This window comes from Paroedura picta, chromosome 8 (genome assembly GCF_049243985.1).
Source record: "Paroedura picta isolate Pp20150507F chromosome 8, Ppicta_v3.0, whole genome shotgun sequence".
Lineage (NCBI taxonomy): Eukaryota > Metazoa > Chordata > Lepidosauria > Squamata > Gekkonidae > Paroedura > Paroedura picta.
In genome coordinates this window covers 69,692,853-69,761,292 of record NC_135376.1, presented here as the reverse complement: position 1 = coordinate 69,761,292, position 68,440 = coordinate 69,692,853, and the positions used below count along the sequence as shown (strand labels likewise).

General features: G+C 48.7%; 2 protein-coding genes across 2 annotated transcripts; both read right to left on the bottom strand.

Annotated features, from left to right (window-relative positions):
• Positions 1 to 29,969: 29,969 nt before the first annotated feature.
• Positions 29,970 to 41,062, bottom strand: CYP26A1 (cytochrome P450 family 26 subfamily A member 1). Its single transcript, XM_077350273.1, has 7 exons — positions 39,808 to 41,062; positions 39,480 to 39,704; positions 38,012 to 38,311; positions 37,753 to 37,902; positions 34,388 to 34,522; positions 31,957 to 32,109; positions 29,970 to 30,378 (listed from the first exon to the last, which is right to left on the bottom strand). Exons 1-7 carry the CDS (start codon positions 39,997 to 39,999, stop codon positions 30,037 to 30,039), a joined length of 1,497 nt encoding a protein of 498 aa, XP_077206388.1. The 5' UTR covers positions 40,000 to 41,062; the 3' UTR covers positions 29,970 to 30,036.
• Positions 41,063 to 54,115: 13,053 nt separating this feature from the next.
• CYP26C1 (cytochrome P450 family 26 subfamily C member 1) lies at positions 54,116 to 66,763 on the bottom strand. Its single transcript, XM_077350272.1, has 7 exons — positions 66,446 to 66,763; positions 65,880 to 66,140; positions 65,238 to 65,462; positions 63,580 to 63,855; positions 62,086 to 62,241; positions 59,294 to 59,842; positions 54,116 to 57,471 (listed from the first exon to the last, which is right to left on the bottom strand). Exons 1-7 carry the CDS (start codon positions 66,650 to 66,652, stop codon positions 57,073 to 57,075), a joined length of 2,073 nt encoding a protein of 690 aa, XP_077206387.1. The 5' UTR covers positions 66,653 to 66,763; the 3' UTR covers positions 54,116 to 57,072.
• Between the last annotated feature and the right edge of the window lie 1,677 nt (positions 66,764 to 68,440).

Genomic DNA, 68,440 nt, shown 5'->3' with positions numbered 1-68,440 from the left:
AGTGCTCAGTCTTACAGGCCCTGTGGAACTGCATTAGCTCCAACAGGGCCTGAATCTCATATCATTGTTCAAAACACACTCTATCCTCCACCTGTATCCTAAATGCATTTATTTGGAAGCGAGGACAATTGATTTCAGTGGGGCTTATTTCAGAGTATCTGAGCCGAGGGTGTCAGCCATAGCGAAACAATAAACAAAACAATCTATCATGGGGGGGTTAGGTCCAGTGCCTCATTTATTCTTTTTTAAGCCTGCCTCTCCATCTATTATCTCCTTCAGTGTGAACACAAAAGTGGTGCCTGTGCAGCACCTCTTCCATTTATAGCTCCCCTTCCTTCCATCATGAACTCAGGGCAACAGGCAAAATGGTGACAGGTGGTCTCCTGTTCAAACAATGACAGGATCACTTACCTAAGGTTGCCGCATCTTATGTCTCCAAACAAGAATGAAACAAGAAAATGCATAATAGTTTACTTTGGGCTAGGGTGACTGTTTCTGAATCACTGTGCCAATACAACATCGCTAAATGTCATGTTATAAAAACATTACCTTGAAATGACCGTTCTGGTTGTCTGGATCCATGGCATGGGAACAGCAGAAGTTGTTAATGTACTCTATAAGGAAGAAGGCCTGTTTTTTTGTACCCCACTTGTTTACTACCTGAAGAAGTCTCCAAGGGACTTATAATCACATTCCCTTCCTCTTCCCACAAGAGACACCCTGTGAGGTAGGTGAGGCTGAGAGCTCTGAGAGAACTGTGAACGGCCCAAGGTCACTCAGATGGCTCCATGTGGAGGAGGAGTGGGGACTAAAACTTGGTTCTCCAGATTAGAGGCTGCCACTCTTAACCACTGTATCAAGCTGGCTCTCCCTTCAAAGTCAACTCGGAAACTCCGGTTGGTGTAGGATGCCACAGCTTGCTTTCTGTCAGGAGCTAGGCTGTAAGTATGTCTACTGCTTGTAAGTATGCTTCTATTATGTAGTTCTGCATCCTTTAACATGTCATGTTTAAATGCTTGTGCCTTGTTTCAGCTTTGCTTCTTCTCAGATTTCTGCTTGTTTTCAGATTTCTGCCATTCATGTCCTCTTGCACTGTTGATTGGATGTTCCATCCTTTTGGTCTTATTAGACTCATATACTGTAATATGTTGAGTCTTAGTGAGAAAGTTGGGCTGGAAACAGCATAAAGAAAGCAAGAAAACCAAATGTTGCCCTGTCATTGCAGAAAGATTTGTTCATAGCGTGTGAATGCTCATTAATTAAGCAATGCGTTTAGTTATCATTTATTCTATATCCTATGGGTAAAATTGAAAAGCTAGAATTTTTTTTTTCTGTTTGCCATTAAAAGCAAAATAAATGCTGAGAATGGGGAAGAAAAGGTAAGATATTTTTTCTTACCCTTGCTCAGAAACTCAGGTGGAAATATACTTTTTAGCCTTAAAGCTGCAAACTGAATGTTTTTGTGTGTGAACTTTTCTTCACTTGCTTTTTGCTAGGCAATTTAGATAGGTCATTCTGACACCCCCATGAAAGGTAGGAAAATCTAACGTCATGGAAATTGCCTATGATTAAGGGATAATGTGAAAAGGATGTTTAATCTCTTCCCTGGAGTACCCAACACATGCTAATTGCCATCAAAAAGATGCCAATGTTTGACTTCCTGTGTAGTAAATAAGATTTTCTGGTTCTCCTTTTTATAATATGCAGGTCTCTTTGAACACATACTACCAAACTGTAACAATAAGATTAAAAAGTTGTGACTGTGAATTTTACCAATTTTGCAATTTGGTTTCCTGATTCATTTGTAACAGACAGACAGACGATGGTATGCATGGTTATCTTTGTGTATATCGTACATATAACATTTAATGGTGTTTAGTGCTGAAACACCATTAAATGCTGTTTAATGCTAAAATGAACACAAAATTATCAAACTCTAGAGCAGGGGTAGTCAAACTGCTGGCATTTGCTGGCAGGGGCTTCTGGGAATTGTAGTCCATGGACATCTGGAGGGCCGCAGTTTGACTACCCCTGCTCTAGAGTAGCGGTCCCCAACCTTTCTCAGGTCAGGGACTGCCTCCGGAGTGAAGGAAGAGCCGACGGCCCGGGTGCTGCAAAAATGCGCACGCGCAATTGCCGCACGTGCGTGTTTTCGCCTGCCTCTTCCCTTCCTTCTCGCTGCCAGCGGGGGAAGGCAGGCGTGGCTGGTGGCGGCCCGGTACCATGGCCTTTGCGGCCCGCCACTGGGCCACGGACCGGGGGTTGAAGACCCCTGCTCTAGAGGGAATCAAAATTGATAACTGTGATTAATGCAATGCTGAATTTCCTATGAAGGTTGCATATTAATACTTAATCCAGATATGGTATCATGTTGCAGGAAACATGTCACTTTAGTGGTAATAATAAACTATAATTTGGAAAATATTAAGATCAGTGAAAGAAAACAAAAGCATCACATTCCTTCTATTGAGCCCCATTTTGCACAGAGCATTCTCTTCTCCAGGGCAATGATAACCGGACAGGCACTTCTTAAGTTTTCCATCTGTTGCAGGAGGCTGCACTGTACGGGTTTCTTCATTCTTGAGATGTAGCCCCCAATTATTTAATTACACTCAATTTGAAAAGATCATCATTATTTCCCGGTTTAGCAGGCAAGAGCTGCAAGAGATATACCTTCACTATCCTGTGATGGTTATCATATCAGTCTAGAATCCGGGGGGTTGAATCTCCACCCTGCCATAGAAACTCACTTTTCAGGCCAGCCACACCTCACAGGGTAAGGATAAAAGCAGGAAGGGGGACAGGGATGCTGTGAACAGCTTTGGATCTCCATTGGAGAGAAAATCAGGCAATAAATATATGAATCAATTAATGAATTAAATTCAGGAACAGGAAACCAGGAGACAGAAAGCCTAATCTAAACCACAGCTTCATTTGCAGATATATCGAAATAATACTGAAATTCTGGCCCAAAATATCAGTTAAATTATTACTGAACTCTGATCACCAAACTTATGTTTATATTAGCAAAGGAGCCCATTGTATATAGAAATACAATGGGCTCCATGGAGGAAGCATCTACAGGGCCTTCCTTTCCTACCCTCCCAACTCGGGCAGGTGCTGCCGCAGCCTGGCCAGACAGCAAGGCTGTTAGGGCTAGGAGGAGGTATTTGCAAGGCCTTCCTGCCCCCCCCCCACACCTAGGCAACTGCCTTCACAGAATCAGCCTCTCCGTCAGATGGCTATCTAGCCTCTGTTTAAACATTTCCAAAGATGGAGAACCCACCACCTCTCGAGAAAGCCTGTTCCACTGAGAAACCACTCTGTCAGGAACTTCTTCTGAATGTTTAGATGGAATTTCTTTTGAATTAATTTCATCCCATTCTTTCTCTCTCTGGGGCAAGAGAGAACAATTTTGCTCCATCCTCCATATGGGACCCTTTTAAATACTTGAAAATGGTTATCAGATCCCCTCTCAGTCGTCTCCTCTTCAGGCTAAATAGACCAAGCTCCCCCCACCTTTCTTCATATGTCTTGGCCTCCAAACCCGTCACAATCTTTGTTGCCCTCCTCTGGACACGTTCCAGTTTGTCAACATCCCTCTTCAACTGGGGTGACCAAAACTGAACACAGTACTCCAAGTGAGGCCGAACCAGAGCAGAGTACAGTGATACCATCATCTTCCATGATCTGGACATCATACTCGGTTTGATACAGGCCAAAATCCCATTTGCCTTTTTAGCCACTGAGTCACACTGCTGACTCATGTTCAATGTATGGTATACTAAGACTCCTAGATCTTTTTCGCACATACTACTGCCAAGACAAGTCTCCTCCATCTTATACGGGTGTATTTGGTTTTTCCTACCTAAATGCAGAACTTGACATTTGTCCCCATTGAACGTCATTTTATTCAGTTTAGCCCACTTCCCGAGCTTATCAAGATCATCCTGTATTCTGTTGTTGTCTTCAGTTGTGTTTGCTATTCCTCCCAGTTTAGTATCATCTGCAAATTTAATAAGTATCCCCTCTAATCCCTCATCCAAATCATTTATAAATATGTTGAACAACACAGGCCCCAGGACAGATCCTTGGGGTACTCCACTTGTCACTCTTTTCCAAGAAGATGCTGAACCATTAACAAGTACCCTCTGGGTACCATTTGTCAACCAGTTATTGATCCACCTGACAGAATTAGGATCCATACCGCATTTTACCAAGTTGTGAACAAGAATATCATGTGGAACCTTATCAAAAGCTTTACTGAAATCCAGATAAACTATGTCCACGGCATTCCCCTGATCCAGCAAGGTAGTCACTTTCTCGAAAAAAGAGATAAAGTTGGTCTGACATGATTTGTTCTTGCGAAACCCATGCTGAGTCTTAGAAATCACAGCTCTCAGTTCCAGCTGCTCAAGGACTGAGTGTTTGATTATTTGTTCCAATATTTTGCCAGCTACAGATGTCAAGCTGACAGATCGATAATTACCCGGATCCTCCTTTTCCCCTTTCTTGAAGATGGGGATAACTTTTTTGTTTGGGACCTGGATCCTGTGCACACTGACTCTGAGTCAAGTCTTGTTGCTCTGATGGGATATTGCCTCCTTGAATGTTTATTTTGGACTGATGCTGAGCTACCTGCTCCTGAATATTCTCGTTGAGAAATATGAGTCCCTAACTACTGTGCCAGTATGGGCAGGAAAGTAGCTCCTGCCATGGATTTAGAAATCATGACGTTCACATTTCAATAATTTACAGTACAATCCTAGGCAAAGTTACATTCTTCGAAATCCATTCTAAACCAATGAACATCTAACTGTGTATGTGTGTACGTTCTGGTTTCAGAATAGCTTTATCTGTGCCGTGGAGAGCCCAAGGTCACCCAGCTGGTTGCAAGTGTTGGAGAGGGAAATCAAACCCAGCTTGCCAGATTAGAAGTCCGCGCTCCTAACCATTATACCAAGCTAGCTCTCCTTCATGCTTTCACCTTCCACCTTCACACTTAAAGATCAATACGGCATAGGGGAGAGACAGGCCAACCAATAATGAAGCATTTTAAAATTAAATATTTTAAATTCTCCTTCCGTGTCAGTGAGGAAGATACATTTATGCTGAACTCTCACCCATTTAAATTTATGAGACTTAAACATGCTTAACCTTTGCCGGACTGAGCCTCCCCATTTCTAGTTAAAGTTAAATAGGCATAGATAGGAATTCACAGGTTATGTAGAATAGCCCCAGGTTCCACCTACTGCCCCAGGGAACAGCTTCCTTAGGATTGCTCAAACAGCCATTTATGCTCATGCATTTTCGGTTCGTTCATAAAATGTGCAGAAAGCCAGGGGTGCATTTGAAAGTGAACAGAGTGACACTGAGCTAGTTCAAACCAGACGTTGTGGTTTCTTTTGTCAAAAACATATGATAAAAGTATGCACGGTATCAACTTTATGGTGTCCTGATGCCTTTTAGGCAGACTTAGAGGCAGTTTAAAATCCGTCTCACCATGGGGTGGCTTCAGCCATGTGAAGAGCCAGTTGTCTGACTTTTGCAACGACCTTGCACTCAAGATGACCTTGTACAGATGTTGGGATAGAAGGGGGAAAGTTAGGCCCGAGAACAACTTCCCCATATGGAGGAGATCATAAAGGGACATGACATGGGGGTGTGGTATTTCTTCTCAGATGAAGAGGTGAATAGTTCTCAGGTGGCATGGAAGTCGGCTGCCTATATTGTTAAAAAGAGCAAAATTTAGCCCCACTCCTTAAAGAGTCTCCAGAAAAACACCAGTTTCTCGGATTGCAGAATGAGGGCATGTCACGTTCTGTAGTTATTTATTTATTTAGGAAATTTCTATGCTGCCTCTCCAGAGAACCTGTTCCAGATGGCTTACAAATAAAACACAATAAAAAGAGAAAATGCCATAAAAGTTGTTAACCATTAAAACCCCAGCCTTCAAAACACATAAAAACTGCTCAGATCATTGACGTTTTTAAAATGACTCTCCAAACAGCTCTCAGACTAGAAACAAGTATTAAAATGATGTTTTTTAATCAGCCCATTAGTTAAAAGGCTGAATAATAATATTAAAAAAAAAAAAACATTTTGACTTGGCACCTAAAAGAGTATAGTGATTCCACACACGCACACACATTTTTATTTACTAATGCTTAATTATTCATTTTTTGAAATAACATCTTCAAATAAACCTTCCCTATACAAATGCCATTACCCTGCAGGAGACTCAAATGCATATATTACAACCAAATGCATAGAATGCCAACAATTACGATGGAATGCTGACTCTCTGTATGGAAGTTTATGAATTGTTGACGTTCAATGATCTTTTGTCTGGCAACTCATTGTCAGTGTTTGCTAATGTATCCCCATCATACATAAGAAGAAATATTCTATGAGTACTTAGGACAGGTTGCCCCAAGACTCCTGTTTGTTTTCACTGCAATAAACTAACCCTTTGGAATCCATCCCTTTCTGGCTTTCACTAGGTAGATCTAGGACTGTCAACATTCCCTTATGATAATTAGCCGTCTCTGCATATCAAACAGTCTCCATCACGTATATGTAGCAATTTGCACTTAGATAGGGTATCTTCAGATGCGTTATACAGGTCTGATTCATATTATGGGAACAGCACAGTCGCCACTCCCTTTTGCTTTCCTCCCACAATACTTAACATTTTGTAGTGTGGAAGACAGAAAGGGGGAGTGACTCACAAGGGAAGAACTAGAAATCAGACCAGATCATTAGAAGCATGGGATGTACCTACCTCACAATTCTGAAAATTTAAGAATGAGACCTTTATTAGAAAGGTCTGGGTAATAATGCTTCGAATCTTAAGAATATCTGACACTTTGTGTGTGCACATGAAAAGCCAGGATAGACTGTGGCCGGTGGAGGAAATCTTTCCCCATTGGTACACAGGAAGCGGCAGGATATGCTACCAGAAACCAGCGGTAGGATGGCACAGCCGCCATCATGCATGTTCAGTCTAAATGGAGCACATCTTCAATGAGCTATGGCCACTCATAGGGAATGCTTGTCCATAGATGATTATCCCATAAACTCTGCCTAGGCACTGAGTCAAAGGCAGCTGTAAGAGCCATAAAGGTCCCAGCCGACAGGCTATCCTTTGACCTGGTACATTTATCTGTTACAAACGGAAGAGTATGGCAATGGTCAACAGCACTAGGGGATCTAATAACCATCTTCATGTATTAAAAAGGCTGCCATACAGAGGATGGAGCAGAGTTGTTCTTTCTTGCCCCAGAGGGACAGACCAGAAGCAATGGGATTAAATTAATGCAAAAGAAATTCGGGCTAAAATTAGGGAGAGAACGGCTCCTTGTGGCACCCCAGAGGGGAGTTTCCAGAAATGAGATTGGTTCTCTCCAGTTGCTACACACTGTCCACGAACTTGAAGAAAAGAGATCAGCCATTGAAGGGCTGTCCCTCATATCCTGGCATCAGCCAAGAGGGGAGCTAGTAGCTCATGATCTGTCAAATGCTGTTCAAAAATCGAGCAATATTGGCAGCATTGGTCCAGTTGGCAGCAGAAGACATCCATCAGGGTGACCAGTGCTGTCTCAATCCTTTGGCCAATTAGGCTGGGTCTAGGACCAAAGATGACTGGGGAAGGCATTGGTAAGGCCACCATGCATTGAGTCTGCCATGAAAACGCTAGAGGGCGTCACCCCAAGGGTCAGACATGACTCGGTGCTTGCACAGGGGATACCTTTACCTTTAGGACCAAAGCCTCTCCCAGAAATGCTGTCAGTTGGACCGTGACAGCTTTCTCCATCACCTTCCTTAGAAACAATAATTGCGAGACAGGGTGGTAGTTGGCAGGCTCCTCTGGATCCAGGGATGGCTTCTTCAGTAGCAGCTGTTCTACTGCTCCCCTCAGCCCCTCCATGAGTTCTTCAGTTGACAGGAGAGGTTGTTTATCTCCTGGAGGGAGGACCCTATCTTCTTGTCTGACCTTTTGTTCAGCCACAGGGGGCAGGGGTCTAAGGGGCATGTGGTTGGCTTTTTCAAAGTCAGTATCCTGTCCACTTTGGTCAGTGAAAGTCATCTGAAACCTTCTAGTGTTGCCTTCAAAAATGGTCGAGGGGCCTCTAGTTCCTTTTCTCTGTCTAAGGTTGGGAGAAAATGGTGGAGTCTTAAGAGTTTATCTGCAAAGTAGCTTGCAGATATCTCATAGCTGATATCCAATTCATCTCTGTTTTGGCACCCTTTTTCAAGGGTGATGAGTGACCAGACTACCCTAAATAATTGTGCTGGGCATGAGTTTGTGGATGTGAAGAAAGTCAAGTAGAAGTTGTGTTTTACTGACTTTACTGCCATCTCATAGGTTTTCATAAATGTCCTATAGAATGTTCTTTTTTGTCGCGAGTTTTCCTCCAAACTCTCTCTAGCCATACTGTTTCAACTCACGAAGCTCCTCTGTATACCAAGGAGCCACTTTTGGCAGGGGTGAAGAGGGCATTGGGGGGCAATCTCATCATGCCAGTCACTGACTAGCTCATTCAGAGACACACCGGGAGGCATTGGGCCCCGCAGAGTGTTCAGGAATCCGTCCAGCTCCATCAGTCTCTTTGGGCGAGCCAAAATTTGCTTGGCACCCAACTGAGGGGGGGGGGCAATCTTAGCTGGGTCTTCAGGGTGTTGAGGTCTGACCATGGAATGGGGTTAGCTATTATCAGCTCCACTCACTTCCAGTCCTGAGCTGAAATTTTCAGAAATTATGCTTCTTCATTCACTGGGTGCTTTTGTATGAAGTACTTTCATATTTAGCAATGTTATCAGCCATGTAATTATCAACATGGTAACCACTGCATGCTTTTTAGTGATTTTCAGGAACTCGAGGCTGTGGAAATCCAAAAGCTCTCTTTAATAGAGAAAGTACATGAGAAAAATTCAGAATGCTATTTTTTTGATAGTGTACTGCTAATTTCTTTAAAGTTACTCTGAAGAATAAGGCTAATATTTATTTTTGAACCCTCTAATTAAAAGGCCTGTTATCTTTGCTTGACCTTATTTCCTGCCATTGGAAAGAATTAAGATGCTTTCTATTCAGTCTAATAGCCATATAGTATAACCCTTGCTGTGAACAACTGCCTTTTAATGCATCCCTTTGTAGAATGCACTACTCTTGGGAATTCGGATGTCTGCCTCGGAAAAGGGTCATTTACAAATTTCCTCTTGTCTAACCTAAGGGATACATCACCCAGTGGTTCCCCTTTCCCTTTGTACTGTACTTCCGTCTTTGGTCCTGTTCAAGACAGCACAGGTGGTTTTACATTTGAAAACCAGGTGTCTAAAGGTTGATGCAACAGTTGATATATTTGCATTATTATTTTGGCTAGATTTCAAATTCAGAAAATGGTAGAAATGTGTCTAGAACAGTATGCTACAAATCCTATGAGATATTTATTCTTACTCATGGTACATGGAGGGTTTTACATTACACTGGACCAGATCCGCCACCAGGCCTGAATCAGTTATGCATTCAGCAATTGTGATCAAGGTGTAGCAACTAGTAAAGAGAAATATTTGCCCCTTGTTTCACTCAGAAGTAAAAGAAAAAAAAATATTTACACATGAAAAGAAAAAGGGTACCATTTAAGGTTATCTTGACAAATTATTCCTCAGACTTATGGTGTCCAGTGACAGAAATGTTGGCGCATCTGTGAAGAAGAATCAACAAAGCAAGAGTTCTTAATCTCCCCCATGGACATTGATCCTGCCTTGAAAATCCTGCCTAGCTTTTCCCCAAGATGGGTTTTCTTTCAGTGTCCAAGTTACAGCCGAGAAAAGATTAAAAATGGCAGAGGTAAACTGACAGGTAGGGGAAAGGTTAATCACCACCTTCCTCTTTCATTCGATTCTCTCCTGCGGGTTCCCCCCGGTGCTCCCACACTACTTTCATGAGAAAAGCATGGAAACAGAAGGGCCATGTTTCCCTTTCAGATGGCTAGTCGTGTTGGTCTGAGGCAGCAGAACAGAATTTGAGTCCCGTGGCAACTTCAAGACCAACAAAATGTTATTTGACGTGTGCACTTTCATGTGCCCAGCACACTTCTTCAGGCACAATGAAATGGGAAGGACTAGTCCACACATACAGCCGGAGGGTGGGCCGTGAATTTGTACACGGCATAATTAATATGTCCAACAGACTCGAGATTTCAACAGCAAGATAAGATTTAAAATCTAACTGTTGAAAGTGAATGTTAGATTTTAAATTTGGTTGATATTTATTATGGATGTTATATGACACTATGCACCACCCTGAGCCAGTTCACTAGGAGGGCGGTATAGAAAATAAATAAATAAATAAGCTTTCCTTGTTCTGATCACTTGGTTGCATTTTGGAACTCATATACAAAATGCAAATATTCATATCTTCACTTAATGTACTTTCTAATTTACTAACTTGCAGGGATGACTTTATTACAGTCTTGACAGTTTACAATAGTTCAGTTTGTTCAGAAAGATACACTCCTGGCCCTTAGGCCACAATCAGGAGTACAACAAGCTGGTTTGTCATGGCCTGCCTCTGTATGACCCCTAGCATTCCTTGAAAGAACTACCACCCAAATCCTTGGAGGTCCAGGCCAGGGCTATCCAGGCCAGGGCTAGATAGTGTGAGTGGCATAGTGGTTAAGAGCAGAGGTCTCTAATCTGGTGAACCGGGTTTGATCTCCCACTCTTCCACATGCAGCCAACTGGGGAACCTTGAGCTAGATATACTTTATCTCAGTGCTCTAGCAGCTCCATCTATCTCACAGGATGTCTGCTGTGTGGAGAGGAAGGGAAGGGAATTATTAGCCACTTTGAGACACTTGAGGTCTCAGAGATCTCTCAGCCTCACCTACCTCGCAGGGTGTCTGTTATAGGGAGAGGAAGGTAAGGGAATTGTTAGTCACTTTGAGATTCCCTTGAGCAGTAAAAAGTGGTGTACAAAAGGCCAGCTCTTCTTCTTCTTCTTCTTCTTCTTCTTCTTCTTCTTCTTCTTCTTCTTCTTCTTCTTCTTCTTCTTCTTCTTCTTCTTCTTCTTCTTCTTCATGTTTTTTTAACCCTGGGTACAAAGCTTTCCCATGACAAAACTGCCACAAAGGTGGTGGAAAACTTTACCAGGGTATCACAGGCAGTGGAAGTGACAACCCTTGGGAGAAGAGTTGATGCAGGAGCTGTGAGAAGGCTGTGAGACGACAGGCAAGCAGAGTGGAAAGCACACCATGGGCTAGAAAGGGGGAGGGAGGAGCCTTCACGATGGAAAGCAAACAATAAACTGAGCTGTGTTTTGAAAAGGAGAAAGAGTCAGTAGCCAGTTGGAAAGGCGAATGAAAACCTCTTAATTGTTTATTGCCCAATAAAGATGAAAGAAGAACAAGAGACTTCGGCAAACAAGCAAGCCACCACCACTTGGCTGGCGAATGTAAACAGAGAGTCGCACTCCCATTTAGAAGGTCTCCTCTGCGTGGCGATTGCCTGTGTCACTGGAGAGGAATCTAGCTTTGCCCTCGCTTCAAACAATTCAGCCAACCAGCCCTGTTGTGTTCCTGCGATTAAGCCAGGCTGCCTTGAGGATATCTTCTTTCTTTCGCAAGCTTAACAAATTCTGATGGGTTTCAAACCAAAGAGATCATGAAATCACAATGTATGTGAAATCTGCATTAAGTTTGGGATATTGATAGATTTGGGCACCAAAACAAGAGTGCAGCAGACTGCAAATAATGCCAGAAACACAACTGGGGATTCTCCTATGAGAACAGCTTCCCCTCACAAGGCACGGTGTATTTGTAAGAAGGCATCCAAATTAAACAGTCGTCTATCAGCAGTGCTGCTTCACAAAAGGGGAGACATAATTAGACCAATTCTGCACAGAGAGCTAAAATGCATGTGGCCTCCAGCTCACAAATGCAGGATTTGCAGTGGAGAGTTGGAGATCTGTAAAGTTCCCTTGAGCATCCCCCCAAAAAACAATTTTTAAAGGAAATTTATGCTTAGCAACAGGTTAACACCCAACATTGAAGTATTGCCTTGTTCTATGATAGGGGTTAACTTTCTTGTTTCATTTTGATGCTCACTGATCCATCAAGCACATATCCCCATCCAGAACACACACCCCTTGTTACCTGTATAAGTCTGCCAAGCAGCACACCTCCCCACCATTTTCCTTTGTTTCTTGAGAGTGGCCATTTTGGGAGTGCATTCACAATGGAGAATCTCTTGATGGCCATGCTGGCTCACTTGGCATTGATCATCCAACTAGTCTCTGCCACCATTGCTCGGACCAGGGAGGACACGGCTCTTTTCCATGAGAGGATGATCCTGCTAAGGCACAAGTGGACCCCATGCAGACCTCTCTCCAGGTGTGTCTGGCATGGCCAGTACATCAGAGTCTTCCTAAAGTCTAGGAGAGTCACAAGGCAAAGGTAGTTTGCTCTCACAGAGGTGAGCATCCCAAAACAGGTTTGGGTGAACAGGAGAACTACCAGCTGGTGGGAGAACTTTGTCTTGGCAACTTGGAGTAATGATGAATGGATCCTGAACTTCGGGATGACCAGAAGCACCTTCAGGGAGATTGTCTCCATGCTCAGAGGGAGGCTGCAGCACAAGGCAACCAACATGCGCATGCCCATCATGGTGGAGAAGAGAGTAGCCGTGACTCTATGGTACCTCGCGAACAGCATCCCATTCAGACTTGTCTCCCAGCAGTTTGGCCTGGGCATGTCTACTGTTGGGGAGATTGTGCTGGAGGTCTGCTTTGAAATGGAGGCCAAGCTTTACAGCAACGTGGTGTGCCTGGGAGAAGAAATTGGCCAGGTAGGTAGGCTGGGATCCTGCTGTGCTTGTTAATTCTCCTCTTTTCTTTTCTTTTTTGTTTTTGAGAAAAAGACACGCAGCTCTGCTATGTCCCCCTGGGTATCTGTAGGAAAGACCAGTGTGGTTTAGGGCATGAAGTTGCTTGTGTCTCAAGGGTTTTCTTTGTTTATGTCTCCTGCAGAACATGGACAGGTTTGGCTGGCTGGGATTCCCCCACTGCATTGGAACTGTGGATGGTCGCAATATCCCAATACGAGCCCCTAACAGGAGCATACGGGAGTATGGCAACAGAAAGAACTTTTGCTCTGTGCTCCTGCAAGGGACCCTGGACCACACTGAACTGTTCATAGATGCAGAGGTGGGCTGGAGTGGCAGGAGATATGAGGCCTTTGTCTTTCAGGAATCCCACCTGCACACTGCCATGGGCACTGGGATCTTTGTCCCTGGGAATCCTACAATCAAGACAGAGGGGGTTGAGGGGCTGATCCTGATATGAGCTGATGGGGCATACCCCCTTAGGGGCATGTGATGAAATTGGGGGGCATGTGATGAAAACAAGCGATCTGCTAAGTTTCTGCTTACTAGACTATTTTTTATTATTTATTTTAATATTTATACGCAGCTTTTCTCCCCAATGGAGACCCAAAGCAGTGACAACATTAATCTTCCTTTCTCCTTTTTATGATCCTGTCAGGTAGGTTAAGGACAGAGAGAGAGAGACAGAGAGAGACAGAGAAAGACAGAGAGACAGAGACAGACAGAGAGACAGAGACAGAGAGAGAGGACTCCAGGTCAACCAATGAACTTCAATGGCAGAGAGCAGATTTAATCCTCCATCTGCCAGACTAGTCCATCTGTCTAACTTCTGCACCACAAGGGGTCTTTTACCTCTTATAAAGGTAGAGCAACAGGACTAGTTTTTTTTAATGTATAGTTACAATTTCATTTCTATCACTGTTGCCTTTTTCTGCCTATTCCTCTCTAAATTTTGTTTCCTGTGTTGTTGTAACAGGGAAGCTGAATGCGGATAAGCAATGCCGCTAACACTGATATTTTGGATCCAAAAATAATATTTTCAGAAGTTGGGTTTGGCCATATTGCGCGTCTGTTTCTAGCTCAATAGTCAACAGACTTCATTAATGGCTGTTCGTTCACCAAGAAAAGACTATTTTAAAGGTTACAAAATTGGGATATTTCCCATCTGATTTATTTTGCCCTGTGGAACCAATTGTAGTCTTTGAGGTACTTTCATACAGTACACAGAAGCCAAACAAAGTTAACTAGCTCTGTTCTTTTTATGTTTTCAATTAAGTGTTCTAAATAACATGACAACGCTGCGTATAAAGAAGTCTCGTGACAATGTAAGGCGGCCGGCCGTTATGTTGATTTACTTTGGACCATTTTAAGTTCATGGAGTGGGAAAAAGAGACGAGGAGCTTAGAACTTCTTTCACACTGATGTAATAAATTCTGTGCATTGCTTTAAAGATAGGGCAAAATAGCTAGTAAGTGAAAGTCAAGGGTGGAAGCAAAAAACTTGTTTTGTATTCCACTGTGATGGAAAACAATAGATTATGGGAAAGTTCTCTAGAAGGTGATCAGAGGAAAAGTTCACCAGCATCTATCATGATCGGTGTCTGTGGGGCCTGCTGGGACAGGAGGGAGGGACATAAAGGTGTCAGCTGTGGGGTTGATACTGTAAATCACAACAAATGAACAAATCAGTGAAATGGCCAGCTAGCAGTGAAATGGCCAGCCTTCATAATTCCTCTTCTTGGCTGATGCTGGAGATGTATTCCCCCCCCCGCGCGCCCCCCGCCAGCCCTGTGTGACCCGGGGGTGCCTTGGGCAGTTTGCTGGTCTCCTCTTATTAGACTACCCATCAAGATCTATTCTCAAGTTCAGAAAAGAGGAATATTGCCACATTCCAAGGCTTCTGTAAGACTCGCCATTTACTCTTCAAGGCCTTTCCTCCTGTGAGGATGTAGAGTTTTCTGTTCCCACCCCCCCACCCCGCCTTAAGCCTCGAGGATACAAACCATTTTGAAAAGATCCCTGTGTAAAACACACACAAAGGACCATGACGATGACCTCAAATCAATCACAGACACCATCAACAGAGAGACCCTTCACTTGTTACATTTTCAGGTGTGTGTCTTAAACGTTGTGAGTCTGTGCCTGAAAATGTAATGCATTATTAGGTCAAACATGTAAACACTTGTGGATATTTTTATCACAATGATCGGTTGCTCCTTCAACTTAAGAGGAGAGTGGTGGAGCAACCCTTCGTCGCCTTTTCCCTGTGTATGTTTTATCAGAAAAAAAAGAAGAGTTGGCTCTTATATGCCACTTTTCTCTATCTGAAGCAGTCTCAAAGTGGCTTACAATCGCCTTCCCTTTCCTCTCCCACAATAGACACCCTATGAGGTAGGTGAGGCTGGGAGAGCCCTGATATTACTGAAGAAGAAGAAGAGTTGGTTCTTATATGCTGCTTTTCTCTACCCGAAGGAGGCTCAAAACAGCTTACAGTCACCTTCCCTTTCCCCTCCCCACAACAGACATCCTCTGAAGGAGGTGAGACTGAGAGAGCCCTGAGATTCCTGCTCGGTCAGAACAGCTTTATCAGTGCTGTGGCAAACCCAAGGTCACCCAGCTGGCTGCATGTGGGGGAGAACAGTATCGAACCCAGCTCGCCAGATTAGAAGCCCACACTCATAACCACTACACCAAACTAGCTCTCTATCAGATGTAGAGGATGTCATATGGCACTTAGGCAAACATGCCTTTGCCATGGGAAATTACCAAAACTGCAGGGCCCTCCTTAACAGCACTAATCTAAGACCATTGTTTTCAATTGCCTGTGAAAGGAGTAACTCAGTGTAAGGTTGTTGGGATATCTGTAGTGTGTGTGATGGAACTGAATATGAAGGAGGGGAATTGGGGAGCATTGGAGGAAATGTATATTTAGCCTAGTTAGATTTCGAAATTTTCAAATATTCTCCTCCAGTGTCCTGATCAATTGGAGCCTGCTGCTTTGAGCATACTCCCTCCCTGCTTGCATCCTAAAAAGCTACGATTTTCTATCTCCCTCTTTCCATTCATTGTTGTTTATCTTCTTAATAAAACTATTTTATTCTTTTAAGCTGCCTGGTGCTGTACTCCCCTTTGCATACCTAATTCTGCCAACAAAGGTGGCGCCGTAAAGAGGTGCCCTTGGTCTCCTATCATTTGCAATAATAAAGACCTGTTAGCATAGATCAGTGACAGTCTGCTAGCAACGAAGCATGGGAAGCAAAGATTTAAATATATACATTCAAGGTGGGAGGGCATTTCAAAGGTGAGGGGCAACCCCAGAAAATGCTCTAGTCACCACCTACCTCACCCCTGAAGAGAGCTCACAAAGGGAAGGGCTTGAGAGACAGATCTTAACTGGAGGGCTGAATAATAGGAGGAAAAAGTCCTTCAGGTGCCCTATCTCCTGGACATTTCAGACCTTAACAGTCACAGCACTTTGAATTGTGCCCAGGATTGTAAACCATGCAGGTCTTTTAGCACAGGGGCCATAACAATCCTGGACAGTCACCCGGTGACCAAGTTTTGGACCAAACTGTTTTTCGTAGAGGGCACTTCATTTAGATGTGATTAGAAAATTGACCAGATCATACTTTATAAGGAACAGACATAGTTGACGAATTAGCTGAATCTGACAAAAGCCACATGTGCCACTCAGGAGACCCAAACATCCAGTCACAGGCCAGGATCTGGTAGTAGTCCCAAGCTATGAACCTGCTTCTTCAGCGGGAGGGCAACCCACTTCAGGACAGGCTGGCTCTGGTCTGAGCTTCAGTTTATAGGCCCTCATTACCCTCTCCAGGTCCCTATTCAAGACTTCTACAGGCCCTCAACTTAGCTGCTAAAGAGAACCAGAGCTAGGTGTCTGCATATTGGTGACACCTTACTCCAAATCCCTGGATGATGTCTCCTGGTGGCTTCATGTAGATGTCAAATATGTGAGGGGCCAGATGGAGCTCTACTGGACCCTGTAACATAAATGACACAGAGCGGAGCAGCAGCCCCCCTGGCACTACCTTCTGGGACCTATTGGACAAGGAAGAGCAGAACTCGGCAAAGCATCATGCCTGCTATTTCCAGCTAGCCTGTCTAGAGGTTACCATGGCCAATGGAATCGAAAGAACTAAGTGCAAAATACAAAACTGCGTATGCAGTAGGCTGTACAATAAAGTATTCCAAAGCACTATCCCAAAATTTATTGTACTACATCTTCAAGCAATCTTCTCATTCACATCCAGTTTATAAACAGATAATTTAATTTATCAGTGTATAGTATTATAGTACGACAAGTACACTTGTTATGAATTTGTTGGATTCCACTTTTTGTGATACTGAAATATTAACAACATACTGAAATACTAGCAACACCCAAGTTGTCAAGAGTAGTGTTAAACATAGCAAATCCATATCACTCATCATGCATTTATTCCATATATGAGAGGTCCAAGAAAATCAATGGGAACACATTCTATATCTGTCTCCAAGAAAAGGTCATCATTCAGGGCAGTCAAGACCATTTCTGTCCCCAAATCAAGCCTGAATCCAGGTTGAAATGGATTTAGATAACCCATCTGCTCCAAGACTGCCTGAGGCTGTGTAGACAGACACCACCCACTCAAGCACCTTGTCTCAGAATGGAATGCTAGCTACCAGGCATTAGTTGTTCAGGTCATTTGGGTTTAGGGATGCCTTCTAGAAGATGTATTCATTGGAATGCAAGGTATATTAACTGGAATATAAGAATAATAATCTTTATACTTCAGAATACCCAAGAAGGAAACTTCATTAAGGTTCTGCAATGTATCTCACACACACAGCATTTTTCTTTAGGGGCGAACAAACATAGGAGAGTAAGTAGAGACACCTCCCTATTGAATTTAGTTAACTTCATTCTGAAAGCAGGGTTGGCCCTGGCTGCTAATTGGATGGGAAACCACCATGGAATACCAGGGTCATGATACAAAGGCAGGTAATGGCAAACTACTGCTGAATGTTTCTTGCCTTGAAAAACCTGTAGGGTAGCTGCAAAGTCAGTTGTGATTTGACATCAAAAAATAAAACATGCCTGGTACCTTTTGCTCTTGATATAAACTTTGGGATCTTCAGCATCTTTTAGAAGTTCCTAGGCCATGGTTTCTCAACCAGGGTTTCATGAGGTTTCTTGGTGGCCCTGGAAGGGTTTCCTGAATGGGTGGGAGTTAATTAATTTTTAATATATTTTTAAGATTTGTTAAAGATTTATCAGGCAATTTGACCATATAGGGTCATATCACCCCTCCCAAAATGGCCAATGGTAGGCCTGGAGGGGGTGGGAAGGGGAGAGTCCCCAGAGGGGCATGTACCCAGCTATACTTCCCAGCCATATTCTGCATGATCACGCCACTTCTGAGGTTTCTTGGAGCCTGAAGAACATTTCAGGGATTTCTCAATAGTAAAAGAGTTGAGAAAAGGTGTCCTAGGCCATTCAGACTGTTGGAAAACAGCTCTCTGTGCGATGTCTCCTGACTTGTGGGGGTGTAAACAGGAACTCTCTTACCACAGAGTTAGTGAGATAGACAGGGACACTGACCACTCTCACCTTTGATCTCACTGACCTGTCCCTAGAGGGTAATTTCCTGTTTCCCCAGTCCCCACTCTCTTTCTCTTCCATCTCTCCAGCAAGCAACATGACGGCAGGGAGATGCCTTAAGCATCTCTCTCCATCCAGCTGTTTAGAATAGAATAGGAACCTTACCTTTACCTCTAAGTAAGTAGTATTAAGTTCTTTATTAAATAGTTGTTATATTAGTTAAGTATCACGTTTGTGAACGTGTCTTTCTTTCTTTGTTGTTTTCACTCCACATGCACTCTGCCTCTGGCTGCGTTGCTTGCCTCACTAAGGCACTCTGCTAATTGTAACAATACTAAGACTTTACCAATCCTTAATATCCAATACAGACAACTGATATTCGTAATGACTGGCTATTAACCACTTCTCTAATTCATGTGGCAAACATCTGCTAATACACTGCTGTGCCTTGTCCCGCAGAGAGATCTGTATTCTGCTGTCAGCCACGTGTGACATATATTAATTGGGACATAATTAAACCCTGTTTGCAAAGTTCTCCTGCTTCGTATGCAAACAGGTTTGTTAAATATTTCATTGCCAACCCACCCATTGAAATTGCATTCATTTCCAGACCACAACGAAGGCTGCATAATTCATACCATCTCATCCGTTTCCTCGTGTCATTCTTGCAGACATTTGGGCCTCCTCCCTCGTTCAGTTATCAGCCACCTCTAAACATGCGGACTTCTACTTACCTCCCCTTTACTGCTAATCTATCACGTTAACGGTTTTCACCTCATAAACATCAAGAGCATTTTAAGAGTAACCAAGGCGTATCTCTTGTATGCCATTCAGAAGGGGTAAGAAGCATTTGAAAGTGGAACAGAGACCACCTGCCAGGAAAGCTCCAGCAGTCTCCGTGGATGTTTTCCCAACCTAGCCATCCTTTGGTGTCCCGTGGAAAATACAGCCTCTTCCCTTAATGCAGGGCCTTTGATCCCTAAGAGCTTTACAGCCAGGAATTACTGCAGTCATTGAAGTGTAGCCTTCTCTAGGTAGGGCGAGGGCAGTTGTTAAATGCACCCAGTACACAAATGTATTTGTGATTATCCTGAAATGCCCAAGCGTTTCTAGTTGGGATAGCTAGGTATTTTAAGATAGATTCGAGTGGGTAGCCGTGTTGGTCTGAAGCAGCACAACAAAACAGAATCAGAATCAGAATCCAGTGGCACCTTTAAGACCAACAAAGATTCAAGGCTAGATTCAAATGAGTAGCCGTGTTGGTCTGCACGCCTTGAATAAATCTTTGTTGGTCTTAAAAGGGCTACGGGACTCTGATTTTAAGATTCAAGGCGTGAGCATGATTTTGTTTTGTTGTTTAGGTGTTTTAACCGATTTATGCCATCTGTGACACCAATACGCAAATGTGCCAGGGATAACCTTTCGGTGCCCTAACCAAAAGGTCATCTTAGCACAAACAATGCCTGGGCGGATGTACTTAGCAGGATCGTTCTGAGTTCTAGCTGTATTTGGACGTAGGTGTAAAACTGGGAGAGAGTTCTAAAGCACCTTGAAAGTTAGCGCACTTATTGCAGCATAAGTTGTAGCTGGCTGGCACTAAAGCGACAAAACAGATTCATTGTCTAGCAGTGCCATCCTGACCAGAGTTATGCCCTTCGGAGGCCATTGACTCCAATTGATGTAGGAAGGTGTAGTTCTACTGAGGATTGCACTGTAAGATAGCAATACACAAGGATGTATTTTTATCAGAAAAAATAAAATAAAATCTCCCAACAATTTAACAAGGACTTGGGAATCTTCAGCCATTACAGGTGTTAACTAGCTTAGCAAAACTAGGGAAGTTGCATGATGGCTGTTGATGGTATTGTGAATGGTACTTTCATTATATTTGAATCTTACCTAACAGTCACCCCACCTAGTACTTCCTGCCATCCATATCCCCTTTGATCCTGCAGTTTACAACTTCTGTTCTTCACAGTCCACTGTGTGCACACCTAGTGAGGGCCAGGTATTTGCATCTGAGGAAGTCATCCGTAGTTCATGAAAGCTTGTGGTAGAATTTTAAAAGATGTTAGTCTTTCAGGGACTGGTTTATTTTTGCTGCGACAGATCAACACAGCTACTCCTTTGCAAGAAGCTACAAAAATGTTTGTGCTCAAACCCAAAGACCACAGTTGTTGCTAAATGGATGCCCTTGAAATCAACTTTGGGAAGATCATTCTTTCTGGTTCTACAAAATGCCAATATTGACAGATAATGCAGAATTTTGAGGAAGGGGGAAGGGGTGACTCTGGGTTTTAGATTTAGTGGCGAATTGGATCCATTTAGAAAGTAAAAGAAAGGTCAGGTCTGGGTTGGGAAATACCAGGAGACTTTGGGGATGGTGCTGGGAGTGGGTGGGGATGGGGTGGGGGAGACCTCAGTAGTAGAAGAAGAAGAGTTAGTTTTTAAAACCCACTTTTCACTTCCCAAAGGAATCTCAAAGCAGCTTACAATTACCTTCCCTCCCTCTCCCCACAACAGATGCCCTATGAGGTAGGTGGGGATCAGAGAGCTCTGACAGGACTTCTCTGCGAGAACAGAACTATCATGACTGTGATTAGTCCAAGGTCACCCAGATGGCTGCATGTGGAAGAGTGGGGAATCAAACCCAGCTCTCCAGATTAGAGGCCGCCACTCTTAACCACTACACCAAGCTGGTTCAAAGAGCATAATGGTATGGAGTCCACCCTCCAAAGCTGTCATATTCTCCAGGGGAACTGGTCTCTGTTGTCTGAAGATGAGCTATAATTCCAGAGGACCCCCAAGTACCACCCAGGGGCCAGCACCCCTAAGGCCCAAGCAGGGGTAGTAGCAATGGAAAGTGCGGTCAAATCACAGCCATTTTGTTGCAATCCTGCAGAGTTTTCAAAGAAAGAGACTTCAGGGTTGGTTTGCCATTGCCTGCCTCTGGGCAGAAACAACAGACAGCCTTCTAAACCCATTGAAGATGGACATAGAAGAATACAACTCTGTGATAAATATTACTAGAGCTGGTGATTTCCGTTTTCTCTCTAAGGGATAGGGATTTTCATCAGGGTTGGCAAATCAAAATAGAGAGTATCTTTCTGAGGCCCACAAGAGAATTGCATGAAGATGGTACCTTGTTGGGGTTGACTTTATTTGGGTCAGACCACTTGAGCTGTCCTGATAAATTAAATATGGGTAACTGTTGCCCAATGCAAAAAAAAAAGGGGGGGACATCAATAAATTAACTTTTTGTTCATTGAGTTCTGTTGCTGCTGAACCTCAGAGCTATCATATTTCACAGCTAAGTTCTAAAACCCAGGGTCTTGGAGTAGATATAGTCACTAAGAGCCAGCTTGGTGTGAGAACCAGCTTGGTGTACTAGTTACGAGTGGTAGCTTCTAATCTGGAAAGCTGGGTTTGATTCTCCTCTCCTCCACATGCAACCAGCTGGGTGACGTTGGGCTAGTCACAGTGCTGTTAGAGCTGTTCTCACAGAGCAGTCCTGTCAGAGCTCTCTCAGTCTCACCCACCTCATAGTGTATCTGTTGTAGGGATAGGAAGGAAAGGCAATTGTAAGCCACTTTGAGACTTCGTGTAGTGAAAAGTGGGGTATAAAAACCAGTTCTTCTTGTTTATATTTTGGTTCTGAAAGCCTAGACTAGCACAGTATGAGAGAGCAAAAAAATACTGGTTTATTATGTCTGCTATGGGTTTGTGGGCCACAATCCATTTGACTTGTCCCAATATTTCAAACATTTGCAAGTATAGTACAAGCCAGACCAAGCATCTAGGTATCCTAAGGCCAGCAGCATTTTTGTTAAATATGCCCTCACCTGGATAGCGCAGGCTAACCTGATCTCATGAAATCCTGGAAGCTAAACTGGATTAGCCTTGGTTAATATTTGGATGGGAAACCAACAAGAATCACTAAATAGAATGCCATGGCCAACCATCTCTGAATTTCTCTTGCCCTGAAAACCCTATGGGGTTGGCAAAAGTTGGCTGTGGGTTTGGGGCAGCCAAAAAAATAAATTATAGGGCAATGGACTGCCACCATTTTTCCCTAGAGAGATATCAATAGACATGTAGCAGTGTGATGCAGTTTCTTCTGGCCATGCCATACAATGACACATCTGTAGGTTTTCTAAAAAGACTGCTGACCAGTAAGAAATGTAGGAATAGTCTATAACCAGAAGCTGGCAAGAGCAGACTTATATTTCCCAACTTTTGATCTGACCTTTAGAAACAATTTGATCTGCTCTTGACAACATTTCGCTCCATACGATGGAAAGATTTATCTAATGATTCCTGCAGATCAAATCTCTGTTAAGTTCACAGAAAAAAGCTTTTCCAGCTAACTGGCCATCCTCTTTTGCAGGCAACCATCTAATTACATTCATTTTAAAATGTTCAGTAAGTTGGTCAAGCCAAGCAAAATGGTTTGAAAACAAAATGCATTTGGACTGTGCTTTAAAAAGAAAAATTCCTCGATTTTGCTTCCCAACCCCCTCCCCAGATATTTTCCCCAATAAAATAGAGCTAACCCAAAAAGTAAGATCGAATGGAATGCAGGTCTTGCTGGCACATTGAAGAAGCTGAACAGCATGAAAAGGAGCAAGAATAAAAACTGCATAAAAATAGAGGGTACAAAGAAAAGCTACAAGGGAAACTGAGGTTTGACATCCTTTTCTGATAGCGCCTCTGATTCTGGGGAGCCCTGCATCTAATTCTCCATTGGAGTGGGGAGGCCACGTTCAAAGCTTTCATGGAAGGGGGAGATCAAAAAGCAAAGCAAGTATCCTGACAGTAGAAGACCTGTGAAAAAGGCGTCAAGAGAGCTGCATGTAATGTGCACAAGAGGAGACTGAAAGGGAAGTAACACATCAGAGAGCCTTCTGCTGGGTCAGGGCTGCTTTAAAAATCAGCAGACAAGAACATAAATGGGTGACTGCTCAGATAACAAAACATCAAGCTCCTGTTTTCAGTGTTTCCCCCCTAATTCAGTGAAAGGTGTTTATTCTGTTGTTGTCTCCCTAGCTTCATTGTTGAAGTCAACACTACGTGCCTCTGAATTTGCCTTTCCATTTGAAAGCAATAGTATCATGTAATGTTGCATCGATTAAGAAAAGCCCACACAAAACCACCATCAGGTCAGTTGCCATTATTTCACAGGCACATTTTAAAAATGTTCCAGACATCTGGTATGAAAACATGAAGTCTTTGTAGGATGCGAAATCAAGGAAGAAGGACTGCAGACTGTTGCTTTTATGAAGGGAGGAAAAAGAGCCGGGTTTTTTTATACTCTGCTTTTCACTACCTGAAGGAGTCCCAAAGTGGTTTACAAATACATTTCCTCTTCCCACAGCAGACACCCTGTGAAGCAGGTGGGGCTGAGAGAGCTCTGGGAGACTGTGACTGGCCCAAGGTCACCCAGGTGGCTCCATGTGGAGGAGGAGTTGGGGAGTCAAACCCAGTTCTCCAGCTTAGAGGCCGTCGTTCTTAACCACAGCACCTAAAGACTCTCAGAAGAAAAATTGTGTTTTGTACCCCACTTTTTACAACCCAAAGGAGTCCCACAGTGACTTTCAAACACCTTTCCCTTCCTGTCCCCACAACGGACATCCTTTGAGGTAGAGAACTCTTAAGAGAACTGCTCTGTGAGAACAGCTCCAAGAGAACTGTGACTAGCCCAAGGTGGCTACATGTGGAGGCATGGGGAATCAAACCTGGTTCTCCGGATTAGAGGCCACCCCTCTTAACCACTACACCATGCTGGCTTTTATATTGACCTCTAGGAGTATTTTTCTATCCTGGGTATACTTTTATGTGTATATCCAGGAAGTCTGCTGCAATTGAGATTGTTGTAATAGGGCTGTGATCCAGAAAACTACACCAGTAGGCCTTTGTCCTTCTGTGTCTGAATGATCACCCTCTCCTTAAAGCTGCCAGGTTCCCTTCTTTTGATTGATGATGCAGGAAGTGCAAAACAATTTGTTATACAGCAGGTTGTGGGCTGCTGTTATGAAACATAAATGTCAAAGCTCTTTCTAGGAACCCATAAGCCCCTGGGCACACCTAATGGGCCTGGATTGCGTCTGCTGGAATACGCAAGATCTGCAGTGTGCTTGAATCAACAGTATAAGAAGAATACCCTACTGGGGGCATTGGAGGAGGGGTGTATTTAGCATAGTTAGCTTAGGAATTTGCTGATATTTTCAAAACAATCTACTCTTGTATGTCCTGACTGGCACAACTGGGAATTTCCTGCTCCTTTGAGCACATCCCCCCCCCGATTCCCCCCAAAACAGTTAGACAGTTAGGACTCCTCTCTTACTTGCAAAGTGGTTTCTTTTCATCATAAAACCATTTTACTCTTTTAAGCAGCTTGGTGCTTAGCTCTTTTCTTGCATATTTGAACGCAGCCGACAGTATCCTGCCCTATGAGTGAATGTGTTACCTTTCTCAGTGGGCATGCTAGGAAAGGGGGAGGCCGTGGCTCAGCAGAAGTGCATGTACTCTCAGGAGGTCCTGCGCTCAGTCCCTGGAGGTGCCACTTAAGAGATCATGGGTACCGGGAGCTAGGAAGACCTTTCTGTGCCTAAGATGCTAGAGTAGTGAATATGAAGCTAGATGGGACATATGTGTCCAACTTTGTGTGTTCCTACGTGTACCACTTGCACATGCTGAAAAGTAAAATCACAAGTTCTAGTTGCTCTGATCCTGAAAGCCAGAATAGTAACATACGAACAGGGGGCCTGCAAGGACTTGCTGGGGGCTTCTCATGTAACTCTCCTCCACTATTTCCTCTTCCCCTTCCCTGAAAGCCCCCACAGCCTGTCTCCTTTTCTGCTTCCTTCTCTTTTCCACCCACCAGCCAACCTAGCATTACCTGCCCTCCCCCCATCCTCAGTGGGGCCTCCTTCCCTCCCCCTTGCAGCCATCACCCAAGTAAACTGTGCAGTGGCACAAAACTTGCATGGACCTCACTTTCCCCTGTATCCCCCTCCCTTTGTTCCCTTCCTCCTTCCAACAATCCTTCTCTTCTTTTCCTGCTCCTTTCTTTCCTTCACAACCATTCATCAACTTACTCTTTATCTACCCCCATCTTGGTGATAATTGATATTTATTTACTTCATTGATAGCCCACCTTTCTCCCCAATGAGCCTCCAAAGCAGCTTCCAGTATTCTTCTCTTTCTCCATTTTACCCAACAATAACCTTGTGAGGTAGGTTAGGCAGACTGACCCAAGATCACCCACTGAGCGTCCATGGCAAAATGGAGATTTGAACCTGGGTCTCCCAGACACAAGTCTGAAACTCTAACCACTATACCACACTGCCAGGATGAGGCATGCAAGACAGGAAGAAGGAAGTCACCTGGTGATTGCTGTTGGGCCTGAGTGGGAATGAGTTCTCCCTCAAAGGTCAAAATAGCCTTTGACAAGGAGAAACCAAGGCCTGGCTACTGTTGTGGTTGTCTAGCAATGGATACTGAAGGCTTTTGTTTCTTCAAGTTGTAAGCACTGCTTCTATAATTTCGGTTTGACACACAAAAATGTGTCGAGATTTCAATTGTTTTCAGGTTTATATCAGGTTTATAGAAGACCTGTCTTGTGAGTGCATCGTTCCAGCCTCTGGATTTAAGTCCTCACAGATTTGGCCCTGTTGAGAATGAGATACAAGAAGCAACTGTATGCTTTTGTTGACTGCAGTTGGGAATTCAGCCCTGCCGTCCCAAAGAAGCAAGAAAGATCACAAAAGGTGCAAAGCACAGCTTCAATACTGTAAAAAAAAAAAAAAAAAAGGATAAACACTCCCTGAAGTCATAGTTCTAAATTCTGTTGCAAAATAAACTAGCCGTACTACAGTGGTGAGGACTGTCACTCGTGCTTAAATATGCTTATAACAAGGTAGCAAAGAATATGCGTTTCTATCCGTCTTTTGTGAACTCAGAGTAAAACCCAGATTCCCTTGAAATGGATAGCAAAATAATGCACACTGTGTGCAGCTGTATGAGCAAGGAGAAATCATCACTTTTCTCAGAAAAGTAAATAAAGGGCAAGTCACATCCATTGAGTTCTCCGGAGGGACCCCGAGGTTCAACAGTGCACGTTATTTGTGCGGTGGGAGTGATGTATGGTGAGAAACTTTGTACTTCTTACTGTTGACACAACTGAATTACCTTGGTTAATGTTTTGGTGCGTAGTGAAAGCCACGACCATCATCAGCACAGAAATGTGACCAAACCTAAGCCGTTAAGGTTAGCCAAGGTTCAGCGGGTCATTCCTGGGCCATTGGATCCATCTTGATCACGCTTGTGGCACTCTATTAGAAATGTGTCTGCAATAGGTATTCAGTTACATCAGCAAACTGGGTGGGAGGGAAGGAGATGCTACAGTGTCATGGAGGGTAAGTTAGGACAAATGACTCAAGCTCTGCTAAGATACAAGGAACTGGCTTGCAAGTATGTTGTGGGTTCCTTCCAAGGCAGACGCTGCTCTTGAAAATCTTAGTTTTTCATTTCAGGTAATGATTGTTTCAACAAGCAACAGGGGGAAAAGCCCACACATAATATTAATATTAAGAGCAGCAGCCTCCAATCTGGAGAACCAGGTTTGATTCCTCACTCCTCCTCCATGTGAATCCAGCTGGGTGACCTTGGGCCGGTCACAGTCCTCTCTGAGCTCTCTCAGCCTCACCTACCTCACAGGGTGTCTGTTGTGGGGAGAGGAAGGGTAGGCGATTGTGAGCCATTCTGAGGCTCCTTCAAAAAGTGGGTCACAGAAAACCAGCTCTTGTTCTAATTCATGTGAGCACATCAGTGGGACAAGTATGTTGTGGTGTTTCCTGGCATGTGCTTTTAAAGTGTCAAAGATATGGGCTGTGGGAAGTGTTCAATTTACTACTCCGGCCATTGCAAACCTGCTAACTGCTTAAGCGGGAATGCACGATGAGTGGGCAGTGTCAAGAAACTGTCCTTCCTCTGGCTGTTTCTTGGCCTTTTGAAATCTTTGTTTTGGGCTTTTGGGCCTCGTAAGTTACAGAAACTAATATTCTGATGGCTTGCAAGAGCTGAAAGAGGGTGCAACAAATTGAGATGGGCACAGGTGCAAATGGGATCATGGGAACTTCAAGACCAAAGACCAGGATGGAGGCTCACACTCCTAGTCCATTTCATTAGCCCAAGGAATATTGGGCTACCTTGGCATATTTTGGAAAGCCTTCTTGTTGTGTGGTTAAGAGTGGCAGCCTCTCATCTGGACAACCAGGGTTGATTCCCTACTCCTCCCCCACATGCAGCCAGCTGGGTGACCTTGGGCCAGTCAGAGTTCTCTCAGCTCTCTCAGACTCATCTACCTCACAGGGTATCTGTTGCAGAGAGAGGAAAGGCAAGTGATTGTAAGCCGCTTCCTTCAGGTAGTAAAAAGCAGAGTACAAAAAACAGCGCTCTCTCTTCCAGTTTTGGCACTAGTCAGCTTACAAGCATCCTACCTAGCAGGGCTGACTTCCAGTAAGGTTAGAGATCTGGTCCCTCTGGTTAGCCAGAGGGGATGGTGGGACAATACCCCAGGCAGGGAGAAGTCATTCCCCAACTGTATGTTATCTTTTGCCTTAACCTGTAACTAGCTCTTGACTGTTACGATATATACACTCACTCGGTATGTGTGAAAACATGGACTGAGGTTCATTCCACACTCAGCTACAGCTGAACAGGATGGTCCACATTGGTTAACACTGCCAAGCAGTTTCCTACAATTACACAGCATATGTATATATATTTTAAATGTGGTGAATCTTTCAGCGGATTACATTATGGCACTTGTTACAGAAAATAGTAAGCTTCCTTGAACCCTGTACTATCCTGAATTTTGGCTCCTGCTGATAAGAGAGAACCAATCATTTCCCCTTAAATGAAACCCATCTGGTCTGTCTCCGTAATTTAGACTCTTATACAATCCTGGGTATTTCTGCATTTAAAAAAGAAGAAGTCAAATACTTGTTGCAGGGACATTGCTTGACGTTTCTCATTGGAAGAGCTTGATTCAGAAATGACCAATGGTGAATTATTCAACCCAAGATCAAACTGATTTTCCCCTTTAGGTGTTGACCCGCGTGTTAAAGATGCAAGTCAACGGGTGATTCGCAACATTGATTTGGTCTCTGAAACCACCACCCTGATAATTCCTTGCAAAAAAAGTGTAGCAAGTCTTGCTTATTTATGAGAAAAACTGCCCGAGGTGTCTCCATGGGTAATGGAGAGGCCTCCTGCACGTTCTGGAAACATGAAACACCATTAGCCACCTGCCTCTTGAGAGATCTTTCAGGAAGCTTATCAATTCTTCGCCCTTCCCTGTCCGCCTCTAGGCACAAGTCCTCCCAGTACCTGTGGTCCATACCAGAGGATAACAACTTAACCGGAAACAACTGGGCTGTGATTGGGTAGTTCTAGTCTAGAGCAGCCATTCTCAGCAGGGGTCACATGGTTCCCGGGGGGCCCTGGAACATTTGAACAGGTTCAGAGACCCTGGTAAGTGAACTGATGAAGTACCCTTTTTGTCACATGTGACATAATTGCTAGAAACTTTGACATCAAGGGAAAGAAAAAGAAATCATATAATCCAGTCCTTTGTGTTTGAATTAATGCATTAAGGGGGGGGGGGGATGAATGCACATGCTTATCTTATTTGACTGTTCCAGAAATCTGTCTTGAATATATGTAAGACAAGGTATGTTGGGCATAGTTGTTCACTCTTGACTTAGGCCTTTTTTAGCCTAGCATAAGCAGCCAGCTTACTACAAAGGGGGAGGGGGGGCTGGAACCTGGGAAGAGCTCCTAAAAGGGCTGGGGTCAAAAAAAGGTTGAGAGAATGGCTGTTCTAGAGAATTACGTGCATCCTAAAGAATTTGGCCATGCCACTATGGAAGGACATTATCGCAGTTCTCTTTGCAACTAAATTCCTCAGATAACTGGGATTTGCAAGTCAAAATACTCTGAGGATCAGATCATTAACTCGCCCTTGTATTTTCATTGTGTATTCTAGTTTCCCATAAGTATGAACACCAAGCGCTGAAAATCCTGTTTCAGAACCTTTATTGAGACATAAGCCATATGGTGGCTTTTTGGTTCACAGTATGTGTGTGTGTGTGTGTATACACACACACACATATATATACACAACTCATTGCATTTTTACTTCTGAATGTATCCACAGATACATGTACTGGTTCTTAAATACCATCAATATATTTAGTAAACAAGCTTTGAATAAAATCCTTAAATAGTAGGATACTTTATTTCTATAGAAATAAAATTATCCAATTATGAATCATGAGGACCCATAATTATAGTGCTTGCTTGAAAAACCAATCCAAATATATGAAATAGCTTTAAAATATTCTTAGAAAACACATAAATAACTATCATACATTTAAATATAATAAGGAGTTTAGAGCACTAAAAAAAACAAAAAACTGTAGCATAACACACTTTAAATGCACCAAAATTTAAGTTAGGACAACCAAGACTCTACTTTGAAGCTCATTAGACTTGACCACTGAATCTTGTGAATTTTGTAGGCAGATTGTCCACGGGGTACACAATAGGGCCTGTCTTCATTGTGGGGGGGCCATTCAAAAGTTGCCAGTTACAGTTCCGGGCCAGCTCTACCGTGAAAATTTTGAGAAGGATTTTTGCAAACTCTTTGCCCACACAGCTCCTCAGGCCACCTCCGAAAGGGATGAAACTGAATCGGGACGCGTCTTCCGGGAAAGGGGACATAAATCGGTCTGGGTTGAATTCTTCCTTGTTGGCGAAGAGTTCTGCAACGTCATGTGTATCACAGATACTGTAGATAACATTCCAGCCTTTAGGAATCTGGTATCCCTATCAGAAAAAAGGAGACAGAACAGCAACCAAACATAAGACAGACTTATCACAACAGCTTTCTTGTGTCTGGCCCAAGTTAGCTCTTATTTGTGACACTAGTCAAGCACAGCATAACCCAAGTTTGAGCCCGGTGGCACCTGTGAGACCAGCAAAGTTTTATTTGAGGTACAAGAAGCGTGCTTGCACAAGAAAGCTTATGTCTTGAATAAAGATGCCACTGGACTCAAAACTTGCCTGCTGCTTCAGACCTTCTGAACCCTGCTCAACATAGCAAATGTATAGAGGGATTTATGGTACCAATTGAAAAAGGTGCTTCTCATCAAATATACAACAAACCACCAGTGGTATAACCATCAGCTATGGCAGGGGTAGTCAAACTGCGGCCCTCCAGATGTCCATGGACCACAATTCCCAGAAGCCCCTGCCAGCATTCGCTGGCAGGGGCTTCTGGGAATTGTGGTCCATGGACATCTGGAGGGCCGCAGTTTGACTACCCCTGAGCTATGGCAAGAGGAGTCAAGTAGAGGCACAACTCCTTTACTTCAGTACAAATGCAGGAGTAACAAAGAAAGGGCTACTTGTTCTGTTCTTTCAATATTGTCTAGTCTGCAACCGTCAAGAGACATAAGCTTTCTGAAAAATGGATGCAGCAATCAGGGCTGATGTTCCAAACAAGAGATTCCCAATCTCCTTACCTTCCTCTCCCTATAACAGTTTCTTTTCTGGATGTCTATTCTTTGGAAAAAAATTTTTTTTTTACTTTCCCTTCCTCTACTCACAAGAGGCACCCTGTGAAGTAGGTGGGGCTGCGAGAGCTCTAAGAGAACTGTGGGTGGCCCAAGGTCACCCAGCTGGCTGCATGTAGAGGGAGAATCAGGGATCAAACCCAGTTCTGCAGATTAGAGTCTGACACTCTTAACTGTTAACATCACTCAGTAGTGGGTAGGGCCTCCTACGCATTGCAAAGTTGCAAGATGGCACCGGTCCACATTGCATTACAAGACTTGGGTACCGCTTTGGAAGTCAATTTGGGCCAAGTTCCTGGGTATTTGCATATCTTCCTGGGTATTTCTATGTTTTACGAAGACTATTCATGCATGATCCAGAAAGGGCAGAACTAAAGCCAGCGAAGTTGAAGAGGCATAATTTTCCCACCACAGCAGTTCTGGAGAAGAGACTGGGCTCTAATACTGGGATTTATTTATTTACTAATAATCACGTTTCTATCCCACCACTCCCACTGATGTGGCTCATGGTGGGTAACAATAGACAGTCATGGCTCCTATCCCTTTTAGAACTTTGAACATCCGATCTGACAAGAGCAGAGTTTCTGCCAAAGATGAACTCGAGCATAGGTGGCTTCTCCTGCAGAAATGCTAAAGGCTGCTTTGCCATCTGCACTCTTGGAGAGGGGCCATAGGTATATCCATTTGGGCTACGCACAGTCAGGCTAGTTATTCTTGCAGTGTCATTGCCACAAAGCAAGTTCCGTTGAAATAACTGTGTTTACTCTCAAGCAACATATTGTGGACGTGGCTGTTATCAGGGCAGTCTGGAATTGACTCCTCTCCTTACATTTAACTCAAACGTCTTGAGTGCCACTCGGAAGCCTCCCGGGACTGGTGGGCTCAGCCGGAGGGTCTCTTTGATGACGCAGCCCGTGTACTTCAGCTGTTCCAGAACCTCCATTCCCAAAGCCTTATCCTGGCTTACGGTGCCCAGCAAACCCTGAAAATTCAAAAGCGCAAGTCATAAAACTTACAACACCGCCAAAGATGTTTCTAGCAGCTGCTAATTTGCAGGGCAAGTTGCTTAGCATTGTGGGCCTGCATGGTGTCCGGGCCCTGACCCCTGCTAACTGGTAAGACTCTCAGTCATAATCTCGTTCTTGCTGTCATTTGCCACACGACGGAATGTAGAAGAAGAAGAGTTGGTTCTTATATGCCGCTTTTCCCTACCTGAAGGAGGCTCAAAGCCGCTTACAGTCGCCTTCCCATTCCTCTCCCCACAACAGACAACCTGTGGGGTGGGTGAGGCTGAGAGAGCCCTGATATCACTGCCCGGTCAGAACAGTTTTATCAGTGCCGTGGGGAGCCCAAGGTCACCCGGCTGGCTGCATGTGGGGGAGCGCAGAATCAAACCCGGCATGCCAGATTAGAAGTCCGCACTCCTAACCACTACACCAAACTGGCTCCAAACTGTACCCAGTTTAAATGAAACAAACAAACATCTTTCGAGCCTCCGGTTGCCTTCATCTCAGCCAACATGGCATCCTGCTTAGGTGGCCAACCTCCAGGTGGAACCTGGAGATTCCCTAGAATTACAACTGATCTTCAGACTATGATGAAAACTGCTGCATGGAGGGTGAACTCTATCATATTATAACCCGCCAATGTCCTTGTTTTTGCAGACTTCCCCAGGCTCCACTCCAAAACTCCAGGAATTCCCTGGAGTTGGCAAACCTGTTGCTTTTGTGGTGGGGAGGATTTAGGCAGATATTTTCTGTCCTGGGACCAGCCTAGTTGAATCATGTCCCTGCAGCATTTAAAGCAGTTCTGCAGGATCTGCAAGACAGAGTTGTTCTGCCAGGCCAATGCAACTGGCCTCTCTACCCATCTACAGACACATGCAGATGGGCCTGCCTAGTGGCCGCCAGGAGAGCATGCCTAGTAGCTGCCGGATGGGCATACCTAATAGCCGCCAGGGGAAAACACCATTTTAGCACTTGATTGCCCCCCACACATAGACGCATTTTGAGAAAGGGTGGAATGCTCCTAGCCTTTTAAATAATTGTACTTTTTAATACGTTGATTTTACTCATTTTAATCTTTAGCCAAGTTATATTATTATGTTTTAATCGAACTTGTTTTTATGTTGTAAACCACTCTGAGCCCTTGGAGAAGGGTGGTATAGAAATTGAATAAATAAATAAACTCTGAGGTACAGAAATTGAATAAATAAACCTTGTGGTTAGCTCATTTTGTTTTTAGGCGCTATAGGAAAGAACGCCTCTTCCAAGATCGGGTGTGCTAAATGCAAAAATCAGAATGCCTTTTATAAAACAGACTGTAAACCCTATCTTTTAAAAAAAGAATTAAATTAGGAGATAAAATATGACGGCTGATTAACTCCAAGCAACTTTTTAATTCAAAAGTTAAAACTAACTTCTGGAGCTGTGTTTTTGGAGAGCAGGCACAAAGATGCTAACAACCATGTTGGGACAGAATGATTTGCAAATGCTCCGGACCTTATATGTTCTGGACAGTTTCAAGCTGGGCACACTTCAGCCGACAGCTACAGTATCTGAGCATCATTCTGAACAGCTATTTAGAGTATTTTCAGTGTGTCCCAAATGTATCAGGTGAGCTCCAGGGCCAGCAAGTATCCAAGACCCTGTATGACTGTGCTTTCTAGAGTGCCTTACAGATGCTCTAGTCTAAACCATTCCTCGGGGGAGGAAGCCCAGAGCCGGAGCTCTCCTTGAAGACCTTTGGACGAGGGAGAACTCACCCATTCCCCAGTTCATTGGCTATGTCTACTGAAACACTTCCAGTACCTGGAAGTTTCTCCTAATGTTCATCTTTAATATACCATCCATTCTCTTAAGGCCAGGCTAGTCCAATCTCCTCAGATCTCAGAAGTTAAACAGGGTTGGCCTGAGCCAGTATTTAGATGGGAGACCTCCAAGGAACACTAGGTTGTGATGCGGAGGCAGATAATGGCCAACGTCCCTTCCCTTGAAAATCTTATGAGGTCACAATCAGTCAGCTGCCGCTTTCCAGCAATTTCTACCAACCACTGGAAGACCAGGAGGGCCTTGCCTTATTATGCTCCGGAACAGTGAAGAAAACAAGCCCCTCCCTGCAAACTCCTCTGGTGTCTGAAGCCTGTGATTACATCCTCTTCTCTAGGCCAAGAATCCCTCATAGGGCCCTTCCCAGACTGCGGTCCCCCCTCTGAATCCAGCCTGGCTTGTCTTCTGAGCTCAGAGACAGCACACACCCACCTTGGCTTGCAGTTCCTCTCTCACTTTTTGCAGCACAGGTGGGTGAAGGCCTAAGAAGGTGATCAGGGACGTAGCAGCACTGGCGGTGGTTTCATGTCCTCCGAAGAGCAGCTCCGTGGCAGACTCCTTGAGCTCCTGTTGGAGGAAGACAAGGGGGATGCTGGAATTGACAGACATCCTTTTCTTGGGGCAACTGCCCAGCAGACAGTGGGGGGGAGCTAATTTTTGTACTGCCAGGCAAAACTGTGACTCTCAGCCATCTAAACTCGCTTCCTGGATAGGACAGCTTGCCTTCATGCGTGGAAAAGTACCCCCCCCCCTGATGGCCAGCCTACACAGCTATCAATCAGCCCTCAAATATGGCAGCTTGAACGTTCTGTACTTCCACATTATGACTGCAGTACGTGAGAATCTTCACATTGCTTGACACCTAAACTTCAGATTTAGAGGCAGACTAAGGTAAAAGCACACAGAAGCCTCCATTCCATCCTCGGGCCGAGCCAAGGGTCACCACTTTCCAACTCAGAGTGGGAGAGTAGAATATATGCTGTACCAGGGAGGCTTGAAGAATAGCTCTGCTTTACATACCGCTTTACTGGAGATTTTAAGTCTCAAGGCAAATGGACTGAATCTGTCATACACACATACACCCTTTTGCAATCTGGTTTCCCCATCATACTTCTTGCAGAATTAAGGACCTTATCTTGGAATGATGGTAAGGGAATCTAAACCCTGTTGTGTTTGAAAAGGACATCCCTACGTAGCTATTTCTCTTTTGTAGTATGAAAGTTACCTAGAATTCTAGTTCTGCAATAATTTGTCCTATTAGGTGATCTTGGCACTGCAAAGAGCGATGGAGTGTCTTCAGTCTTTAGTTATATGGCACAAAGAGGTTAAGTGCCTGCCCATTTCCTTGTGACTTTTTGAGAAGATGCCTCCAAATCTCCTTTTGTACTGGATTATAGAAGGGCTCCTTTTTTCAGCTGAGCACCTAATCCTGTGGAATCCTTGAAACTGCTGACAGATCTTTAGTGGGACCAAAACAAACTCCAATACTTTTGGTTAACCAACAAGAAATGGAAATTGGAAATGTTCCTGTTACACTGAAAATACGAGTAGTATTTAGCCGGGCAAAACTGGGAGAAGGAATGATCTTACTCTAGCAATTTAACTGGGTGGCATTCTTCCCAGCCCTTGCTCTTAAAATATCCCACCCTTACCAAAGCCCAGGAAAACAGGAAGGTGGGCGGGTGGTTGAACAGTCACACAGGGCTATTTCACTGCATGATAAGTCAAAACAATAGCCTGTATTGGGACACAAAGGCCTCACTGACCTCATCAAGATAGTAAGCATGATAGTAAGAAGGCCCAGGCAAGCCCAGGGCAGGCAGATCTCAGAAGCTAAGCAGGGCCTCCCATGGCTAGTATTTGGATGGGAGACCTTCCTCCAGCAATTAGGGTGGTAGTTCCCCCAAGGAACACTAGGGGTCATGATGCAGAGGCAGGCAATGGCAGACCACCTCCAAAGGTCCCTTGCCTGGCTGACAGGCAGTCCCCAGATCTCCTGGGCATCCTACACACACGCCATACAATAAAGTAATAATAACACATATAAATATGTAGCTCGGCTGTACTGCTTAGACTGCAGAGCAGTGGGTGGGAGACAAACTGTGCTCAAGAAGTGGTCTGAGATTAGGATTTTAAACTAGTCCTCTCCCTCACACCCTATTTTCTAGAAGAGGGGTGGTGGTGATGGTAAAAAAACAAAAAACAAACAGAGAGCTCTTCCGCTATACAAATTGCTTCTCGCGATTTGACACCGGCTCAGCTTGGCCAGATCCAGCCAAGGGAGAAGGCAGCCATTAAGAGCGTGGCAAGTGAATTTGCCCGTCTTTCTCTCTGCACACCAGTCGCCTCCTGATGCAAAGAAGCACCCTCTTTTTAAAGAGATGTCCGTTAGCTGGCCACTGATGTTGCAGGAAGGGATTGCTTAAAAATTAATTTTAGATACACATCGACACAAAGTTGTGCAGCCTGCACCATCCAAGCAGTGGCATCCTCCTCTCTCGCCCCAGAGAGAAGGGTTGTTGCAGGCTGCCGCCTGCCGAAATGCAGGGGCGTGTCACCCAACAAGAAGAATAGATTCCCCCTCCCCGCTGCCTGCAGAACTATTGCGTTGTTCAGATGCAGAGTCCTGCCTGAGCGTTCTACTCAGAAGCCACGCCCCCCCTTTTGTTGCAATTTGCTTTTGCTCTAAAGCATCCCAAGATCACAGCCTAACTCGGTTAAGCCCGACATCAGTTAAGATTGTTACCCAAATCGATATAATCAGCCAAGGAAGATCTCGTTTGTCAAGAGACAGCCTGGGTCCCCTCCAAATCAAATATGGAGGAGACTTGGCCAACTTTTCTTTTCTTTTTAATGAGTGGGAAGTCTGCCGGCTCAGATTGTAGGGAAATTGCAGCTCATCCACAGACTACTGGTGGGGAGTAAAAGAACAGTGATCACTCAGGCACAGCATGCCTAGTGGGTAGAGTCCATTACAAGGCATCCTTCAGGCAACGTTTGGGGGCAAGGAGCCCATACTCTGGCCAACAACCACTGAAAATATGTTGACAACTTTAGAGGGGAATCTCTGCCTGCCTAACAGGGAGGCAATTAGCTACCCTTGGAAGCAAGTTAATCGATTTGGACTTGCCTGCCAGCCAAAGAATAAACAAACTCCCAGTAAGGAAACATTGCTCGTAAGTGCAAAAACAAAACAAAACACACAGAGCAGATCTTACTGATCTTTTAAGAACAAGGAAAGCTAGAAGACCCAAGTGGCATGCAAGATTACTTGCTAAAAGAGGCATACAGAAAGTGTCAAGGTAGGGATACTTTCTTTGTCTGGCGGGTAGAAAAGCCTGCCAAACTGGCTCCCCACACAGGTCAACTACAGTCAGTCAGTCTGAGGCATGAAAATGCTGGGCGCCTCCCAAAGGTAAGTGACAGACAGGTCACTGAGATGCAGAAGAGGAAGCATTGCTCCTTTACACCTGTCCCATCCGGGATATAAAGCAAACACCCCTGGCAGTGCTAACCAGGAAAATCCCTACCATGGATGGATGAATGACCTTCTCCCCAAATGAGTTTAACTAGCCACCTGCATGGAGCAATGACAGAGTCCTTACTTTCTCCAGGTATTCCCCCAGGGACTTACAGCAAGGCTCTGGTGGCTACATATCTGTTCGCTCAGGTACTCTAATGCCAACCCCACCCCCCAAAAAAATTCCAAAGTAGTGAGATTTCATTTGCAGAGGGGGGAGCACTTTACGGGATCCAATGGGGCTTTCAATACCTTTGGACCCTCCTGGTGGGCTCACCTGCATGTTGAGCTGCTCCCCATTGCTCTGTGTGTGCTCAATCAACAGCTGCAGCGCATCCTTATAGCCGTCAGCAGGCTCCTTCCCAGCCAGCTTGGCCTGAATGTTCTCCTCGATCTTGGCGTGAATGATGTTCCGTGCTCTCAAGCCCTGCCGGCAGAGCTGTCAGGTTAGCTGGCTCTCCCCACCTCACAGGCACTCCCTCCTCCCCTCCCTCCCTTTGGGGCTTGAAGGCTTCAGTGCCCTCGCCCTCCCTCACCTTGTAGAGGCCGCTGAAGGGCACATCGATGGGCAGCGAGAAGAGGTTGCGGATCATCTCCTCGAAGGCCTCCACCAGGTGCTGCTCGCTGTCGGGGCCGGTCTGGCTGGGCCGGAAGCCCAGCAGGATGCGCATGGCGATGCGGAACATGAGGCGCTTCACCTCCAGGTAGACCAGCAGGCAGCCCTCGCCCTCACTGGTGCTGGTGGCCAGCCACTGCTTGAGGCAAGCACTCACCTCCTCCTGGATGGCCGGGATGTAGTGCTGCAGGGCTTCTCGGGAGAAAGCCCGCATGATGACCTGCAGTGGGCCAGAAGAAACACTGGATCAGGAAGACGGGGGGGGGGGGGGGGGGTTAAGCCGGGCTGGAATGCCGAGAGAATGCTTTGGGGATTCACATGCAGATCCCCCTTTCTTCCAAATAGGCTCTCCACCACCCCCTGCAGCTTGGGAGGAGGGCGTCCCGTTGCCTTCTGCAGCTCCATTGACAAGAAGGAAGTCCTTGCTGACACTTTTGTGCCAAGAGCATGCGATCTGGAAGTCTCACTTGCTTTAAATGCCCTGGTCTACTGACGGGAGGGGCTGTGCCCCACTGGCCATGAGGGGGCTCAGCGCCATAAACCTCGGTCTTTTCTATGGGGCTTCAATGGCAGAAAAGCACAAGAGTCCGGGAGCGCCCTCAAGACAAGCCACATCTGTGGCTTTCTGCAGTGAGCAGTGAGTCACGAAAGCTCCACTCTGCCACACACTTGATCCATCTGAAAGGTGCTCCTGGACTCTTGCCTTTTTCTGCTGCTGCTTCTACAGACTTCCCATCTTGGTTGCCCTCCGCATCAGGGCTTCTATTTACCCTCAAGCTTGTTGGGGAGTCAACATGCCCTCAGCCGTGCGGAGTCACTCTTCTGGAAAGGATGATTCTGTGGAAGAGCTAGATGCAGTGGCACCGTCTGGGGCGATTACACCGCACTCTTCTGAGCTCTTCTCTGAGGGGCTGCTGGACTCAAAGACACCCAGTCTGTGCTGGTACTTACAGAACCCCCAGTAGCCATTTCCTGGCACCAGAGCAACTGAGCCCAAATTCGGGGCTTCTGACCAATTTTTTGGAAGTGGTGGACGTGTCCCCATAGGATAGGAGGCAGAGGACCAGCACTTGATAGTCTCCAGACTGCTCTTTTTCAGCGTCCCAGAAGCGACCTAGCCTGCAGCTGAAGCGATCCTCCCATCTCCCGGTTCTAAAGCCTGCCCTTCTTACAGTCTGATCCTGTACATTGAACTCCCTGGGGACCATTTCTAGGAAAGCAGCCGTCGCAAAGCCAGGCAGGGACAAAGCACTCCAGAGGGCGCCAGCCAGAGCCCTCAATGCCGCTGGGTTGGAAGCACCTCGCTGCCCGGTGGCGGAGCGCCCTCGAGGAGTCCCCCGTGCCGCAGCCGCAGCAGAGCCCCCCAGCCCAGCCCAGCCCAGCCTTGCCTTCTTGCGGTGCTTGTGCTGCGCGTCGTGGAGATTGGAGAGGCAGCCGGAGCCCAGGATGGTGCGCACCGAGGCGGGCCACTGCACGGCCACCAGCCGGTGCTCGCCCAGCAGGATGTGGCGCACGTTCTCCACCCCCATCACGCGCACGGTGGGCCGCCCGAAGAGGTGCGTCTTGTAGATGAAGCCGTACTTCTGGCGCTTCAGCTGCAGGAATTTCCGCCGCTGCCGAGAGAAGGAGGAGGAGGAGGAGGAGGGAGCCTCGCCTGCTTGCCCGCCGACCCCAGCCCGGCCGCCCGGCCGCCCCTTTGCCCGCGGCTCCCCTTACCTGCAGGACCAGCTGCAGCGTCTCGCCGAAGAAGGGCAGGCCCATGGTGCCGGGCGGCAGGGGCAAGGGGCAGGCGCCGTCGCGGCCGCGCACGCAGTAGAGCTCCCAGAGCTTGGCGGCGGCCAGGAAGAGCAGCAGGGGCAGCACGAGGGTGCAGGCGGCGCTGGCCAGCAAAGCCGCGGAGAAGCCCATGGCCCGGGCGGGGTGGGGCTGGGGGGGCACCTGCCTCCTGCGCCCAGTCAGCCAGCCAGACAGCGCAAGGGCCCGGCCACGGCGCCGCCGCCGCCGCCGGCCCCCCTTTTATAGCCATGCCGCTCCCCGCCGCCCCAGGTCGCTGCCCACTTTACCTCCGTCCCGGCGATCAATTAGTTCACCCAAAGTTCAGCCTTAATTGCCGCCGGGGCCGCAGAGGCGCCGCCCAGCCCCCCCCTCCGGCTCCGCCCCTTCTCAGGCGCGGCGGAAAGCGAGTGCGGGGCGCCGCCGACGGAAGTGGCCCTCGCAGCCCCGAGCCCCGGACAGCTGGGGCGGGAGCGGAGGGAAGAAGAGTGCTGCAGCCTCCCGCGAAGGATCGCCGCCCAGTCCGCCCAGCTCCAAGCGCCTGTGCGCCGCCGGTCACCGGGCACGCCTACGCCGAATGTCCCCGAGGTCCCCGGCGCAGGTAACTGTGCAGCGGGGCGGATTGTGGGAGCCCCCGCCTAGCCAGGTTCCGCACCCCGACGCGCCGATCCCGCAGCCTGTTTAACGCAACCTTCGCTCCGAGGAGGGCGACCGGCGACGGCCAGGAAAGGAGCGCTTTCCACGGCGGCGCAAGGAAAGGACTTGGGGGGCCAAGGCGCTGTGGGCGGGTGCCTTAGGGTTTGCATCCGCGACTCCGCAGGCTACTCGGAAGCCGCCGCCCTGTTCAGAGATTTAGGGGCGGGCTGCGGCCGTGCCGGACGACGGGGGGACACGGGCTTTGGCGCTAGTCCCCGATCCTCACGCGGAACAGGAAACAGTCCCCCCCCCGGCCATTCGGTGGGGTCGGAGGCTTGCCAGCCTTGCAGGAAACTTTGGCTACAGGGCGAGGTTGCAGTAAATTCCATACAAATCGTGATCCCTGCAGCTCCGGGGTTTAGAGGTCTGGGCTGCAATTTTAGTCGCGATTACTTTAGAGTAAGCGGCTATCCAATCCCCTTGAAGTGGCTCTCTATGCGGCGGGACTCCGGAGCTGTGGAGCGGTAGGTGTCCACGTCGGGCGATCGGCTGCCGGAGAAGAGCGCGAGGTCCTCATTGGAGCCTCCGGTTTGTACCCTGTTTTCCGAGTTTGGGCTGAACCCTGGAAGGTGCAGAGTAGCAGGAATCTCGTGCGTTCCTGCTATTGCTACCACCGCCGCCTCCCGTGTAAAATTGCAAAGCAGAGGTTAATCGCCGATGCTTAGGGCTAATCCTGCGTTGAGCAGGGGGTTGGACTAGATGGCCTGTATGGCCCCTTCCAACTCTATGATTCTATGATTCTCGAAGGGTTTCACCGCTCCAGACGATGCGCAAACTCTTTCCTACGCAGCTGCGCCCTTGCCTCCATGCATAGGCGGCTGGATTTACAGGGAACGTCACTACATGAGGGATCGGGGGCTCAGGGGAGTGGATGTGAGCAGCTTAACAGCGCGAGCCTCGCGCACGGTCACCTCCTTCGAGATGCGCTGTCGCAGTCAAGGGGTCCGGGAGGGTTTGCTTCTGTTTAGGATTGCGCGCTAGAACGGTCGACTAGGGTGGTGCCTTCACGCGATAGAAGACTCCCCTCCTCAGTTGCAGACGGGAAGGAGGTCTGCAAAGCACGGAAGGGAAGCCAGGATGGCGATCGACCCATGCGGAATCTGACGGACTGGGACGGAGCTCTGCCGCATGGCTTCCAAGCGAGCATCCATAAAGTGAGGCGCCTTTTGCCAGCAGTTGCTTGGTCTCCGGTGGCCCAAGAGACGGAAGTCCAGGTGGCCAAACCTTGTCCTGGCGTGCATTCCGACCTGGCCGCGACGGGAACTGTCCAGTGTGACCCGTGGTTTCGTTAACCCCCCCCCCCCCTTCAAGGCAGTCGAAATGTTCTCATGCAAAGCCACCGCTGACCCCATTCTCGGCTTGGAGACAAAATTTGACTCAAAGGAGACCTCTGGCTGGGATTCCGCCCAAAGGGAGTCTCTCTGCACATGCTTAAAGGCACCCCTGTGCTGCTGACGTTACTATTTAGATCGTAAATGTCAGTGCTGGAATTCGGGGTGGGGGAACGGTGCGAAGGCGATTTTTTAGCCTCAGATGTTAACATCCCAGGAAGGCCTCGATCCAAGGAAGGACCTGACCTTCGACACTTCAGCAACAATAAAGGTTTTAAAAGAAGGGAGGATTCGAGAGAGGGATTAAGCCCCGGACCTGCCGCTCCAGATGCCCTGCGGGAAGGGAGTGGGGAGGCCTGATGCGAAGCCCCCCCCCCCTCCCGCCGCCGCCTTCTCCAAGCCGGAGCCCTGGGCTTGCAGTTCCCCAGCCCCGGCAAGGCCTGCTCTTTCCGTGCAGGGTGCGCAGAGGAGGCGGCGCCAATGGCAGCAGGTTCAACCGCAGGTCAGCGAGGGGAGCAGGGGCGACGCCCGAAGGTAAACCCGCGCCCGACCGCTGCTGCACGCCCCGCAGACCAAGCGAGCGAGCCAGCCGCGGGGCCGCCGGAGCCCCCGAGGGGAAAGGGCAGGCAGGGGACCTTCCCGCCCTCGCCCAAAGGGACGCGAGGAGCCTCTGCGCAGCCCACGGCCGAGCCCCGGGACGCCAAGCCCGACGGGCATGCAGGGCCTCCAGCCCCAGGGGAAGAGCTCTGGGCTGCGCCCTAAACCTCCACAGGGTTAAACAACCACACCTCCCCCACACACACACACACAAACACACCCCATGATGTTACGGCTTTTAAACAGTCTTCCTTTCCAGGGCCGGAGGGCAGCGCGCGTTCGCTTCACAACAAGCCTGCGAGGTAGGTCGGCCTGAAAGAGTCCCGGTCTTCCAGCCTCCTCCTCGGTAGAGCCTGGCGAGTCCAGATCCTCGCGTGACCCCCGGCGGGCTCTCCTGAGGCTTCCCCGGGAGGAAGGCTCTTCGGTCGCGGCGTGGGCGTCAGGGGCCTGGCTCCCAAGGCTTTGTGCCGGGCCCGGCAGCCCGAGCCCTGCCAGGGAAGGAGGCCGCCGCTCAGGGGTTAACTCCTTCCGCCCCAGAGCGAGACGCCGGCCGAGGCGGCTGCAGTCAGGCCCGGGAAGGAGCTCTGGCGGCCCGGCGCGGCTGGTTCGGAGCTCGCCTCGGCCGCCGAGAGAGAAGGGAGGCGGCCCTGAAGTGGCGCAAAGTGCCGTTTTGTGCTCCCAAACGCAGCGCTCCCTTTCGGCTGCCGGGAGTCAGGCCCGTTCATTTCCATGGGAATCTGACCTGCCACTGACCCACCCGAACCCGTTTCTCCCCCCCCCCTTCCCTCCCTCCCTCCCTCGGGCGGCAGCCAAGTGCCGAGAGGCCGGGGGGAGCGCTGGCCCGCGCACCCGAAGAGACCTCCTGCGCAACTCCGGAGGCCGCCCCCTGGCTTGCCCCGGGCCGGACTACCGCCGGAGCCGGCGTAGGGCGACCGCTGGATTCCCCCGCCCCCGGTGACGACGCTGCCAGGCCGCCCCTTTCCGTGCCGGAGGCTGCCGGCTGCGCGCCAAAGGCGATCGGCGGACACGCAGCGCTCCGCTTGGGCGCCCCGAGCCCTGCAGCTGCACGAACACCGCCGGGGCTGCTGCGACGCCCGGGGAAAGGCGGCGCTCGGCCCGTCCCCAGGAAGGGGACCATCGCGCGCACGGCCCGGGGAAATGCAGGCGCACTTGGATCGCCCCAGGAAGAGGGGCTCCCGAAACCCGATTTGCCCCCGCTTTAGGAGGCACTTGCCAGGCCCCGCTGGATGGAAGGGGGCGGAGGGAGCGCTGCGCACAGGGGGAAACGGGGCCGGCAGAGTCCTTGCGGAAGGAGGCAGCGGCGCTGGGCTCGGGGCTCCTGTTCGGTCAGCTCCGCTTTAGTGCAGGGCCCTGAATGGTGGCCCCTGGTCGAGTTTTGAGCCTTCGCTTTTTTTTAAATCACTAACCCACCCCCACACACACCTGCAATAGGGTGTCGTTTTCTAAAGCGAACCTTCTTTAACACCGAGGAGTTGGTGTTTTGTGCCCCGCTTTTCACTCCCTGACGGAGTCCCGACGGGGCTTTCGAACACTTTCAAACGACGGGGCTTTCAAACATACCAAGTTCAAATGTTTATTAAAACATAAAATGCCTTCTAAAATGATGTGCGTTTCGTTACATGATCGCTTCATCCATGAATTGTTCCCTAACGCGCCCAGGCACACAGTTGTTGGAGCTCTGCTGTCCAGCTTGGGGGAGGCGGGGACAGCAACCTGAGTGGCACTTTCGATTCCTCTGCTTCACACAAGTCCATTGCAAGTGCATTAGCCAACATCTGTGCCAACATCTGTGGGCATTCCAGCCAAGGTCTGCGCACAAGCTGCAACTCAGAAGAGTGCCACTAAATGCCGTAAAAGAAATTTGCTAGCCCCACATCCAGGCCGTTCCAGTGCTGCTCAAGGTCCACTTACTTGGGACTACAGCCCCATTCGACCCTGAGACTTCAAAAAATCGCATGGGAATTTATTACTCCCTCCGCATGAAAGATGTCTGGAACACGTGAAGCATCTTAGCGTCATGGGTTGGGGGAGGGGGGAGAGAGAGAAGCAACAAGGTTTTGAGCCTCAAAGAGGTTTAACTCCCACCAAGGTCCGTGAAGGAAGGAATGACCAGGTCTGCAGCCCTAACAGCACAGGGAGAATCCAGACCTGCATCTTACCACCTGAACCTTTGCAGATCAAAGCCTCTGAGTAGATTCCAATCTCCCATGGGTAGGATTGCATCCTCAATCCAGACGAGCATCCTGATTTTGAATGATCGTCAGAAACCCTCTGGAGACAAGAAATGTGGGTGGGTTTTTCTGATTCACCAGGAAAAAGTGTGAGTCTGGTGGCACCTGGAGGGCCAACTAAGTTTTATGCAAGGTGGAAGGTTCCCTCTGCATGCACACTTCCTCGGATGCAATGAAACGGGAAGTAGCAGTCCATACATACATACAGGCAGGGGGTCCCAAAGCACCTTTCCCTTCCTCTCCCCCCAACAGACACCCTGAGAGGAAGGTGGGGCTAAGATAACTGACTAGCCCAAGGTCACCTGGCTGGCTGGCTGCATGTAGAGGACGAGCGGAGAATCGAACCCAGGAAATCAAACGACTTTGTTCTGCTGCCGCAGATAAGCGTGGCTCCCCTCCCCAATTCCATCCCCTGGAGGCTCTGCCAACTGATGCATCTTTCCCTGGAAGTAAGCACACACACCCAGTGGGAAACAAACGGGGCTCACTGCTGAACAAACCATGCCCCTGTCCAAGTTCTAACCCAACCCAAGCGCCTGCGCCATCCTCGGCTGGTTTACTCAGAAGAAAGCCCCACTAGGGTCAAGGGTGCTTCCTTTCTGGCCAGCCAGGTTGATTCCATCGCTTCTCCACATACAGCCAGCGGGGTGACCTTGGGCCAGTCACCGTCCAATTAGAGCTGTTCTCACAGAGCAGTCCTGTCAGAGTTTTCAGCCCCACCTACCTCACAGGTAGGGGACAGGAAGTGAAGGGGGTTGTAAGCCGCTTTGAAGTTCCTTCGGGCAGTGAAAGTGGGGTATAAAACCTAACTACTTTTCCTCTTTCCTCGTGTCGGGAAGCATATGGATGCAGCCCTCCCTGGCCGTCCTCGAAGACCCGCCTCCTCAAAAGCAATCGCCCCTGTGCTCGGGAGTGCTTCCTCGCCGGCAAAGCGAGCGGGGGATCGAGCCCTTGGCTCTGCAAGGCTTGGCTCCGTTTTCGCCTAGATCAAAACCGCATCCAGTTCATTCCGTGGGAAGGAAGAGAAAGGAAAGATGGGGGGGGGGGAGGTTTGTGGAGTGACTGTTCGGCTTTTTCGGATCCCTCCTTGGGGCTCCATTTCCATTCAGGCTGACGGGGGGGGGGGGGTGTCCATAATCTATATCAGGGGTAGTCAAACTGCGGCCCTCCAGATGTCTATGAGCTACAATTCCCATGAGCCCCTGCCAGCGAATGCTGGCAAGGGCTCGTGGGAATTGTAGTCCATGGACATCTGGAGGGCCGCAGTTTGACTACCCCTGGTCTATATTATTATTATTATGGCAGAGTTGCACCCAGGAAGCTTAGAATGCTGTAGCCAAGTAAGTGACGCAGACCGATCTGGCAAGCCGCCTAAACATTCATCTCTAACCTTTCCATCCCCTCCGAGGCAACTGGGAGAGTCCCAAGAACTCCGCCACATCTCCCTGGGAAGCACGACGCTCGCGTGTGACCTACATAACCCCCCTCCCCCCCCCATCGTGGGCCCCTGGCGAGAGAGCGCGCCTAGCGCAGCGCTCGGCGGGGGCGCGCCTCCTCCTGCCCGCTGGGTGTCGGGCGGCTGGCAAGCGTGGCACGACCCGGGGGCGCGGGCGCTTTCCCAGGCGCTGACCGGCGGGCGACCCGCAGGCCGGCCCGTGACATCTGCGTGAACCCGGCCGCCTCCGTCGCCAAGTTCACTGCCCGCCGCCTAACGAGCTGCGGCCTCGCCGCGCTCCTAATTGCCCCGGGAAACCTTGATCCCCGCCGCCCGCACCCCTTCCCTTCGGCCGTCGCCGGGCGGGGGGGAGGGGAGGGGGGAGGCCGGGCGGGAGAGGGTCGTCCAAGCCACCGGAGGAGGGGCTTAGGAAGTTGGGAGCCCCCTCCCATGCTGAACCGGCGGCCCGGATGGCCAGCTTCGCCTTTAGGGTTGGGGCTTGCAAAGGCCTGGGGCGGCCGTCCTCTAAAGGCATTTACTCCCGAGTAACAACAAACGGTATGCGAGCGACGGCCACGATTCCTGAGCTAGAGAGCCTGGCGGGACTTATTTATTTATTTAGGTCGCTAACTAGATGACCACCAGGGTCTTTTCCCTTTCCTCCACCCAGAGTTGATTCATGTTTACACTCGCAGGTAAATTCGTGGGATTTAAACAGGGTTCGCATTTCAGCCACCAGGACAGGGATTGGATTAAGATGCGAAATCCGTTTTCACCAGTCATTTAAACCTCCTCCATCTGTAATGAAAATTAAAATTCGTTTCCATGGGTGATTATTTAAATCAGAAACGGATCTGTCGCGCCAGCACATATTCAATTTGAAATTGAATCTGCATTTTTTCTCCACCCTACAATATATATATTGTAAGAATAAAATTTTGAAAACGACTCAGGTTAAAAGTTCCCTCTGGTTCCTTATCTATTGCATTGTGGGGGGGGGGGGGGGGATGGACGCTTGCTGATTAAAGGGTCAAGAGAAGGATCAGTAGGTGCCTACTTCATAGTCTGCATTCCCTCAGTGCTTTCTCACACACCCCAAGGCACTTTCAGTGCCCTTACTGTGTGAAATGGCAAAATCCGCTTGCAAAGGGTGCTGAAGTGGACTGAAGCGGCATTATTCCGCACTGTGCCAAAGTGCCCTAGATTGTACTTTTTAATCTGGGGTATTGCAGTGCTATCCTGTTTGGTGACACACCCAATGGCTCTTAGGATAGGAGTCTGGGATAAAGATGCCCTGTTTTTTGGGATGGCACTTTTAAGTTTTCAAGGCAGTGTTTGTTGCCAGCCTCTTGGTCAAAGGATCAAGGTTATAGGGGAAACTGCACCCAGAGGAAGATTCTGGGGAACTGAGATGTTAAGATAATCCCTCGCTCCTAAATGGCTTAACACAGACGCCTGTATGGGAAAGTATGGGGATAACAGATATATTTTTTTTCTTCTCATCCATTCTTAATTCAAATTTGGCCTATAAAAACAAGATGGGCTGGAGGTGAAATCAGAGTTAAGAGCTGTGAGGCTGGGGGACAAAGGTTGATGCCCCAATCGAAATCCAACACTTCTAACGATTTTCATCTCTTTCTTTTCTTGTTTTCTTTTTTCCCCAATTCAGGATCTCACAATAGGGCCGGCAACATTTGGATAGATCATGTAGAGAGTGGTGCTAATTAAAGTTAGTCATTGACTCTTGGGTCTTCCCACCGACTGTTCCCCCCCCCTCATTTGATCACAAAGATCCACCTTCAGGACAAGGTCAGGAGGGCAGGGCCTTCTGGGTCACCAGAGGGTCAACCTGCCACCAGCATTTAACACAGCCCTGCCGTCCAACCATCTCCTGAGGTTCACTGCTGGGGAGGATTCGGAAGGGAAACAAATCCAGACATACACTTGTGGTGGTTGTTTAGTGGTTGTGCTCAGAGACCTTTAATAGTTGCAAAAATGCAGCAAGGGAAGCTTTTCTCACTTCTACATCTGCAAGTGATGGATACTTCTCCTCTTCATTTTCTAGAATTAGGCAGGGGTTTATTCAGAAATCAGAAGAGTTGCTTTTTTATATATTCAGCTTTTTACTCCCTGAAGGAGCGTCAGAGCCGCTTACAAAAACTTTCCCCTCCCCATAACAAACACTCTGTGAAGTAGGTGGGGCTGAGAGAGCTGTAAGAGAACTGCTCTGTGAGAACAGCTCTGTGACTAGCCCAATGTCACCTATCTGGCTGCATGTGGGGGAGCGGGGAATCAAACCTGGTTCTCGAGAGTATAGTCTGCCGCTCTCAACCACTATACCAAGCTGGCTGTTAGGTCCACAACCTTCAATACTGATTAGTTCTTTGTGTTTCAATCCTATACTGCCCTACAAGGCTCTCAGGATCACAGGTGACATTGGCAAATCTCCCCGCCTACTCAGGGTAAGGCATGCCAAGTGACAAACCTCAAAATGTCAATTGCTTTCAGGGAGTCATTTCCAGAAAAATGGATTAGAAAGAAGAAGACTTTGTCAAGGCTTTGCAATGGAAAGTCTTCCCCAAGGGAGATACTTGGTAATGGGGTGTGTGTGTGTATAATGTATTTATTTTTGGATTTATATCCCGCCTTTCCCAAAAAAGTCAACCTGAGGCAGCTTACAAGTAAAGGCAATAACAATACCCTATAAAAACAATTAAATGCTAACATTTGAAACTATTAACAATAACACTCCGTTAGGTCTGCACTGTAAGTTATCCCCCTTCTTTTGCTAGTTTTCTTCCCCAACTTCTATTGGATATCCATTCTCAGTTGACTTGTAAGCTACCAGAACAGCTGTATTTCCTGCCTCGGCTGATGTAATCCATGTCTGGAAACAGACCCCTGGTTCTTGCCCAAGATATATAAACGTAGACCTCAAATGCTGGACAGTTTTGGCATAACAAGCAGAAATTGACTCAGCCTAAAGTACTGAAACTGTTTTGAAGCTGTATCTGGTTTCCTACAAAGAACGGAAATATATGGAACCTGTCAGGACCAACAAAACCTGAGGACCAGGAAACCGTTTTGAGCCTGTGGGTACCTTTGGAATTTTGAGTGCCACCCCAAAATGGCTTCCACAGGAGGTGTGGCCAAACCCCAAATGGCTGCCGCAGGAAGATGCACCAAAAGGGACACTGGAACCCGTTCATTGGTAAGGGAATTGCATGGCCACCATGCTGCACTCAAGCAACTCCCATATCCAGAGTCTGCCCGTTGCTTTGCCAAGGTTAGTCATAGTACTTTGGGTGGACGTGTAGCCCACTTCTGAGTGTAGGGGAGAAGAGAAGAGAAAGCCTGAAAAGAGCATGGGCTTTTACTCCTGAACACAACTGTCCTTCCAGAATAGTCTACCTCTCTGGACTGTAAGATTAAGATCACTGGCAGTCTTCAAGCAAAGGTTGGATACACACTTTTCTTGGATGCTTTAGAATGCTTTGGGCTGATCCTGCGTTGAGCAGGGGGTTGGACTAGATGGCCTGTATGGCACCTTCCTACTCTATGATTCTATGATTTGACCAAAGCCCCCTAGGAGAAAAGAAGGGTATAAAAATCTACATTCTTCTTCTTCTGGCATTCTGTTCTGAATGCTTAATATGTTTTACAGCTATATTTGTTCCCCTCCCTGCCACCAGAGGGAAGGTGGAGAGTCCCTGATTTTTAAGATAAATCGGTTTTAATAATTAATAATTTGATATTTTATGTGTTTTTAATTGTTCAATTGCATTGGATTGATATCAAGTGTCCTGAGTCCTCGGGAGAAGCATGGCATAGAAATGTGGAAAATATATAGTCTATGGTAACACCTTGAACTTGCCTCTGCAATATTTTGAATCTAATCCTTACTTTAAAAAGGGGGGGAAGGAACAAAAGATAATTCTCTGTGTCACAGAAAATTAACAATTTCACTTATTTGGCTTGGTATAGATTGGAAGAGATTCCAAAAGAAAAGGCAAGCTGGGTAAAATCCTTGTTTTAACCACAGGCATCGTCATCCTTTATTCAGGCCCCCTTGGCTCGATTTGAGTAAGGAAACATGATCATGGCTCTTGCAGCACTCCCAAATATGTCCAAGTTTATTGATTTATTGAGATGTTGATTGGCAACAATTGCTGCAGATCATTTCACTCTTTGGCCAGGATGGTAATACCCATAGTGCTTAAGATCCCAAACATATATCTGAAAACCTTTTCAAATCAGTGCAAAACAACATAAATGAGATTACAGAGAGAAAGTAAAACATCATCCACAAATGACCTGACGTAGGCGGAAAATTTCCCAGGCTTTGCTCCCCAAATGCTTGGTGCAGGGTGTCATGTTTCTGAACAAAATGGCCATCAGAAAGCGAGTGGAAGCAGAAAAGATTCAGACATTAAAACCACGCTGGGCAAGCTAAGCCAGGTGTCCCCCCCCATCCCCAAGATGTTGGCAGCATAATGGGAGCTGCACATTTTGAATCCAGGTCTTAGCAGTGATGATGATGGGGTGGATTCGGCCCACTTTTCTGCTGATGAAAAAGGGCAGAGGAGTCCCCCCTGAACACCCAAAAAGATTATGCTGGAGATCCTGGGACCTGTTTTGACAAAAGCCATGTGAGACGGAGGCTGTAGTAGTGTGATGGAATGGAAAAGCGGGTTGGACCCATCTCCATGTGGGTCACCAGAAGAGATCATCAGCCAAGCACTCTACTTACTAGTGGCCACCAGAAACTTTTGAGGGCAGCAGCCCACCTGGAATTCCCCCCTCCAGTTAAGTGACCCATCTGCCCCTGTTACCCTGGCAAGTGCTTGCATCTAGGAGTTGTCAAGACATATGTCTGGCACATATTGGGCACTGTGCAGGCTGGCACACATGGAGACACTTGATATGGAAAGTTGTTGGATATATTTCTTGGTCAAGGAGGTCAGGCGGGACTCCATCGTCTGCTATAACATGATGGGAAAATTCCCGTCTCATTTCCTCTAGACAAGGCCAACAGAGTTAAGCCTAAATGGGCAGTTATGGGAAGCACAGTAAGACCAGTGCTCCTCCCAGCCAAGCCATAAGATTGTCTCTAGAGAAGCCTGAACTCACTCAATCTTGTGTCTATCTCAAGTGAAGCCTCCTTGTACCAACGACCCTTATTGTTCTCCTCTATCCCTTGATCAATGTGAGCCATTATGTCCAATACAGGTGAGAGCCTGACTGTATCCCCACCTGGAGTTTAGACAAACACTAATCCCATCAGCATGCCTCATCAAGGGCATTATTTATTTTTAATAAGGATCATTTTATTAAATTGTATAATACAATACAAAAAGATAGAAAGCGGATACAGAATCCCCCAAAGAGGTGTAAATATGGTTCCCTAACCCTGTTATTTACTACTGCTTATCTAAAAAGTCTGTAATAATGCCATTGTTCTTGAAATTCTTGTGTAGTTCTTTCGGTTACTCGACTAGTTAATTTGGCCATTTTTTAAAGTTCTGCCAGTTTGTCAAACCAATCCAGTAATGATGGTACCATTGAGACTTTCCAAGTTTTGTCAGAATCATTCTTGCCGATGTAGTGGCGTGAATAAAGAAGATCTCCACTTGACGTGGTTGATTCTCTGGGCAAAGAATTAGCAACATATACTCTGCTTTCAAGAGCCTCTTGTGGCGCAGAGTGGTAAGGCAGCAGACATGCAGTCCGAAAGCTCTGCCCATGAGGCTGGGAGTTCGATCCCAGCAGCCGGCTCAAGGTTGACTCAGCCTTCCATCCTTCCAAGGTCGGTAAAATGAGTACCCAGCTTGTTGGGGGGTAAACGGTAATGACTGGGGAAGGCACTGGCAAACCACCCCCTATTGAGTCTGCCATGAAAACTCTAGAGGGTGTCACCCCAAGGGTCAGACATGACCCGGTGCTTGCACCGGGGATACCTTTACTCTGCTTTCATGGGGAACTTAAAGTTTAACATAATCTCCAATACAGAATGAAGTTTTGCCCAGAATTTATAGATCTTGCTACACCTCCACTATATGTGGGAAAAGGAACCAGTTTTAACCTTACATTTCCAACAAATATCATTATGATCATTCGCACTTTTACTAATAACCTTAGGAGTAATATACCAGCAGTAAAACGTTCTGTTCCAGTTTTCTCTTAGGGATAGACATTTTGTACGCTTAGGCACCTCGAACCATAATCTTTCCCATTCTTCCACTGAGATATTAGGCTGTAGATTTTGCATCCATTTAATCATACATTGTTTGACCTGTTCAGGTTCTGTGTCATATTTCAATAAAAGCCGACATAACTGGCCTTGCAGGTGTGGTTTATTTTGGTGTAATTTTCAAATTATGGGAGTGCTGCTGTAAGATCTATTTGTTCAGGAATTCCAACTTATATCTTGATACTAAGTGGTTATACTCCAATCATTGTAAGTCAATTCCTTCTTTATTAAAAAAAGAATAAAGTAAGGTAAGGCATTATTTTTACATTCTCTGAGCCCCCAGCTCCAAGACCAGTAATCAATCACGTTCCTCCTAGTGGGCAGTCACTGGGGCTGGCCCAGGAATTTCAAACATTATATCAAGCCTTGCCCACCCCAAAGTGTGTGTGTGCACTGTGTGCTGATCCCACCACACCCAGCATCCTGTCCACCCCTGATGTCGTCAACCCTGTTTCTTTGCTGCTTGGATCCAAGAAAGGTGCAGTATTCCTTAACATTTTCCACTGCAGAACTTAGTGTATGTATGTTTTTGCTTGTGTATTCTGAATGTACCCTAATACTTTCCCCAGATAAATCCCTTTGAGTGTAAGCTTAATTGCCGTCTTCTTCCAGGGAACGGACCATGTAAAAAGATCCTGCATTACCCAGCCTCTTGCTATATTCATGATTCTTCACAATTCCCTTTGAGGGATCCAATTTGGGTACCACCCCTAGACTAGGCAGGCAGAAGGATTAAAAGAAACACAGGCTCATCTAATTCTACCATTGCCAGTGTGTCTTTGTAAAGGTGAGCTACTGCTTCAGTTTGTAGAACCTGATTTGAACAATCATACTTGATAAGATGAGAAGACACCCAAGAATTTCTTGTAAACTCATTGGGGAAACCATTGTCCCCCAAGGGCTTTGTTGTTTGCCTGTCTTGCTATGCCTTTGAGTTCTTCTGTGTTCCTCTTTTGCATGCAAGCTGTGGCCAAAGTGCAGACTGCAGTAAATTTCATTTGGAAGAAAAAAAATGGGATTTTATACCCCACTTTTCACTACCCAAAGGAATCTTGAAGTGGCTTACAATCACCTTCCCTTCCTCTCCCCACAACAGTCACCCTGTAGGGTAGGTGGGGTGGAGAGAGCTCCAACAAGACTGTGGCAAGCCCAAGGTCACCCAGCTGGCTTCATGTGTAAGAGCGGATAATCAAACCCAGTACTCCAGATTACAGTCTGCCACTCTTAACTACTCCACCATGCTGGCTCATTTATAACTGGATGTTTGGTTAAGCAGAAATCAGAGCACCACTATCTTCAGGCTCCTTACTGTTACAGGTGAATCATTTTCAGCCCTAATATATTTGGTTTGTTTAGAAGGTAGTTGCCAGCTAGAGGCAATCTGTTGTCTTTTCTTTATTGTAATACTTACATCTTAAACTAATTTCAGCTTCTTTATGTGCAAATCCTACCAGAGTTGCAATTTGCTGTAGTACACCTGTGATCAAGGTAAGTGTACGCTGGCTCTTACAGTGAGATCTTAAACACATGTTCAGCCTTCCAAGACCAGTGTGTGATTCAGCTTAAAACAGGCCCATTCGTCCCTTACAACCCCATGAGGAAAACTGAAGGCTTTCGGACTCCCATTCTCCAAGTCACATCAATCTGGTACATTCTGGGAAACATGGTTAATAAAGACTAAACACAACAATTCCTTACCAGTGTTTATTCCCAATAGATCTTTCCCCCAGGGCAAGGATTTGACCTGTAACTAAGTTTGCTGCCAAACTTGCCCCGAATGCCGATCGCTAATCCTTTCAACGCTAGCACCATGGTGGCAGCCACAGTACAGTTTCAACATGCAACACTACCACACAATGGACATTCTACGGAGGAACGAACGACAGGAACGAAGTGCAAGAACACCTTCAAAACACCACAGCTGAAATCTGATGCTCCCGGAGGGATAAGCCCTGTGGGTTATGCCAGGGGTAGTCAACCTGTGGTCCTCCAGATGTCCATGGACTACAATCCCCATGAATTTGCATTTGCTGGCAGGGGCTCATAGGAATTGTAGTCTGTGGACATCTGGAGGACCACAGGTTGATTACCCCCCGAGTTATACCACATACACTACAACTAAGGGCTTCATGACTGAAAGTTCCTCCTTCCAAGAGCCCCTGCATACAGAAAATCTGCACATAAGAACATTGTTTCTCCCAAAATGTCTATGTGCAGGGACTGGAATGGGGGTTATGACAGGACATTCAAACAGACAAGTCCCCATTGGCAAGTATAAGACACTAACATCATCTCAGGGAGAATTAGGCTTGAGACACAACTGTTTTTCCTTGCTATCATGAAAATCCTAGAATTAACACAGCAGGTTTGAAACAGCTGGACATTTCCAATACAAAAAAAACCCTCCATCAGTTTCAGTCTGATTCTCTTCCTCTCCATGGCACAATCCTCCTGCACCTTGACAAATCCTAGTGGCTTGAACTAGATATCTGGCAGGACCACTGAGAACACCTGAAGACAGACAGCATGGTGTAGTGTTTAAGAGCAGCAGACTCTAATTTGGAGAGTCAGGCTTGATTCCCCACTCCTCTTCCACATGCAGCCCACGAGGTGACCTTGGGTAGTCACAGTTCACTTAGATTCTCAGCCCCACCTACCTCACAGGGTGTCGGTTGTGGGGAGAGGAAAGGGAAGGTATTTGTAAGCCCCTTTGGGTAGTGAAAAGTGGGGCATAAACAACCAGCTCCTCATCCTTCATCCAATCCTTGATATCAAAGCAAGACCCCACCTACTCAGACACTCCTAGCAGAAGGGTCTAGCACCCATGTTTCCCGTTCTACATATCTACATTCCCACATACATTCTCACTCACCTTACATAGCATCAATCCTTCCTCCTTGCAGAGCAGGCCTCATGCTACCTGAAAGACCTCCTCCGAGTGGTGAGTTGCTCAGTAACAGGCAGGAATCCCTCAGGGGGGGGGGTCTTGGCTCAGAGCAAGGGTAGTCAACCTGTGGTCCTCCAGATGTTCATGGAATTGTAGTCCATGGACATCTGGAGGACCACAGGTTGACTACCCCTGGCTCAGAGAGAATCCTTTCTGGGTGACCTCCCCCAAAGGGAGGTGCACACAAATTAAAGCAATCCACCCCCCCCACACACACATATGTAATTATGTGGAACCAGTTTAAACATAAATAGTTCTGTAGTAGGTTCTGTTTCAGAGGGTAGCCGTGCTGGTCTGCAGCCAAACAGTTATATCGGAGTCTCGTAGCACCATCAAGACCCAGTAGACTTTCAGTGTAGAAACTTTTGAGAGCCAAAGCTCTTTTGGATGAAAGCTTGGGTTGGATTTTCTTTAAACATATTTGTCCTTAAGGTGCCACAAAGTCCCTGCTTTTTTGTGCCAAACAGGCTAATCCAACTACTTGCCTGAAACTGATTCAGATATTTGTATGGGAGCTGCTAGTGAATTCAACAAGACAGCCTTAATCTGCTGGTAGGCATTTTCATAGGTGACTTTGGGTACAAGATTGGCTGAATGCAGGCTTCTGGGCTGGCCTGTGCATGTACATTCAAGCAATGACTTCTGCATGCGTGAATCAGTCACAGTTCAAAATTATGTGCTCCCTTGTATCCTCTGGAGATCTATGTGTGCTGGTGGAGTTGATTCACCCACCCGGCAATGAGAAAGAGAGATGCACGCATGTGTGAACTAGACATAGGAATCTTGTCCACGGAATTCCCAACCCCCATCACAGCTTCTCAGAATCAAATATAACTTACAAATCTACATTTGGTGATGTTTGAAATTTAAGGTCAACCAAAATCAATACTGATGAGTCAGCAACCATGCAAAATTTACTTTCTCCCTTTTTCATACAAATGCTCAGTTATACTGATTGCCTTTTCAGAAGTGTTATAGGACATATACAAGAACTGGATCTTAAGCATTAGAAATCTAAATCTTCCTTTCATCTGCTTTCCCTTTGAAGCTTACACTCTGTCTTGGGCTTACAGAGATCTTTATAGTGGCGCCTACCCTCAGAACATGGAAATCTTGCATGGATATGCCAATATTTCCTGACATTTCCATCCATGAGTGGAATGTGTTGCAGTTCTGTCAACACCTGTTTCATTCATGTTCCCTCCTGTCAGGAACTTAGCCATTGTTCCCTTGTCAAGGGACAAAGCTATACTCTGAATTCCGAGGACCCTGAAAAATGTTCATGGGAGAGGGTGGGGAATCAGATGGGATCCACTGAATTACAGCATACCTATACAATCTTGATGGCTCCTCAGTAAAAAAACCACCAAATTGTTTCTAGGGTTCCTTCTGAAATATCTAGCCATGAAGCATAACTTCCCTCAGCCAAGTTGCAATATAGTATGAAACACACCTTAAATTAATAAAAAGTGCAACTGATCATTACAGCCGGGCTTCTCACTGTGGAGCTCCTTTCTCTAAATCTGCATGGATTTTAATAGGCCATTAAGCACCAAGGACAGGGACCTAATCCTTCCCCACACCACCACCTTCAACTGACAGAAAGGAGGGCCTTATGCTGCTAGGTTTCCTGTATTTTAGTCCCCAGAGGGTTGTTTTGCTACGGCCCTAAACTGGAGAAGCGGAAATTACACCAGTGTTCAAGTTTCTGCCTTGTTTGGCTCACCACGTTCTCTCCCAGGCTTCAGGGGATGAAAATAGAGCTGCAGACCATCCACAGGGTGCACAATTGGCACCGTTTGCATCTTGGGGAAGTGGGCCGTGGCCAGTTCCCAGCGGGCTGTGCTGACCAGCTCCATGGCAAGCAGTTTGAGGATGGCCTGGGCCAGTTCCTTGCCAATGCAGTTTCGGACTCCCCCACCAAAGGGGATGTAGTGGAAACGGGCAGAGCCGGCTGCTTTGGGCTCCTCGCCCTCCTCCTGGGGTACCCAAAAGCGCTCTGGATCAAAGGTATCCGGGGGACTTTGATAGATGCTGGCAGTCTCATGCGTGTCCCGGATACTGTACATGACACTCCATCCTTTGGGGATCTGGTAGCCCTACAGGAAGGAAAGGAAAGGAAATCAGCACCAGAGACAGCAGCCTTCCAAGGGGGGCCTGCTAAGAACCCCCCCAGCTGTTTGTCCCTCTATTTAAGCAGCAACTCTTGAGCCCCACAGGTGTTATTAGGACTCAGGCAGCCGATATTTCAGTGAAGAGTGGGTCACACGCTTAAAGGGCCCTTTCCCAAAAAGACAGGTTGTTTCATGTAGAAGAAGGGTTGGTTCTTATATGCCGCTTTTCTCTACCCGAAGGAGGCTCAAAGCGGCTTACAGTCGCCTTCCCATTCCTCTCCCCACAACAGACACCCTGTGAGGGAGGTGAGGCTAAGAAAGCCTGTAGTAGTCCAAGTGAAACATTCACATGACCTGCAGCAACCCAGGGCCTTTTGTGGAACGCTATCTCTTTGCCCACCCCTCACAGCTCTCCCTTGGATTGAGTGTAGTGGGCCATTGGGCTCATCCTCATTGCCTGAGAGGTACTCAGGTAGAATCTTGGGTGTTGGCATCCTCCCCCACCTCCTTCCAGGATGCTAAACACTCCCTTCTGGCCTTTTGAGACACTTAGAAGCTTGTTCTGGTGCAATTGGGCATCTTTCCTTTATCGCAAGAAAGAATGGATGGAAGCAGCCTTTCTCAGGAGTTCCAACTAGAACAGACTATGTTTAATTTATGATTTCTTTGAATCCTTTATACCCAACCTTGCACCCCACTGGGCACCCCAGAGCAGCTCCCATTCTCCCATTGACCCTAACAACCACCCTGTGGGGAGGGTTAGGCTGAGAGCATGCGACCGACCGCCTCAAGGTCACTTAGCAACCTTCAATGGCAGAGCTGGGATTCAAACTAGGGTTTCCCAGATCCTAATTAGACACCCTCACTGCTACCCTACACTGGCTCAATTGAGGGTTCAACCATATGGTTAAGTGTAAGTCAGCCAGATAGGTTCATATTCTAGGAGTGTCCATTTCGCTGCCCATCCCTTTCTCATGCTTTCACCCGTTCATATAAATATGGACCTTGGTGCTCAGAATGCTGCAAGCATCTGCTGTATTGGGTCTGGGAGTATCTTGAATGAGTAGAATACAGACCCTAGTTTTAGGAAGAACAGTGTTAAAAGTGTGGATTCTGGCTCTGCCATTCATGTCATTTGACACAGTGCCTGCTCCAAATTTCCTGATCCTGTATGCGTGTAAAGAACACTTTGGCAATTCTGTGGCATTGAAGAGACCACAGTGGGTCATCCAGCCCAACCACCCACCTTCTCAGGGACACACTCCAGACAGGTGCTCCTCCAATCTCCTACAAACTTCCAATGAAGGAGACTTTACCACCTTCTGAGGCTGCCTATTTCCATCTATGAATCACCCACACTGTCAGAAAATGCTTCCTAATATTTAAGTGGAACCTCCTTTCCCATCATTTGAACCCGTTGCCCTTAGTCCTTGTCTCTAAATCTGCAATAAACACACTGTCCCCCTCTTCAACATGTCTACCTTTTATGTAAACACAGCTATCACATCACCCCCTTGCCCTCCTCTTCTACAAGCTACACCCCCCCACACACACACACCTCTTTCTACCTCTCCTTGTAAGGCAGGGGTAGTCAACCTGTGGTCCTCCAGATGTCCATGGACTGCAATTTCCATGAGCCCCTGCCAGCATTTGCTGGCAGGGGCTCATGGGAATTGTAGTCCATGGACATCTGGAGGACCACAGGTTGACTACCCTTGTTGTAAGGCATGGATCCCAACCCTTCAGCCATCGCCCTTCTCCACACAGATCTAAGAGAGGAATCTTTGACAGAAGCCACACCACTCACATCCAGCTCAAAAGTCTGCAAGGCTGTCCTGTAGCCTCCGGACACAGGCGGCAGCATCCGGAGCACTTCCTTGATCACGCAGTCCAGGTAGCGCAAACGGCTCATCTTCTCCAGGGTCAGGTAAGGTTGGCAATCACACTCAGGTCTTTCTGGCCTGACGAAGAGCCGGCCTGCTTCCTCCCGTCTTTCTGAACCTGCGGCCCCACCACCACTTGTTTTCTGGACTAATCTGTCCATGTGAGGCGAGGGAGAAGGTCTCCCCTCCCCTCGTGGATCTGTACCAGTTTTCCATTCCGGCCTGGCTGGGTGAGGGGCCTTGGAGTCCTTGTTCTGAATCTCTTGTCCACCCACTGTCTTTTGGCAGGGCGGTTGGCTGGTTGGAGATCGGCCAGTGGCGAAGCAACAGCACTGCCTGGGGAGGTCATGGGCCGTCAGCTCCTGCCGGATCTTCTGGATGGCCCAGGGGTGTTTCAGGAGAAGGAGGATCAGGGAAGTGCTGGCGCTGGCTGTCGTGAAGAAAGCCGCAAATATCAGCTCAATGGCAGACTCCTGCAAGAAGAGGCATCAAGAGACAGCGGTGAAAGCGCTGCTTTTGGAGGGTGTTTATTTAGACAGAATGACTCCACCCCCAGCCCGTACCTGGACAGCCCAGGCAATCCCCATCCCCACAGATCTCAGAAGCTAAGCAGGGCTGATCCAGGCTAGGTTGGATGGGAGAATCTCCAAGGACTTGAGTCATAGTTCCTCCAAGGAACACTGGGGGTCATGACGTAGAGGCAGGCAATGGCAAACTATCTCCAAACGCCCCTCGGCTGGCTGCCGGACAATTCTCAGATCTCCCGGCTACACTACACCTGCTGCATGATAAATAAATCCAGACTCCAGTCCCATGCTGTTTTCCATCATTGCTCAAACCTGGAGAATTGGGTTTGATTATCCGCTCCCCCACATGCAGCCAGCTGGGTGACCTTGGGCTTGCCACGGCATTGAGAAAACTGTTCTGGCTGAGCAGTGATATCAGGGTTCTCTCAGCCTCACCCACCTCACAGGGTGTCTGTTGTGGGGAGAGGAAAGCGAAGGTGAATGTAAGCCGCTTTGAGCCTCCTTCGGGTAGGGAAAAGCAGCATATAAGAACCAGCTCTTCTTCTTCTTCTATTACAGCTGCTGTTGGGTTATTGCAGCTGCAAATTCTTCTTTGTTGCTGCATGAACTGACCTATTCGAGCCACTCCGCTACAGCCCTGCCTTATCCGAGAAAAGGACATTTAGTTGCCGGAAATCCCTTTTGTTATTCTCAGCCAGGGAATATCATTGGGATGCTGCACGCAGTCAGGTTGCCTCCCTAGGCAAAAATAGTGTCTCCCTTATAGAGAAAAAGCTCTAAGTTAGCCTGTGGTTTCGTATCCACCCTTCAAGTGCTTCCAACTGGATGAACACAGAATCATTACTCGTAAAGAAAGAAGGGCAGCTGCCCAGAAGAGGATAATCAGCAGCACTTAGCAAGTGGAAGCACAGGTCTTTCTAACAGCCAGGCAAAATGTTGAGACAAAGGACAGAAAAGTGAAAATCTTGTTGTTTTTGGCTCTAAAGGGCTCGTAATGTTTTAAAGATGGGATGTGCAGCTTAATGCATTCCTGACCTTCAGAGCTGGCTTTGCTGAGATACGCAGGTACTAGGACTGTGCTTTGTCTGGCTATTAGAAAAACCTCTGCTTCCACTTGCAGAGTGCCAATCATCCTCTTCTAGACTGCCTTGGGGACTCCGTTGGGGAGTGAAAAGCAGGGTGCAAAACACCAGCTTTACTTCTCATCACTCCTGAAAGACTAGCCAGCATCCCTGACTCGCTTTGGGTAGCGAAAAGCAGGGTATTAATAACTCAGCTATTATCATTATCATCATCATCGTTATTATTATTACTAGCAGCAAAGCCTGTTGTATCTAAAAATACAATGGACGCTAGCCTCCCTCCCCTCCCCCCTTGGACAGGTTAGCCAAGGCCTGGAGAAGCCTCAGCAGCCATTTTCGGGGCAGGGGGGAAGCGTTGGCAGGGACTCCGCTCCTGCCCCCTGCTGCCCCCAAAAGGCCTTCCAAGGCCTGCAGAGGCCTCGGTGGGCCTTTTGGGAGCAAAGGGAGAAGCGCTGGAGGACACTCTGTTCCTTTCCCCACCGTCCCGGACAACCATGTCAAGAAATAACTAATTCAGAAGTTTCACGAAGGTTCTGGAATGTATTGTAAACTCCCCCCCCCTCCCCCGCCTTTTAAAATCCTGCACAAGAATCTACTCTAGTGCAGAACAGGTCATTGAGGAGGCAGGAAATAAGGTGCCTCGAAGAGCTCCAGAGCCACAGTCCACTCCAGAATGACTTCTGGATGGAGCACTGGTATTCACTGGTTTCACAGCCACTGTTAAAGCTCTGCCTGACCAGTGTGTGCATGGGGGTCTCAAGGCAAGAGATATTCATGCCTGCCTCGGCTCCTTTGGTGGCATCCCTGCCAGCCCGGACCAGGGCTGGCCCTGCTTGGCTAGGAAGGTCTGATGAGCCTAGACTTGCCGGGGCCATCCTGCTCAGCTGAAATTCAGCATGGGGAGACTGAGGACCACCTGCCACACTCTCATAGTAGCTCAGGACATGCAGAGCAGATCACGAGACTCCCCTGGAAGGAGAGACTTACTAGGATCTTGGGGGGGGGGATCTGGGATGGGCTATAAATCTCTGCACGTGGTCAGGGGCACTTTTATAACTACTCTTCTGCTGGCTGGCAAGGGTGGTCCCGGTCTGAAGCAAGGGTTACCTTCAGCTCCTGCATGGTCAGCTCTTTGCCGTACTCCTTGGCGCTGTCTATGATGAAATCCAGAGCGTCACTCTCTGCATGGGGGTCCTTTCGCTGCAGCTTCTCCAGGATGGCCTTCTCCATGTACTGGTGCAACAGATCCCGGGCCTTGATTCCCTGGTGGAAACAGGCAGGGTCTTTTCGGGGACAGGCAAGGAAGAAGATCCTTTCCCCAGGGAACCCTGCATCCAAGGGCTTGGCTAAGGCACTTGTGGAGGCAGGCAGCAAAAAGCCCCCAGTGGACTAGCACCTTTGAATCCCCATCAAAAGGCCTTGATGCTCCAATCTGCCTCCCTAGCTTGGAATGCTGAAGATCTGTTACCATATTTCTCCCAGTAGGAGCTCACATTAATTAGAAGCAAGTCTCCAGGGATTCTCTCCCTGAGAGAAGGAGCCAAATGGGCTTTTGGCCAACCCCGCCCCATGACGTCCACCTGGGTGGGTAAGGGAGGAAAGACAGGCAAGTTTTAAAAAGATCGTGCCAGTTTTGTTTGGGGTATAAGCTTTCACGCACACACTCACTACTTCAAGCTGCAAAAGGAGAGTTTTGTTCTAAAGGCAAAGCCAGAGAATCTCATTCTGCTTTGCCACAAAAGTGAACTTTCAGTCTAAGAAATTGGGAAGCACCTTCCCTGCCCCAACTGCATCTACACATGGAAGTCTCTGGGGAAAACTAAGATCTCGGAACCTTCTAGATTAATGGCCTCCCCCCCCCCCCATGACTCTGGGACAGAACAGCAGAGGCTAGAAAGTCCAGGTTCAGGGCAATCCTAAAACAGAGCCACACCTTTTTAACTCTAGGAAAGCCAGAACAAAGTTGGATTTCTATGTTGGTCTGAAAGTTGCCACTGGGCTGAAATTTTATTCCGTTGGTTTGGACCAGCATGGCCACCCACCTGAATCTCTCTGCTTGGGACTGTGGCCCAATCCTCTTGGGTTCCAGCCCCACTCAACGGATCTCCATTGACCCCCACCCTCCCACATACCTGGGCTGGGCAATGTCTAAAGAGGACCTCAATTCCCATTAACAGAACCAAGGTTTTAGGCAGGACAAGGCTCTTCGTCCAGACTTGGGTGGGGTCAATTCCCCCCTTGCCCAGTTCCCTTATCGAAGACCCCGCAAGAGCAAGAGGAGCCCACGGGAAAGCAGCGAGGGGCCCTTGGAGATCGGGCGCTGGCCAGACCCCTCTGGATCACCCAGGTACCCGGGCGTCCAGCCGATCGTAGTCTCCGCAGGGCGCCTGGGCGTTTTCGGCAGCCAGGCAGGCCCTTCTCCTCCCGTCGGAGCACGGAAGAGCGGCCAGAGGGTGGAACCGGAACGGGCGTTTGGTTGGCTACCGGCGGGCTCCGCTTGGGGCTCCGGGGGGGGGGGGGGGACGCGCACTCGGCCGGCGCGGAGGAGGAAGCGGCTGGCTGGCTGGCTGGCCCCTTGCGCTCCCGCCCAGCCTCTCCTACCTTCCGCAACCCGCTGAAGGGGATGTTGAGCGGCAGGGAGAAGAGGTTCTCCACGAGCTGCTCGAAGGCGCGGGCCAGCGCGGCGAAGCGCTTCTCCTCCAGGCGGAGCCCCAGCAGGACGCGGGCCGCGATGCGGAAGGTCAGCGTCTTGGCGGAGGAATAGACGGCCAGCGGGCCCGGCGCCCGGCACCAGCGGCGCACCTCCCGGCCGATCAGCGTCTGGATGCGGGGCAAGTAGCTCTCCAGGGCCGCGCGGCTGAAGACTCGCGCCAAGAGCTGCAGAGAGAGCGGGAGAGAGCGCCGGCTGGGGGTCTCTGGGAAGGCAGCGGGCGCCTGGCACGACCCCCCCCCCGCCCTTGAGCAAGTCCCCGGCCTCCCGCGGTCCCTGAAGGAAGCGCTCGACCACTTCTTCAGGGCCAGGCTCCGGAGCCGGCGGGGGCGGGGTATCCGAGGGGGCGGGGCGAATCCTTGGCCCGATCGGCTCCGCTGGCGGCGGCTAGGCAGGGTCGGCCCCGGTCGCTATTTGGATGCGGGAGGAACCCCCAAGGAGCGCCAGGGCGGCGGCAAAACCACCTTGGGAACCGTCGCCACAAATCAGCTGCGACTTGACGGCGCTTTACTCACACGCATACAAGCGGCAGCCTTCGGACTTTCCCATCACTCCTGGAAACAGCTTTTCTCCCCACCTGAGCAAGAGCTCTGGAGCCTGAGAAGGTGGCGCTATTTTGTGTGGTTTCGGCTGATCCCCTTAGAGGGAGAATCTACGCCTGTTCCCTTTGAAGCGTTTTCTATGGGCGGATATGACTGCCTGACATTTTCCATTCCACCTTGGTGTGTTTGGGGGGAAGGGTCCGGGCATTCTGCAAGGGCTGCCTTCCCCTTTCATTGCTGGCTTAACAGACGCAGCGGAACAAAGTCTGAGTCCAGCGACTCCTTTCAGACCCACAAAGTTAGACGGGTCCGAGGGCGTGCACACACCTCCAGAGTGGCTGCATTTGGTTGTGACACAGTCTACTGATGTAACAGAACTGATTTCTGCTATATATTCTTGGTCATGTAAGAAGAACATAGTCTGACGAAGGGTGCTTGCACTCGAAAGCTCACGCCCTGAATAAATGTTTGTTGGTCTTAAAGGTGCTACTGGACTCTGGTTTTATTGTACCTCCAGATACAGTGACTCAGAATATCCTCAGCCGTAAGGATGGGGTTAATTGCCAGAAAGGGCTGGCCAGAGTAAAGATGCAATTAATCTCCTCCTCCCCCCCCCCACGCCTTTCTCATGGTTGAGGATACTCTGTTCTTCTGTATCTGAGGAAGGAGTTGGTTGTTATACCCCGCTTTTCACTACCTAAAGGAGTCCAACAGCAGACCCCGGTGAGATAGGTGGGAGCTCTGACAGGATTGCTCTGTGAGAACTTCCCCAAGACAGCGACTAGTCCAAGGTTACCTAGCTGGCTGCATGTGGAGGAGCGGAGAATCAAACCCGGCTTTCCCAATTAGAAGCTCTCTGAACCTCTGCACCCGGCTTAGCTGGCCCGAAAGGTGCCTCCGGACTCCGACTTTGTCCTGCTGCTTCTGGCCAACCCAGTGCCCCCCCCCTGGAGAGGAGCCAGACCTTCTCGCCCCCTGCCCCCCCCCCCCCGCCCCGTCGGTCCTACCTTCCTGCGCAGGCGGTGGGTGTCGGCGCTGGCGTTGAGGAGGGTGTGCGAGCCCAGCAGGATCTGGGTGCTGAGCGGCCACTGGGCGCCCACCAGGCTGTGCTCGCTGAGCAGGATCCTGCGCACGTGGTCGGCGCCGCTCACGCGGATGACCGGCTTGCCCAGCAGGTGAGTCTTGAAGACGGGGCCGTAGCGCTGCCGCCGAGAGCTGTGGAAGTGGGAGCCCTGCGGAGAGACGGCCACAAGCGCGGGCACGGCGCCCCTGAGCCAGTGCAGAGCGCCGTTCCCCGCCCGGGTTCGGCACCGCAGGGCAGACTCTGGTAGCCCAGCCTCAGAGCGGAACCAAATGGCCTCTGAGCAGCTGCAGAGCGCCGGCACGGAGGACTCGTTGGGACGGAGGCAGGGAAGGACCCCGGGCGCTTTGCTTTCCTTCCCTCCTGCCCTGCCTTTCTCACACCAACCCTGTGAGGCAGGTTAGGTGGAGAAGGTGTGACTGGCCCTAGGGAACCAAGCCAGCCGCCGCTCTCAGCCACCACCCCTCGCTGCCAGGATCCGGCTCCCAGAGCCCTGCTCCTCTAAGTACGGGCAGAGTGCCGGCCTCCGGCGCTCCCGGGGTCCGAGGGGGCCGGGGAGGGGGCTCACCTGGAGCAGCCAGTGCAGCGTCTCTCCGAAGAAGGGCCAGCCCATGGAGCCCTGGGGCAGAGGCAGGGCGCAGGCGCGGTCGCGGCTCCAGCTCCAGCGGAGCGCCCACAGGTGCCGGGCCAGGGCCAGCAGGAGCCCCAGCGCCACGCCCGCGGCTAGCGCAGCTTCCAGCCACGAGAGCGCCTCGCCGCCGGCCTCGGCGGGCGGCAGCATCTCCGCGCTCCGGCGGCGCCCCTCCAGGCGGCAGGCGGCGGGCTCCGGCTGTCGAGGAAACCGGAGGGGAGGGGAGGGGAGGGGAGGCGGGTGAGCGGAGCGCCGCAGCTGTCCATCCCGCCCATCCCGCCCGGGGACCCTGGAGCCGCCGCCGCCCAGAGCCGAGCGCCCGTCGCGGCGGGCAACCCGCTCCCCATCCCCCCATCCCCGCCCGCGCCGCCGTCCTAACCGGGAGCGCCCCCTGGCAGCCCCTCCAGTGCCCGGCCGGGGCGTCCAGGAAGGCAGGGCGAGGGCGCGGGGCTCGGGCTGGGCTTTCCCGGGCAGCCCCTTCCATCCCGGCGCGGAGTGCCTACCCAGGCGGGGCGCGCCGGCCCCAGCTCCTCCCCGTCCATGCCCTGCGTCCGGCCTGCTTCCAGCTGTCGAGGCAGGCGTCCGGGGGCTCGTCGCCCGGCCCGCGCCCCCAGTGCCGCCGAGCCATTCTCCTCGGCGCAGACATTTATATAGATATTGGCAGCCGCCGGCGGCCCGATCCACCTTCGCGGATGACGTCTGGGCTGCATATTTAAAGGAAGGGCGAGGCGGCTGCCATTGGCGCATCCCGGGAGGCTCCGGGATGAAAGGACCAGAGGGGAGAAAGGAAGGAAGGAGGGCGGGAGTCGCCCGGACGGAGCTCTCCTGGCGGGGGAGGGGGCTTGCCACGCAGGTAGCCAATAAGAGTCGAGCTGGCCCCCCTCCCTCACACCGAGACCCTCCCGCTGCCTGCGATTTGCACGCTGCCGGGGGTCAGTGGGAACCCTGACGCTCCCCGAGAACCCGGTCCTGGGGTCCTCCTTTTGTCGGTACTGTTGTCCCACCCTGAGCCCGCCGGTATTCCGGGGTCAGTCCTTGGTGGGCCGGGAAGGGCAGGCTACGGGCACTGGGCATAGCTCAGCCAATGGGCCAGGGCTTGGGGGGGGGGGGTTGCATCGTGCTGGAATCCTTTCTAATTTCACTGACTTCAGCTGGCCTCACCACTGACAGGTGTGCCCAGAACAGCAGGCGGAGAGAAAGCAATCCTGGCCCTGGGGCTTGGAGAGGATGGAGGCGGCCCCTTGGAGGAATCCCAGATGCGGACAGGCAGCCCCTGACTCTGCGGTTGTGAGACGCCCACGCCCTATTCAGTGGCTTGCTGCATCAGCAATGGGGTCCCTAAAGTGCCCGCAGCGCCTGCAGGCAAGTCTTTTGTCACCGCATCCCTCTCAGAGGGGCTGCAGCTTCCCAGCTGCGCCTCCAAGCAGTCATGGGATGTGCCTTGAGCAAGGCCTGAGCAAGCCACAGATCCTGTGGCAGAAAATTGAAGGCCCCCCTCCCAAAAAAAACCTGGTTACAGGTCTCCAATAAGGAAGAGAAGAACTGCAGGCACAACCTGCTTCCACAATATAGTTGCATCCTGCACAGACTTAAACCAGTTTATGTCTTTAGTGGCGCTTGGTAGCCAAGATTCCAGCTCAAGGATCTCATGGGCAGAGAGACGGGATAATTTCCACCTTCCATCGAAATGCCCCGTTCCTAAGGCTGATTTCACACACATTGGAGAATGCACTTCCAGTGTGCTTTAGCAATCCTTTGCAGCTGGATTTTCCTGTGCCAAAGAGGAAGATCTATTTGCTAAAGTGCACCGAAAGGCCATTTGTTATCCAATGCATATGAAATCCGCCTCAGTCAGTTTCTAGGGGTCAGAGGGGAGATGGGAGGGTGCTCTTGTCCATTTCACTTCTGTAGACACCTCCAGGCTTGCTGCTTTTCAGGGTGGCCTTTCAGGTTTCACCCAGTTGGGATTGCTGCTTGCAAGGCCAGAACCAGGAAGGAGTGTTTCATTTCCACAGGAGTGACAGCGGAGCAAGCTGGGTTGGGGGTACCGCAGACCCTGTCTGCACCCCAGGACCTGGGGAAGGGGCTGTCCACTGGGAGGAATCCTGTTACCTGCTGGAGTACAGAAATGAGCAACATATTTGCCAGGCCCCTTGGCTCACCTCTTGGATGCTGCAATACAAGGACACCCCCCCACCCCCAGAAAGATGTGCAGAGCCTCAGCTTTGGGGAGCAGGAGCCGGGCCTCACGGAGGCTCCCCCTACCCAAGCCCTTGGGAAACCTTCCCCACACATGAAGGAGGAAGGCCCACAAATCCCTGTGGAAAGGAGAAAATCTCATTATGGTAACTGACTCCCAAACCCCAAAACAGCCCTAGAGGAAGCCAGCACTGCAGGGCCCCTCAGATCAATGATGCCAGCCATGGGCAGCAGCTCCTCCACAGCCTCCTCCAACAACTGGCAGCAGCCTAGGCAGAGACAGCAGCTGAAGGCCCGTG

What these genes read in the sequence shown, in the direction of transcription:
- CYP26C1 (XM_077350272.1), bottom strand. Translation starts at nt 66,652, where the DNA reads ATGCAGCCCAGACGTCATCCGCGAAGGTGGATCGGGCCGCCGGCGGCT. An exon ending in CGCTGCACTGGCTGCTCCAG is followed by an intron (nt 65,463 to 65,879) that starts GTGAGCCCCCTC and finishes GTCTCTCCGCAG; the next exon opens with GGCTCCCACTTCCACAGCTC. An exon ending in TGCAGACTTTTGAGCTGGAT is followed by an intron (nt 57,472 to 59,293) that starts GTGAGTGGTGTG and finishes TCCTTCCTGTAG; the next exon opens with GGCTACCAGATCCCCAAAGG.
- CYP26A1 (XM_077350273.1), bottom strand. Translation starts at nt 39,999, where the DNA reads ATGGGCTTCTCCGCGGCTTTGCTGGCCAGCGCCGCCTGCACCCTCGTG. An exon ending in AGCACAAGCACCGCAAGAAG is followed by an intron (nt 38,312 to 39,479) that starts GCAAGGCTGGGC and finishes GGCCCACTGCAG; the next exon opens with GTCATCATGCGGGCTTTCTC. An exon ending in CCTTCAGCGGCCTCTACAAG is followed by an intron (nt 37,903 to 38,011) that starts GTGAGGGAGGGC and finishes CTCTGCCGGCAG; the next exon opens with GGCTTGAGAGCACGGAACAT.